Source organism: Aplidium turbinatum, chromosome 14 (assembly GCF_918807975.1).
Source record: "Aplidium turbinatum chromosome 14, kaAplTurb1.1, whole genome shotgun sequence".
In the NCBI taxonomy this organism is placed as follows: domain Eukaryota; kingdom Metazoa; phylum Chordata; class Ascidiacea; order Aplousobranchia; family Polyclinidae; genus Aplidium; species Aplidium turbinatum.
In genome coordinates this window covers 10709065-10781153 of record NC_137485.1, presented here as the reverse complement: position 1 = coordinate 10781153, position 72089 = coordinate 10709065, and the positions used below count along the sequence as shown (strand labels likewise).

Here is a 72089-nt window from a genome sequence, read left to right as displayed (position 1 = left end):
CAGCAAAATTGAATAAGGTCTAGGGGGTCCAGATTGCAATCAAACTTTTATAGGATTATCGATTTTCCCAAATTTCAATTTTGATATTAAATTAGGTGATTTATGCTTAAAAAATTTGAGTGATTTTTAAAACAATGAAAACTATTAATACTACAAAAAGTGCTCAATGCTAAGCAAAAAGGCAAAGCAGAGCAAATTAAATCAAATATATATATATAGTTATTACTATCTGAAGCCTTTACAAATTGTTTCACCTGACGGATCATCAGAAGGTCTTATTCAAATAGAATCTATTATTAGAATCTAGATTCTATTTGAATAAGACCTTCTGATGATCCGTTAGGTGAAACAATTTGTAAAGGCTTCAGATAGTAATAACTATATTTGAGTGATTTTTATATGTTCATGTGATATCAGCTAATTTTGGTAAATCATTACAAATTATAGCTTATATGCTGTGAACAGCAACTTAGGTTTCACTTAGAACCAGTGTGTCAATTTAGGGGTAATTTTGCATAGGCTACTTCGTGCAACGGAATTTCTGAAATTTTTGCAGAATTAGGGCAAATTTTCTAAGTTTAGGCAAAATCTATGGAGCATGCTTTGCAAAAAATTTCAAAAGTGGTGTCTTCGGATTGCAAATTCTTTGAATGATTACCCTGTTCAGAACATACCATAACTGACACTTCAAAATCAGTGTTTTATACTTTTAATGCCATTTACCACAGCGCTGTGTAGGTGTAGGCTTTAGCCATAAGAAATTTAATATAAGCACTCCTTTGTTGCTTTTAAGTTAAAATTTAGAAATTACGAAGTGACATTCTAACATTTTTGTTTTAGTACTCTATGATACATAATTACATATCATTTCACCACAGGTTTTCACTTTAAAAAGAATTATATACTTCACCCACATGTTGCCTACAGCCCTACACGTAGCCTAAAGTAAGGGGCGACCTATATCTTCTTGAATTTGCATACAAGCACCAGTTTTATGCCCTGTATTACAGCTTGTTGTGTCAAAAACAAGAGATGTAACAAAATCTTTGCAATGCCAATCTTTAAGCAACTGCATAGTAACTTTGGACACAAGTGCTCCAGCTGTTTCTGTTGAATGGGTTGGGATTATTGAAACACCTAACAATTTAATGCCACCGATGCCAGATATCAAAACTCGGAGCCTTTCATCTTGCTTCTACTTGCTGGTGAAAGTCTTCAGAAGTTTTCCATCCCAATGTAAAGCACCAACAGCAGGTGGTGACCATGCGGAGAGATTTTTTTCTGAAATAAGCTGCGCTGTTTCAACTCTGTATCTGTGAGACTGAGATGGATGGAGATTTAACTTCGAAGCATCTCCAGAACAGGCGTGAACCATAGAATGGAGAGTAACAGATAAGGCAGTTGGTGTAATGCTGTTTCTGATTGCTGCAGAGACTAATCCTGGAAATTTCGTTATGTCATGAGGAATGAAGATGGCTGTTCCTGTTTTTGATCTTCTTTCATGAAAGCGTTTTTCCTCTATCTCACAAATCATTGAAGATGTGCATGGCTCGTTGTCCACGTCATCCTCAGCTTCTAAATCAATAGCATTATTTATGATATGTCATTAACTCGGGCCTCCTCCTTTTCTACTCGTCTATCTTGCTGTGATTGCCTGGTACTGATATTTTTAACTTTTGCTTCTAACACTATCTTTTCCAGCCATACTTGCTTCCCGGTTGCTTGTATACTGATAAGGAATAGCATGTCTTCTTTATTGCTATTTTTTTTCATGACATTGTGTGGCCAGAAAGGATAGGTTTCGCTAAGCTTTTTCTGAAATTCCTGTATATTTTTAGTGGTTTGCCTTTGTCTCTCTTAATCTTCATTTGAAATTCTTGCTTGCAAAAAGAAATTATTTTTTCTGATATTTCTTGCTTTGCAACTGTAGAAATGTTAGCTCACAAGTAAAACGTAAAAACTTGCTCAACTGTACTGTATATAACTGCCTTCCTGATAACCTTGTTTGAATTAATTTGAAAATCACTTGCTTGTAGGTTGGTAACTTGCTACGTTTGATATCTTGATCTGCTTTTGTGGGAACCGTAGCAAGTTGAACATACCGAGGGTCATGTTGTACATGAGAAGATATAGCCTAGCAAACTTTTTTTCAATTAAATAGCCTACTAAGTGAATACAAATTACACGTATTGATTCTAATCTACAATTGATAAATACGATTCTATAAATCTTTCACCACATCGCATACTAAATGTCTAAGGTAATTCACCATTACTAAGTTGTCATAATTAAAATGGTTAGGACCCTGGTCTTGATATAGAAGTGCTCTGTAACAACCCTTACATTTAACCTTATTCTGAACCTGGGAACAATGCCTTAGAAATGATCTGCACTTACTAGACTGAAACTGGAGGTATTTGACTGAGCTAAATAGTGGTAACTCATTTTGAAGGTATTATGACATCACAGAGGCCTGTTTTTACTTTTAGCGGTTCACAAGGTAAAGCTGACATGTAGTGACCAGGAAGATTTCAGTCACTCACATTTAATAAAAGTTGTGTCTTGTACGGTACTGGTTAATACACAGACTATGTTGTTCTACTGCTTAATACTTGCATTCTCCAGCAATTACATCAAGCATATTTTGCAATAGGTTGTCACATTACCTCTCAAAATAGTGTTTGTGTTTGGCTGTCTACTTGCAAAACCCCACTTGTTAAAAAGTAGTATGGAACATAATAATACTGTGTCAAACATTGCAACTGAGGAGCCCAGATGACCTTAAATACAGAATTTACCATGATAAATGAAGGACTATGTAGCACTGTAAAACTACCCGATTAAGCACCAAATTTCTTAATTTTCAATTCAAATCTGGACCCCCTAAACATTAATAGATTGGTCTTAAACTTCATAAATATTGTTTTTGTACCAAGTGTCACCTATAAAAAAAAGTTAGGGTGTTTTGCTTCAGGTCGGGGCATCAGCCGCACCCTAATGTCCAATGCAATTAAAGTTTTTTTTTTAAGTTCAGGATTGTGGTTAAAGCTTTTGCGACCACCAGTTATGAAAGCTTAGATGGCTTGTATACATTGATGATGTTATAATTTTCAATGCTCACGCAAACCATTCAATTTCCTCGTCGGCGGAGGAGTTTGCAAGCGTCCAGTTTAAGCTTTCATGGACAAACGTGGCAAAGCCATGATTCCTGCTTTGGGTAGAACTTGTCTTTCATCTCATTGAAATGCAATCAATTCAAATTACTTGAGATGGCAATTGCAATAATCACTAATTTACCTTTTGTACATAAAAGCTGTAAAATAACCTACAAACTCCGGTTTACAAAACTATGAAAAGTTGAACACAGTGATTTGCCATGGTGAGCTACTTACTTGGTAGTCTGTGCAGAACGTGTTCATTTCACCGAAGAAATCTTCCATTGACTTCTTCTTGGGATCGAAGCAGTAAAAGTTAGATATTTTAATAAATATCGACTGCATCTGCTCGAACATCTCCTGCAGCATGGTGCACTCTTCTTTCGCTTTCTTCAGGAACTCGTATCGCACAGAAACAGTGTTGTTAAGAAAAGAAAGAGTGTTGTCGAATTTTTATTAATACCGTACAAGAAAAAGCCTATGTATTTCAAACTGTGAAGTGTAAATAATGAAGCTGAACAAAAAATCAAAGGGTAAAGAAGATGGGAGCCTGCTTGTAGAGGTTTACTTTAACAAAATAAATTTATCTGATCGAAACAGGCGTACTTTTATGGAAGGTTGCGAAATATAGAAAAGATTGAACCAAAACTAAGAAGTTTTTTTCGTTTTAAAACAATACGTATACTATTGTGATATTCACGGTCTAACAAACCAAGCAGAAGATTTGCGTGTTTTCGTTGATGATACCAAAACTTGGCTGCATACTTCAAAAAACTATCGAAATTTTCGGGTTGTAAAATGGCAGTCCTTGAGACCAAGTGGCAAACAACGACCATAAACATCTATCCAAGTAGCAAACTATTTTCCTTCTAAAAAACTAATTATGCCACCTGAGGAAGTTGCGAAAGGTACAAATGTAAAAACTTTTTAAACACACATTTTGAAATGTATTGATAAATCATTAGAGTAGATGATAATATTTTGTTAAAAAAGGATATTTCTAAAACCACAGAGAACTGATCAATGGGATCCTTCGTTTTGCTGAAGATCTCGATGTCTTTTTCGATTTTCTTCAAAGCAACCTCCATTGCTTTAATGTTTTTCTTCAATTGCTCTTCAGAAACTGTCAAATGCAAAGTAAAGTTTCGCATTAACTGCCAAGCCAGTTTAAGCACTATAGAGACAAGTCAGTTTTTAGACGTTACAAATCCCAGCATCATCTTACGCAACATAATACCAAATCAGAATAACTTTTTCATCAATTGCAAAAAGTAGGTTACTAATAAGTGGTCATTTAATTACAAGACGACAACTTTATAAAGGGAGGCAACAAAAAGCAGGAAAAAACAGCAAAAACAGGTTTTTGCCAGTTACAACTGCTTTGAATCTGACAAAATAAGAGTGAAATACTTCATCAGCTGGTAGGTGAAGTAAATGCATTTGGTTAATGTTTAACCACGTCAGTTACTTCCGCGTAGATTTGCATCGCACCTCGTGTCGCTTTGGCAATATGCTTGAAGTCATCGAGGAAGCCGTGGACCTGGCCATATCGCTTCTCCTTTTGTTCTTGGATCATATCGGCCAGAAACATCATCATCGTCTGAGTGTTTTCTGTGCTTTTTGTGTCTTTTAGCTGAAGGTTGAAGAATCAAGCAACTTATGTTTTTGTTTTTTTAAAAAGGGAAACTCTGTGATTTCACTTTTTTGCAACTTACACAAAGAAAACTACGCAACAGAGTCGGATTTAACATACTGTCTATTTGACCATACTAATAAAAATATCTTTTGTATGTCAAATAAAAGTGTTTGTTCCGTCTGTGTGGCTTGGTTGGATATGTTTACAATTCAATTATAAGTTAATAAAAAAACAAAAAAATTAGACTTACTCGCGATAAGTAGCTGATGTCGAAAGCGAGTGTTTGGGCGTTGCGTGAACCGGAATTCATGTAATTTCCAACCATCAAAACCAGTTCCAAGAACTTATTGAACCTGAAAATTGAGCAAAAGAAGAAAAAAAAAACTCAACGGAGTCTTCACTTCAGCATGTATCAAATCCTAAACTGACATTTGCCGACTTCATGTATTAACTTATTTAATTTTGAGCTCAGCTATAGGACTTGCTAAGTCAATACCAGCTGATCATGCTCATGAATATGCTCATTATGTTTGTGAAGCTCCTTGTGTAAGACATGGGCTTGTTAGGTAGAAGTTGCTGAGTTGTTGGTTCACATCAGTGGTTCTCAAACTTTTTTCGCTGTGACGCCTTGGAAAAAGTTTTCGGAACTTGCGACGTACCAAGCGACAAAAATTTCAGTAATTTTTAGTTATTTGTTGGTGTCTCCACACTTTCGTTTGTCTCGCGGCCAAGTGAATTAGAACCGCGCTATGTGATCGCTATGTCATAAATCGATTGCTACAGTATCGTAAGCATGAGTGCGAATGCACAATTGGACATGTCAGAAGATATATCTGTTTGCATTTTATTACCGCAATTGAGTGTAAATGCGAAATGCAATCATTGTGAAACGTCCTTGGGACATCGAAACAACGCATCAAGGCGTCGCCACGCACAGTTTGAGAACATCTGACTTAAACTGCTCTTGGCAAACGAAACTTCACGTTTTCTGTCAAAGAAACTGAACATAAAAACACACCGCATCAAAAGTTTAGAAATCTTACTTTTGACTTTTTAAAATATCTTGCATCGCAGCAGTGGCGGACACTATGCCGGGTTTAATGTCTCCAACGTATTCATCGAACTGTCGCATAAACTTGATGTGCTCCAGTCTGGCGTTCACTCTGCTCACGTCACTCATCTATGGAAAGAAAAAAAAATCCCCATAAAAAAGTTGCAAATGTTCGTGATACAGAACAGTACCGGGTGCAACAGAGAAATCTATCAGACTTAAAATTAGTATTGTAACAATGCTCTTGCAGTTACGGTAGTGGTAATAAAAATACAAGAAAGTTATGCTCGAAAATATGTTTACTCTTATGGTCACAGTGGTTTCGATTGCAGTTTTGAACAGATTTTGGAGTTTGGTGCAAAGCTTCACCTTTACAAAATGGTTCAGTAAATGCTTTACAATAGCTGAAGTGTAACTGGAACACCGGTGGCGGCTGACGGGAGGAGATGCCCCGAATAGCTTTGTTCAAATTTCTTGTTCGTGATCACAAAATTTTTAAAGAGGTTATTTTAGAACACATATCAAACTTGGTTTATATTTCCGCCACGTGCCTATGTCGCATATAAACAGAATGATGGGCACGTACCGTGCAAAGGAACTGTTCAGCGGGTGTCAAATCCTCAAATTGCTTCTTGAACTCTTTCAAAGAGGTGATGGTTTCTTGCTCTGGCAGTTGCTTCAGCAAATTGTTGACAAGCGACTCGTCCAACGCATCGTCGACTTTTAATATCATGTCTTTCAGGACAGGGTGCGACATTTTCAAAGTTCCAAGAAAGATGGCTGAAAACAGGAAATTGAATTTAAAATCTGTGGTCGTCTTCAGCTACTGCAAGTTACAGATAAGCCCCAAGGTAAGTAAAAGTACAATATTGGGGACCAATTTTGGTCTCTTGGGATCCGTTCTTTAACAAATTCGTAATTCAATATAATTCAGTTTAGACACAAGCCATTTTAACATATAGCTTGGTGTCGAACCAGGATAGTTTGATTTGAAACCAAGTCTTTCCTGAATTATATTGAATTACGAATTTGTTAAAGAACGGATCCCAAGAGACCAAAATTGGTCCCCAATATTGTACTTTTACTTACATTGGGGCTTATCTGTAACTTGCAGAAGGAGGAATCTGTGGCGTAAAAACGATAAATTTGAACAGGAGCAATACAAACTAGTCATTTTTAAAGACAATGGAAGAAAATGCAGTGTTTCTGTTACCCAAAGTTGGCTACTCTATCAGTAGCATATAAATGCAGATTGCAGTAACATAAAAAATCATACACTTACATAAATTCTGAGCTGACTTGGTGTCCAAAACTTTCAACTCTTTTACTTTCTTTTGTGGCTTCTCACTCTCAGTATTTACCTTTTTTGTGATCTTCTTTTGGCCAAAGGTGGCCATTAAACGAGTGAACAAGTCTTGACTTTCAAATTCCGCATCTTCAGCTTTAACCCAGAAACTGTCATCTTTAATGACGTTTGGTTTCAATTGATTCCAGTTCAATCGCTTCATCGTCGTCTCAGGCTTGAATGACTTTTTCGGCTTCATTCCTGCTGGTAACCTGGGTCCAGTGATCAAAGGTGGTGGAGGGGCAAAACCACCGGGCGGTGGCGGGGGAGGGGGTGCTCCACCAGGAGGCGGCGGAGGTGGAGGAACACCACCTACAGGTGGAGGAGGAGGAACACCACCAACAGGTGGAGGAGGAGGAACACCACCCACAGGTGGAGGTGGAGGAACACCACCAACAGGTGGAGGAGGAGGAGGAACACCACCAACAGGTGGAGGAGGAGGAACACCACCTACAGGTGGGGGAGGAGGAACACCACCCACAGGTGGAGGTGGAGGAACACCACCAACAGGTGGAGGAGGAGGAACACCTCCGGTAGGTGGTGGGGCAGAACCAACAGGAAGAGGAGGACCTCCAGCAGCAACCTGAAAATATATTATGAAAAGACACTTACACATTTCCAACACAAAGGCTTTTGAGCAAGAGCATCCTTTTAGATACATAAATTAAACATTTTTAAAACAAAAATTTACATCAGAAATCATCTTTAACAGAACTCAGTTTGAACAAACCTTAACTTTTAGATCAGCAATGAGAGCTTCATGCTCTTTTAGTTTCTTTTCTATTTCTGTGAGCTCGTTGCTTTTTTTGTTCAATTTCAACTCGGCTTCCTGCCTCGCAATCAACTCTTGTTCAAGCTGAAAAAGTAGATTTGTAAAATGTACGCAACTGCAATACTGCATTCAATACACCCAAAAGAACAAATGGATGTTAAGAGAACTAAACATTACTTCCGAAAGAAACCTACAAGTACATTTGGTTTCAAAGCGCCTTTTTCCGATGTGGTTTTGAGAAAACATCTATTTATGGACGCAAAAAGACTCTTTTGAAGTTCAATATTGGCAGGTGACAGTGACCGCTCCTCCATGTCGGGGTGCAATGGAATGAAAAGCTGGCAGTTGAAGTAGCCTATGCTGCTGCACTGTACAGTATATGCTGGCAGTTCAATCCCGTTGCTTGATATTTCCATTGCTTTGTAGCAAATACTGACGATATGTTGTGGCAAACCATACTTATGCATAAGCTATGCTTTCCACTTTCGAAAAATGTCTTCGAAAATCATACACAGACACATTGCGAAAGCTTTACAACACCTGCTTTTGGCTTTCCGTCGCTTTGGTTTCGCTCTCTTCCACCTTAGCTTTATCCACCAATTTGTCAATCAATGGGTCCACAAAAAGTTGAAATCTCTTGTTGTAACTGAACAATGACAGGTTTCATGAGTTAATTTTTACTTCGCGAAGCTTCGAATTTAAATGACAGCCATCAAAGAGCATCCTGCGTACCTGAAGTCTGGGTCCATACCGCTTTTGTGAAGTATAATTTGAGAAACACATTCTTCTATCAACTTGTAGTACTGGGGTCTGTAGATGGTTAAAAACATCAAGTTGTACTATGCAGTACTATGAGCATTGAGCAACCATTTTCATTTCTTAACTATACAATGATAAAAGGAATGGTAACACAGTGTGTTGGAGTTTCCTCAATGGGTAGTGAGAATTTTGGACTGGGATCGGGAACTGTACGAAGATGGTCGCTTTTGAATCACACAAATCAGAAATTATTTATAGACTATACCAAAGTGACATTTTATGCTTTAATTTTATGCCAATAAATCAAATGAAAATATTTCCAGCTATCGTCTAATAAATAAGCAAGGTACATTCGAACACATGCTGTACAACGTCATAATACTTTTCTAGTTTTTAATATGTAAAGAGATTGTGCACTTGGTGGTGACAAATAAGGATGAATTTACAAGTTCTATAAACAGTAAACACACACTATCAACAATCTACGCAAGCAACATAATTTTTTTTTACAACATGTGATATTTCGTCAGTGAGAAATGTAACACAAGCCATGGAAATATATCAAAAAGCCACTTGTAAGGGCCAAACTAACTTATAAATCTAAGATAATCTACTCAAGCATATTTCTAACAGGTGTGACGCTTAATTCATATGTTATATTTGCATTGCAGGCGTAGTTCCATATTCCGAATGTATTCACATGCTGGAGTCTACCAACAGTACAGGCTGGTGCAGTTAATATTTTACAAGTATTTGCCCATAAAAGAACTTCAGAACGGGAACGACCAAATGGGAATAAAGTGGTCATTTTAAAAATCTGTTCAAAACCTCCAACCCACAGTGCGTATTAGATAAAATGTGATTAATTGTTTACATTATTTATATTACCGGTATTGAACGCTGCAATCTCAAAAAACAAGTATTTTGTTTGGTATTGTACAGGATCAATTGTATACGATCATTGATCGCATCTTTTAACAGTTTAACAAATTCAATATTATCAGTCAATGACATGAGATAAGTGTAGAAGGTTCATGTCAAGTAATTGCCATACAGGGTCCACTCCAAAACAAGCAAACAAATTCATTGCGGTTCGAAGCTGGGTTTTTTTTCGGTCATTTATCGGTTATTAACCAATTGTTTAGCAAAATGTCCGAAAAAAATGTAGTCAATTCGGTCAAAATGTCCCAAAAAAGTGTTGCAAGGTGGTGGTTCGCTGATGAACGTTGAAGAAACATTTGTCTGCTCTAACTTTTCTCAGATAAAACACGACAACGTTTCTCAGCGAAACTTAATGTTGTAGCTAGTCAGGAAGTGCAAATTTTGGTTTGTATCAATGTATCAGCTACTTGAAAGGAAATATTTTTATCAGAAAAAATGACCGAATTAAATAAAAAATGACCGAATTTTTTCAAGTCATTTCGGACAAATGACCTGAAAGTCTCAGCGAAAAAAAAAACAGGTTCGAAGTGTAAGAGACAAGGGATTCACTCAAACAAGTTGTTACACTCACGGCTCTCTTGAGCTGTGCAAAATGACGATTCATCGGTTCAGCCGGCGTATGAGTCATAAAGATCACAAACCAAGCCTGCGACTAGTCTTTTTTTTAATTGTTTTAACGTCTGCAGACGTTGAATCAATGTAAAAAAAGACTGATTTGCGGGCTGTGGAAAAGTCACACACTTACCTTGCCCATTCGTCGTCTCTTACACTGAGCAAGTGCTGCAAGATCGATAGAAACAGCGGCTCCGATGGCGTCCCGGTCAGTGAGTTATTCAGAACCTCGAAAACGTCTGAAGACTCAGTGGTAACAGAATGGAAAAGGTTAAGAAAATAGCTTCAAGATTTTAAAACCGCTCCAGCTGAAGGTGAGGTCTATAAATTTACATTTATCTTTGACTAAACGTATTTTTTGTGTTTCAATAAGATTAACTGTCAATGTATACGTCTCAGCAACCTACGCTGAGACAATGGTTTATTGAAACAAAATTTTGATCTGGGTTTTTGCTTTACGAGTTAGATACAACTAAACAGAGACGATGTTGCAACAATGGACTAGTGGAGTAGCTTCACGCATTCCAAAAGCAGCCATCTATCAGATGGAAAAGCTTTGTCACAATAAAGGATATTCGAATTCATTCTTGACGTCATAAAAGCGAGTGACCAGCTCTTCAAAGTCAGCATCTCTGTGCTCTTCAAAGACCTGCACTTGGATTTTGAGTTCGTCATTTTGACTCTTCTTCAAATCCTGTGGAAAAATCAACATTTCAAGAAGTACAAAGATAAAAAGAAGAACCACAAGTTAAGTAGAAAAACTGTACAAAAATTTGTTTTTTCCTACTTAAATAGTCAACTTCAGTGCTTAGTAGTTATTACAAGACAATGGTTTTTTTTGTTAGAGTTTAGCTACGAACCTCTAACTCATGCATAAGCCCGGCTCTCATGATTTCGTTTCGAAGATGCATTCGAAAATCTAATTCTTCAGGAGTGCAAACCAAGACGTTGACAAGCTGGAGGCAGGCCACTCGCAGCTGTGGCAACTTTTCTCCACCTTTCAGTCCATAGATGATAGAGTCGAAACGGGTTGGCCCGACAGGTAAAATAGCATGGGTTCTCTGTTCTTCAGTGTTGAAATGTCTTTGCTTGAGCAGCGAGTTTTCATGACAAGTTGTCAGTGCTTCGAGGACTTTGTCGTGACTGAAAACACGATGTCATATTGAAAAAACTCGCCACGAGCGTACACAGAATGTACGTGTAGCCATACGGGCCAGGCTCTTGCCACAAACAGAAACCAATGTGAATGTTGACAAAAGACTAGATGCAACAACATAAAAAAATTGCACTTTTTGCATGACAGGAAGCTGAAGGGTGAAGTTTAAAATTCCAACCAAAATTTTAAAATGTTTAATTGATAATAAGGTGTCACCCATAGAAAACCCATTCTCGCAGGCTTTGCACAAATAGATAACAAACAAAAGTCAGTTGTTTAGTAGCGTACAGAAAAATTAGCAAATTTCAGAAAGATCTAAATTCACTTAAGTATTTGGTCTCTTTACGCAATTATTATCTTCATATTCAAGCGGTGTCAATAGCCTACTTTGTTCAAATTTTCAGTTGTTGCAGCTACAGTATTGGCTCACCCATCTTCTAACAAACACACGGCGGCCACTAGCTTCACAGTGTCCGTCATCATCATGTTATTCTCGGGGTCGATCGCTCGGCACAAAGTGACGATCCCATTTTCTTTATCGAACATGTTTCGGATCCCGTACTGGAAAAATATTACAATTCTATATCAGTAAAGTTTTAAACGAAACTGTTCAGCGTCCATAGTAAGAGATCAAAAAAAAAGGTTTACAAACTGAAGAATGACAATAACTAAGCAAAAGCAAGAGTTTTCGTAAATAATTTTTATTGACTTTCGCAAAATAAAAATTTTGCGGATGCCACAGCTAAATATTTTTAATCTTTGATGTAATATCATAGACAATTCCTTTTCGACTCCAACAAAACATAACGCGAATTCAAGTTTTCCAGAGTTGTACCAGCTCACCTTGTTATTCATGAATGCTTTCAAGCAGCGAATGATTTCATGTTTAATTTTGCTAACAATTTCAGAGTTCCTCTCGTGGTCATACATGTCATTGAGGATCTGAAGAAGAATGTCCAGACCATCACGACCGAAGTTTTGAAGCCAACTAGAAAAAAAAATTGTTTACAAACATTTCAGTGCAAAACCCGTCATTTTTACAGTTATTCAGCGTCTGCAGGGAGCTTTTGTACCAAAATGTTGCGCTTCCATGACGTATTGCCGTAAGATAGTGCTTAGTAGTTAAAAAAGCATTGGCGGGACGAAGCTGTATGTCCCACACTTCATGCAGCAATAAAAAGTTAGGAGGCCACAATACAGATGATACTTCTTGTAGCAAGCGAGTATGTTCAATTACGAGATTTAACTGGCATGAAATTGGGCTAAAAACCTTTCATCCTCGAAAAATCTTTAAACAAATAATTTATGGCTATAATAAGTAATTAGAGTTATTAACAATCTGAGTGAGAAAAATTCAGACCAAAAAAACTCTGCATTTGGCTTGCCATGATGACTTGATCAGAAGTGCGTACACTGTTCTTAAGTTCATGAGAAATGTATCATCTAACTGTGCTGATAAAAAGTCGACTGGCAGTAAAAACAATGCAAACAGAACATTAGCGAAATTGAACATCAATCATCTCATTAGTTTTATTCTTTTACGCTTTTAAGTTCATGCACTTCAAGGAGAATTTTCCTTTTAGCGGCACATAGTGAGAAGAAATAATTCACAGACCACAAGATTTCAACAAATAGAAGCTTCACTCTGTAAACCTTAGTTAGTGGACTCTTGTGAGTGGTTCAAAGCTAACTACAAGTGTGAAGCTGTCAGAATTGAGCTTCCTTCTCAGTTCGAGCATCAAGATTCTTACAATCAAACAAATATATCCTTCTCACAGCTTAAAAAAAACGGTGTTCACTCAAATTTAAACAGTAGTGAAAGACGTGAATGAAATGTGCCATATCTCCATTTAAAGTAGCGGTTCGCAAAAAGATATAACTACCTCAGTGGATTACTGTTTAGGGAAACTCGTAGTGTTTCAAGAAGATGTAAAAGCTCCCTGTTGCCTCCAGTGTGATTAGCTCCCTCTTTTTGCAAAACATGCCGAAGACTATAGATGAATTGTTGAGGAGTCATCCCTTGGTCGCCCTGAAGTTCAAACAAGATTTTAGAAAATAAAAAAAGATTACACAAAACAACTGAGTAATTCCAGATTCCACACACCAAGTGCAATAAAAACTTCAATCGTGGCAAATTTATAATATATACTTAGTATGGTCACAACAATGTAAAATAGCAAATAAATAGAAGTAGGCTAGCTTGTACTATGTTTATTGTTTATGGAATGGATCCTTGGATTATTTTTGTCACAGATCTCAATCAAAAATTACCTTGACTGTTGTAGCCTTGTTTAACCATTGCGCGACCATATCTCTCTTAATGCGAAGATCTTTAGTGCGAAGTGGTTCTTTTTTATCTTCTGTCAAGTTCATATCATCCTACAAATAAAAAACGGCAGGCTGCATTAGTATTTTATTTGTAATTAGTCTTGCATGCAAAACAATAAGGAAATGCTTTTGATATGGTATATACCACTTTTGTGCATGCAACATTTACATTGCAGTGATGGAGTTACAACATCAACACATTAGTTCATCGAAACCAAATCAAAAAATATGTTGATGCTTGAAAACATACATAATATCAATTGAGCACTTTGCTAGTAGATATCTTGCTGTTGCATTGTGGATAGCTCATCGCTCCAGCAGTTTGAGCACTTTGGCAAGGTGGGTGAAAGTACCCAAATGTGGTGTACTTGCGTACCACAAATGGAAAATCACAATGCTGCGTTACGGATATTGTAATAAAGCGTTCAGTCAAGCGTGCGATTTACTGCCCTGAGGAGACCTAAGGTCGAAACAGTGACGTCCTGTCTGCAGTTTTGTATATTGTATATATCACCTGGCAAAACTTCGTCTTTTCTGTTAAGCTAGGGTACCGTAGTTGCTGAGTTATTGCTTAGACCATTTACATAGACAGGTGAAAATTTCAAATCAAAACAACTAGTCCAACTTCAGTTCGAATTGATCAAAAATTATCTGTGCCAGTGTTGACAGTCGTTTGATTAACATCATAGCATCATTCAAAACAATCTTAAGGCATAGAACACAATACTTACAAGCATTTTTTCAAACAGTGTAACAACTTCATGTTCTGATAATTTCGATGCAACAGCTTCGGGATATCCATGCGCCGCATGTTCATCATCTCCTGATGATTGTGTCACAGGTTTTTTACCAGTCTTTTTCCCTTTTGTGTTTCCAGGTGTAAATCGATCCAACTAATATTAAAAAATATAGCGTAAAAACTACTTTTTTGTTACATTGCAACAATGACGAATTTAGAACATTACAAACTTTTGTTTTTCTTATTTAACATATAATTGAGATGAATGCAGGGTTGCCGCATGTTTAGTTATTTTATTTTCAATATATTTTTTTAATTTCACTGCTTTTAAGCAAAAGATTTGCTTTGCATTAAACATGTAGAAAATTTTTTTTGTAAGCACCTTGAATGGAAAAAGTCACAAATGCAACTGTTTAATTGGAGGAATATGAAATAGAAACATAACATATATCATCAAGATGGCATAAATTTTTGTATCTTTTATTAATTTACATAGTATGGTAAGCCAAAAAACATTATCCACTATCGTCAAGAACCATTTCCTTGTTTTCCAGAAAGATTAAAGAAATAATTTTTTATAATACTTACGAATTTCGATTTTCCACGATTACGATTTATATCAGACATTGTGAAAGGCTTCCTTTTTGTCACTTGTATACAATGGGCAGTTTTTATCAGTGATAACCCATTCCCAAAATAATTTGCAGTTTATTAATTAACATCAGCTTCTTTTATATCAAATACAAAAAAATCCTATTAGCTATAAAATGAATACAACATGTTAGCAATATTAAAATATATATATATTCATAAATTACAGACAGTCTTCTTTTGGCTTTTTTCTACTTTATAAAAGGTCATTGAAGTGGCAACGAAGCTAGTAGATGTAGGGTTCTCAACTGAAGAGGAAGTTAGACTTTACTCTTTATTGCCAAGCAGTGGAGTACGGTGGGTCTGCTACTATTCGGTGAGTCCGATTCGGTGAGTTCCTAACCTCTAACCCTAAAACGGCAATGATAATTAGGCTACGGTACCCAATAATTTAAAAAAAAATTGAAAAAATCCCCCGTTAAGGGATCGGACTCACCGAAACGGGCCATTCCGGAGTACGGTATGATCTGAACGGCTATTGAGCAAACTTCTAACCTAGTGTGTGTTGAAAACTTTTGAAAAAATTGAGTTCCCAAAAAAAACAGTTATGGCACCTATTGTTACACCAAATTGTTCATTATAGCCTAAGTAGGCTTTATAGCATTTAAGTAGGCTAGGCCTACCTCTTAAACTAAAAATTTCGATATCTTTGCCTTGCACGATTTCAGTCAGCATTTTGCTTTTAATGAGTTCAAATTATTCCAGTTTTCTGAGATTGTTAACTTTATGTTATTAATAAGATACCAGTAATCAAATTATTTGTTAGGTAATGAATTCATTTATTTTTCTTTTCTTCCAGCAAATACATTATAGGGAGAGGTTGTATTTACCAGAATGGCCCGTTTTGGTGAGTTCCCTATTCAGTGATTTTTTGAATTTTTTTTTTAAATTATGGGATACTGTAGCCTAATTATCACTGCCGTTTCAGGGTTAGGGTTAAGGGTTAAGGTCTCATTTCAACGTTTAGAGACGTTAAAACGATGTAAAAGTGGCAATGATGATTAGGCTACGGTACCCAATAATTTCCAAAAAAAATTCAAAAAATCACCGAATAGAAAACTCTCCGAAAAAGGCTCTCACCGAATCAGACTCACCGAATAGTAGCAGACCAGTATTTACAATACATTATGAGTATAGACTCTGGGGCTATATCCCTACAATCAGTTGAGCATGACATTTGACCTCAATATATGCTCAGTTGCTCAGGCATGCTGTATACGTCAGCTCCGTATCTTTTTGTAAAGCATTAAATTGCACATGCATAATAAACGCATGAAAAACGGCAGCAACAAATCAAATTGCAAAACTAAAACTGTCAAATTACACATATTTGTTTCTAGTGCTAATTGCAACATACATCTCGTGAAAGTAAAAGCAACAACAAAAAGGTTGATTTATTGTTTTACTGACGCACTATGACTCCACTGCTTCGAATTTAAGTTTAATGTTGGAAGTTCTTACAACGTGGAAAGTAACCGCTCACACATCTTCGGCCAACTTTTAAAATAATGTGTGTTTAATTTTTTCTTGCCTTCAACCGCACTGCAGTATATAACTTTGTAAATTTTTATTTGTATGTTATTCACTCTGAGGATAAGCATTGTCATGGTGCACGAAATGACAGTGAAGCAATAAATCAACCTGCTTGTCATTGCATTCACTTTAATCAGATGAACGTTGCAACTATTGCTAGAAACGAAAATTGTCCTGTGAACACCCAAACTTTTCAGTATTGAAATTACACATTGATGAAAGTATTTTTTATAAACAAGTACTGTTACTTTTTACAGCCACCAAAATAACTTGGTACAGTTTACGATATTTATGCCCCAGCTCGAATTACACAAACGCTAATGACACCATCCCTATACCGCAAGACCTAAATGCCACAATAGCCACAATGCATGAATGACGCAAAGCCGGATTGCATAAATCACGCGAGATTTGATTATTTTGTACTAAAATTAATTGAATTCGGCAATTTCAGTTGTCACGGTTGCAATTTTAATTCTTTATATATACAAACAAAAATATAAAAACTGTTTTTTGCACTTCACAAAATAAAGATGAGACTTGGCTATTTCTCACTAAATTAATTGTTTTTTTTTTGTTTTAATATGGTAGTAATTTCATTTGCTAATGGAGCAATTTTAATTTTTTCCACTTGACACAATAAAAATCAAGATGTGACTACTTTGTTCGTTGCTTTTCAATTTTAATGGACAAGTCTGCAGGTCTGCAAGTCTGCAAGTACTGGACAAGACTCTTACAAACCAGAAACGTTTGGAAAACTCGAAGTGTACTTTTTCTGCATGATAACATTATCTTACATTTTCATAGCATAACAAAACCAAATTGCTACGATTTGTATATGAAAGACAAAGATTTTTCTGTTAAAATGAAAAACTTTTTAACACAAAAGCAATGACAACTCGAACCAAAATTAGATGATTTAGATCTTATCGAAAAGACAAATTTTTATGTTAAAATTAAAGCGAGTAGTTCCAAAGTAACTAAATCAAAACTAAAGCTTACTAAAAATTAGATTAGCCACCACTGAAAAATATACTGGTTATTCAAACTGGTAATTCGCATGAGTTGATGTTAGCCTAGTTTTGCTTCATGCAGCACAAGCAACCTAAAAGTATGCACAAAATTTAAAAAATTTTATAGGCCTACCAGCAAGATATTTTTTTACTTCAATTCCATCATAGTAAATTTTTTGGCAAGGCTATAAGTACGATAATTGCTGTTTGTCTCGTAAAAATAGATCTTCATGTCTTTTTTAACACTAGAACGGCCGAGGTGTCGAAATCGACACTTTTAGAAATTTAGTTCACTATTTTGGGCCTTAATTGTTATCGCAACGTTTTCAAACTTTCAGTAGCTTCCCAATTATGCTTAAATTTTATAGTTCAGTATTATTTTTCTAACAAATTTTTTTATGCTATCTACCATGTGCGGATATACCTCCAACGGCCGAGGTGTCGAAATCGACAACTCATACAAATTTAATAAGATTTGTAAAGTATAAAAGATTTTCTGTGTGAAAAAATTAATTCAATAGTTTTCACAGTTACTTATAGCATTTCTCATGGTAATTTTTCAACACTCGGCTTGATGTGTGCTATAGCTCGGCTTGATTTTAGGTCATCCTACTGAGTTTAGAAATACCTTTCACAAATCTATCAGCGATTTGCAACAGATAAGTTTATTCATATTCGAGAGCCACTGGAAGGACTTGTTGCTAATTGCATCAACAATTACACTCTGGATTGGAGCCTACCAATCGATGAACAGCTATTTCCAATGGAAGACAGATGTCCTTTTATCGTGTTCATGCCAAACAAACCAGACAAGTTTGGCATGAAATTCTGGGTATTAGCCGAGGTTCATTCAAAATACGTATGCAATACAGTATCGTACTTATCGTACCTCGTAACTATTGAAAGAAAGCAACGAAATGGAAGGCTTTTCCCCGAGGATGTAGTGATCAAGATCACCACCAATTTACACAGACAAAGCGGGTACAACGTCACAACAGTTAACTTCTTTACTAGGGTGAATCTTGCTGGTTTACTACAGAAAAGAAATATTACCATTGTTTGAACTGTTCGAGCTAACAGTAAAGAACTGACAAAGGAGATGACCAAGGGTGGAGGAGAAAGATTTTCCAGTAAATTCTTCTACAATTCAACGAACAGCTGCATGTTTGTAAACTATCTGTGCAAAAAAATGCAAATGTCCTTTTCACTATGCATGACAGCTCCAGTATTGATGCAACAGAGAAAAAAAAAACCTCTGTAATCCATCTTTATAGCCAAAACAAAGTAGCAGTTGATGTGTTTGATCAAATGGCAAGAAAGTACACCACATGTGCAGCAAGTAAAAAATGGCCTCTTGCAGTTTGGACAAATATGCTAGATATTGCAGCTTAGAACTCTTGGATTATTATTAGAAAACGTTCCAGCAGCAACATCAGCCGACGTGATTTTATCCTCCAGCTCCTTGAGAGCTCTTGAGAACTGCCCATGTGCTGAAACGCAAGGCGACACTGCAGAGAGAAGAAGAGCAGGGACGACTATCTAAAAAACGCGGAAAAATGTGCTGGATATTATTGCAAAAACAATACAGTTACCATTTGCAGCCACTGTCGAAAAGTGGGAAGTGTGATAATGGTGACTGGAAAGTTACACAGTGCAAAGGCTGCACTGCGTAAAGTGTTTGTTGGCTTGTTTGATTTTTTTTCTTCTCCTGAATAAGAAAACTTTGTGCTATTTTTATGATAATTATGTCTTCGCTCCGTTGAATTTTTAGATCATCGTACAGAGTCAAGATACAGATACAGTCAAGCTTCAAACTGATCAAAACCTGGTAGCCTACGTCATATTTTTTGTCTAAAACCAACAAATGAACAGCGCAAATAGGTGACAAAAGTAATAAGTGCTTCAGATAATTTTATCACTGTAAAATAAAACAAAATCTTACTGCTAATTTTGCAGAAAAATAAAGTTTTTGTGAAAAGTGTCGATTTCGACACCAGCGGCCGTTGGAGGTATACTTTTTTTTCGGCCGTTCTAGTGTTAAACCTTGATGTAAACAAATTGATTAGGTATAGTTTGCGCTGATGAAATTTAAATAAAAATAGATAATACATCATGTAGGCTAAAAAAACTATCATCAAAAAGTTTAGATATCCCCCTCAATGGAAGTGAATGATATCACCAAATTGTGAATGAATGATATCACCAAATTATCAATCATCAAATATAAAGATTTTAGCAATGTTTTATAGACACGCATAGACGACAGAACTTTTTTTCCTAAAAATTGGTTAATTTTGCAGGTAGAAAAAGAGCAAACCCTTAGTTGACTGGTTTTGATGGCGATAATAGTGTCATAAACGCATTTGTAAATGCTTGGTTGGTAACAATGATTAAAAAACATCAACTTCATTAATGACCTCTTGGAATGTCACTGCTATTTTTTGTTTTGCATTCTACTTTCAAGACAGAAAAGTTTCAAGTGCATAAATTGTGCAATTTAAGTGTTAATAAGTGACTGGTGACCCCCATACCCCTTTCCCACACCCTTGATAGGCTACTTCATAATTTAAAAAGTTTTCAACAAATAATACAGTAGAACTCGGTTAATCCGGATTCGGTTAATCCGGATCTTCGCCTAATCCGGATGAAACTGGAAGTACAACTGAGTCAGGCTTGATACAACCGTCATCGGTCAATCCGGATGGAATCGCCGGTCAAATCTAATCCGGATTAACCGAGTTTTACTGTAAAAACATTTTTCTGAGCGTTTAAAGCAATTGGGGAGGCACTTGCCCTTTAGACGCTGTGGTACTGGCAGTAGGCCTATGCATGCCTACACCAATATGGTACTGTAGGAGTGTAGGTGGTTTGCCAGGGTCGACAGTAGCCTAGTTTTGCTTTTATCATATGAGGCTTCGCTTGGCTTATAAACAACAAAAGAGTAGCTTTAAAGCAGGCAAAAAATTTAGAACTCACACATTTTTTACTTTTTTATTCCGTCACAGAAAACTTAGAATCACTCACACATTTTTTTACTTTTTTACTCTGTCACAGAAAACTAGAACAGAATTTTCATTTTTCAAACTTGTTTTGCCGGTCACTTTACTGACTGATTACGCCTTTGCGCACTTCTTGTCTGCGCATCATTTCATTTCATATTTCAGGAAAACCTGCGGTGGGATAATATTTTATTGGTCCGCCTTGTCAGTCGTTCCTAAATTTTTATCATCACCGTTCTTTTAGGGTGGGAGAATCTTTTGTTGGTCCGCCAAGACAGTCGTTCCTAAACTTTTATTAAAAATGTGTGAGGCGTACACCGATGCATAGCGCTCAAGTCCACTTTCCCGCAATGCAGGATAAAGATAATCAAACAAAATACACGTATTTTGAATGGAGAAACTTTTCATTTTAAATTAGACCGTTCTTTATTCCTGTTCAAAAATATTTTAAGTCCAAAGTCTTGATTGTTTAACTTTTACAAAGTCGATTTCCTTGATTTTCCATTGATATGGATGGATATGGCTCGTTCAACTGTCAACTTCAACTCTCATCAATTTCAACAAATATGAAATTTTTCGCATAACTATAAAGTAATCCGAAAGATGGTTCAACTGTAGATAACTATACGAATTATAGATGACTTACCGGTACATTGGTTGGTTTTAAGTCATCTCTCATCGTTATAAGTTCAGTTCGGTGCAGTTGTTTTTATTTCTGATTATCACAGCAAAAACAATACAAGTGAACATAGCAACGGTCGGGAAAAGGTAAAAGCGACAAAACGTGAACGTTAAAATGTGCTCGTGACCGAAGTAGCCAAAGTTATTAAGTTGAAAGAAATTTGATACGGTCGCTACACCAATAGTCTTATCTGGTTTAACTAGGCTACTTTCTAACTGCAGTAAAAATTTTGATTTCAAATGTCTCTTTATCATAACATCTGCTGCAGTAGGCTATATTTACAATATATTTTTTGAACTATGATGCAAGTGCAATCGTTATTGATGTGGTCTGCGGTCTGTTCCTTTACACCATATTCACAAAGCGAAAAAGATGTCATTTCTGATCGATGCATGGTTGAGCAAAAAAGCACGACGAGCGCATAAAAACGGTTGAGTCACACCACCGCCGTCTCGGTAAGGACAGGCCGATGAGATGACTGATGAATGTCGGTGTCGTGGATGAACGAACCGAATCTAATAGTAGGCCTAGGCTATTAATCTCACATTCATATGTACGGTCTGTCTTTGTTTGCCAACATTATCAAGCAATAGTTGAGTGGCTGGCACGAATTTGTGTCTTGATTTCAATCGACTGAGTGCTCGTTGAGTTTGATGTTTGAGAGTTTGATGTTCGTTGAGTTTGATGGAGCAGAGACCTTGGAGTAAAAAAAAATGGTTGAACTCCAACGCTTGTCAACCAAGAGACGTAGGGTAATGGCTTCTTCTAGGGACAGTGGAATACCGGGAGGACTCACTTTACTGATTTTTCTTAAGAAATGGACAGCTGGAGGGTTAACTAAGAAGTTTAAAAATTTGCAGAACTGCAAAACGTTTTCTTTGCTTTTAGGTAAATTCATCATTCTCATCAACTTAATTGCTAAATTTGATTAAAATTGTAGGTGCTAGAAAATCTGCAAAACCTTACTGCAGCAGTGTGAGGCTACCTACCGTTACCGGTGTTGTGTGAAGTCTACCACTGCATTAGCCTATCATGACTTGAATACTATTAAATAAACATGATATCACACATTTCCTACATTGATTTTGGCGATACACACACTTTGTACACACATGGGCAGGTCATGTAGACTTTTTGTCCTAACATTGTGACCCTCCAGTTGTCCACCTTACTTTTGAGTGAGCAATCCCCTACTTCTACCATCCCTAGCTTCTTCACAGCGAAGGTCAGCGTTTTGGATTCCAACAAAAAAAGAAGATTGTCCATGATGATGTGGGACGCAGGCATCCGTTTACAGTGCGCTGTGGATGGCAGTCAGCACGCTGACAGTTTTTTTTACCCGCTAACACTAGGTGGTGCTGATAGGCTATGTGAGCAATCTGTCTGACGTTACCTCGATAGCCTACTTTTGGCGCGGGACAGAAATATGGTCTGGTGATTTTCTGTTGATCTAGATTCTAGATATTCAGCTTACGATAACCTTTCCAATTATGTAGGCCTAGGTAGGCTACATATAAAAAAAGTTGCCACAGTTTTAGCTTCGCCGAGTTTTAGTCGCCGTTTCTAAAGATAAGCTAAAAGAAATTTTATGCCCTGGCTCAAAGCGTCTTTTTGGTTTTCCCTCCATTCTGTGCAATAGAAAATTGTCAAGCCTTCCGTTTTATGCGCATTTTGCGGAAACTTGAAAGATCGTGATTGTAGATGCTAAAAATTGAATCCTTCATGTGGCACACCATTTTTCAAGCGTAGCCTATCAGTCTGCTTTGTCCTGTCCAGTGTCGCAGGCAAATATAAAGTTTATTCTAGAAAGTCCTCTGCATGTTTCAAAGCTGCGGTATGGACAAATAAAGAATAGGCTCATACAAGCTCATCTTTGTTGACCAATGTGCTAGATAGCTACGTAGCCTCCTACTTTATTGACGCCGAGTGGTTAGCGCGTTGGGCTCGCAGTCGAGAGCCTGCATGTTGGACTCCAGCCACCCGCACTTGCTGTTATTTCTCTGGGCAAGAAACTTTACGATAATGGCCTCTACCCAGTGATCGATTTCGAGTAATGGGTAGTACCAAATTTAAGTCATAAGTAGAATAGACAACCGGAAACAGACATTGCAGTCGGCTGCAGCGTGGGTCAGGTGTACGTCGGAAGGCGCACACCGATGCATAGCGCTCAAGTCCGCTTTCCCGCAATGCAGGATAAAGATAATAAAACAAAACAAACAAAAACATCTAGATTTAAAATGTTTTTTAATTACTTTGCTTCGAGCATATCCTACTTTTCTTGTTGCTGACCTGGACCTTGGTCAGTTAAAAAAGCATGGCTTTAACGGACCGGTTTCTTTTTACATAAATTCATTAAATGCTTGAGGTGAGAATTCAAATCTTCTTTCCAAAATTAGCTACCTCATAATTTCTTATTTCATGGCATTCTACTGTTTTTTGTTGTGACGGTCAGATATAAAAAGAAATTGAACTCGTCGAGTCGTCGTGGATTTGTATAAAGGGTGATGGAAAATGCCGATATTGAAATCAGCCTTAAAAATTCGTTGAGGGAAGCATGAAACCATCTCCGATTAACATTTGGTGTTGACAAGTACATTTATATATATAATAATGATTCATATTTAACAACTATAGGCTACTGTGACCACCTCAACAGCTTCAGGCTACTTCTCTACCATAAAATGATAGTGCTCGGATTCAACAACTAAAACATACTGGTAAAAATGAAAATCTAAGAACTTGATTGAATCTTTATCCTCGGACTGGGAAAGCTTCTTGCAGAGCTTAATCCTGGCAGTTTTGCATACTTGTAGAGGCTTTGAATCACTGACGCAGGCCCGGCCACCGAGATTGACAGAGTGAAGTTTCCGATTGTTGAAGTGTTGTTGCCGGGGAAATATTTCATCCATTAGATGCCGCTGAATGAGGAGCAGTTATCAACGTGCGTTGCTCAAGCGCACACCCCGAGAGTCGAACCAGCGCCGCTTGATCTTGAAGCTTCTTCGTTCCAGAAGTCACGCGCTAACCAACTGAGCTATCGGGGCGGACTGCAACTGCTATACAATTGTGATAGCCTTTATTGAACATGAAACAAAAGAAATTGCACAAAATTACACGAGCAAACTCGTTTCCTTTCTTGACAAACACGTGAAATATTCCTTAAACGCAAAATGTTGTACAACACAAGCAAAGTCACATATTCTGTACAAGAAGGTCCCCAATTCATAGCTGGACGCACTTTTCCTTGTTGAATCACCGCTTTCAGAACAGCGATAGAAGAGCTCATCAGCAATTACTATTTGTCGTTTGTCACCGATATAACTCGAAAATCCTAATGACACGAACCACCCCACACAGCAAAATCTAGAAAGCGACTGGTATGAGACCATACGATACAAACAATCAAGAATTGTTGTAACTTATATACAATTATGCATTATAGTATTAGTTTTTCTTCGAAATTTTGAAGTATTGGTCGATCGTGTTATTCGTGTAATGTGCGGTACGCTGTGGGCTAGTAGCGGCAATGCGGTGGATGGAGCCAAAACAAGGCAGCTCAGAAAATCTCAGATTATTTGTGTGCAGGCATGTGCTCTCCATGAAGCTTAACAATTGTTGAAAAATGCAAACAAACGTTGTATGTTCAGAACTTTGTTCAATCATATACAGCACAAAGATAGCACTCTTGAGTTTCACCAGATTTCAACGGTTTAAACAAAATTTAGTCTCTTAGAAATTGTTTTTCAAGGTCCAAACATTTTTTTTGTGTAACTTTTATATTGTGAACACTTTGGAAGCCTGTATTCTGTATTCGAAACTAATCCTTTCCGGTAAAAAACAAGACATTCAAATCACAAGGCTATAAAAAAAAAACTAGTACAATATAATGAGCTGGATTCTAAAGACTAACGCCCAAGTAACGAGATAAAACTATTTCATTCAGCTTCCCCTAAACACACATAAGCGCAATCAACGTATGATATACACATCAGCAGCAAGCAACAGCACCTTCCTTTGTTTCACGCATTTAACATTGGTACAAGTTCACTTAAAACAAAAAAATTGAGAACTGGCTACAGCAATGTTGTTGTTTGGTCTCCAACTTGTTAGAGAGAGCCATTACCGAATTCGTGACACCAATGATAAGTGGTTAACACTTTTGGGGTTATTGAGTTGTAAACAGCTGTTTTTGGTCAACTCCGCACGCAACTGGCCGACGCAGTTTTCAGAGACTTACTTGACGACAAAGGAAAAGTGTGAAACTTGTTGCTGGGTTAAACAAATGCAAAACAAAAAAAGCATTTCACTTGATTACAAAGCTAATCTACATGTTTTACACAACCGTCAAACCAAGTTTACAAAAAGTTTTTTTTTTTATGTTAACTAATGTAATTTGCTTCCAAAAGGCAAGTTTTTAATTTAAAATGTAGTTTTTCTTGAATGCCAAAGAAATGATGTTTTCTTCAGAGTTTCTGTAAAAACAACGAAAGTATAATAACAGCTTACCATACACACTAAACGTATACAATAAAGGGTTGTATATATTATGAAACGACTGTGGATATGGTGACGAGGGACACCGAACAGCAACAGACGCTATGAATCAATACATCCGGCCCGGTTTCTTCTAGAAATTTCAAGCAGGCGATATGGATGATTACAGATAAGGAAAGTCGCACTCTCTAAATATAATCAAGGTAACGTATACTTGAACGGAAGTCTACCAAGTGTCTATGTCAGTTTCGAGTGCTCCAAAGAAGTAAGAAATCTTTAGAAAAAGTCAGAAATTGTACTCTAACCAAAATTTGTGATTGAAAAAATGAAAACATGAATGATCATCATAATCCATCGTCGGTTTGTTCCCCACTAGTGGGGGTGGCCGATCTGAATGATGAAAATAAATATTTTCTTCTTGAATTTAACCGATTCATAATGGGTTCCATGCATTTCGACAACAATACCAACATTTTTCTTTCGTTTTCAACATTTTTATCACGTCGCTAAACTAGTGGAATATAAAAAAAAACTATAATAAATACTGGACTTGTTCAAGAAGTTGGCCGACGTCTGTAAACGTTGAATCAATGTAAAAATGGTTGATTTGGTGTATGGGTTATTCGCCATTGACTGCAGTTCACAAAACTACGAAAAACAATTAAAGTCACGTAATTTGAAGTGACCTTGAGAGGCTCACCTTTAAAATAAGGGTATTAATATAAAACTAACACCCGTTCGTTCTGACGTTGCTCCGGGGTTAGCCGCAAAAGTCTTCGTGCTTTGAACCAATTTATCAAGCCCTTCAAGGAGAGGAGAGCCGCTGTGGAATAATCACAACATTGTAGTGATGGCAATCTGACGCAAATGTGCATTCTATTTGATTAAGCTTAACTGAAGATGATCTGGCAGATCGAAATCGATTTTTCGCTCTTCAACATTGAAATGACTCGCGTGAAAATAAATTTCTTTGTAAAATTGGATTACAAGACAAGTAGTGAGTCGTTCATGTAAAGCATTGTTGTGGTTTGACATCATGAGAATTTATAAAATTGACATGAATAAGTAGATTAATAAAGTTAGGATCAATTTCGTCAAACTTATCCACTACATTTTTCAAGATTTATTTACTACGAGCATGAGCTGGGTACGGTACTTTAGAGATGATACAAGCATGACGAATGATCTTTCAAGAGACAAAATGAAACTGTAGCAAATATTTGCCTCGCTTCCAACAGTGTTATGCAAACTATTGGTCCTCGACAACGTGCAATATGTGTGTATACTGTAGTGTGTAAGAAAAGTGCGTCAGACTCGTAGGAAAAGAAAGCTGTTTATGTTGATTCTCTGTGGCTATGACTTAAAACTACAACTCAGCGCATGCTTTCGGCGCTCACAGCAAAAACAAAAACGGACCGAAAGTTTCATTTTTTTTTCTGTGACGTAATGGCAAACAGGATATGACAACGTCAAAGACTACCAATCAGATCCGTGCAATTCTTCAAAAAACGTAAACTAAACAGTAAACACCGCTATAATGTATACGAATAGCCGTTTCAACAGTCTCATTCAATTTTCAGCAATGGCCGTTTATGCTGACAGGAGATTTTGCATATAAGTATTCTTGCGAAAGTCTTCATCCATTGTATTAGCCATTGGCGTATCTTAGTTCGCATTAGGGACTGCTTTTGTTTAATTTTATCACGAAACCACTACATCATCATGCTGCCGACTCACCGCAGCTAATTTGGTGCAACGCACGTTTGTGGATCCATTTTTCTATCATGTCTTAAACAAAAACAATGCACAACCACACAGGCTACAATATAAAAAGAAGTATTTTACATACTGCACGCATCTATTTTAAATTAATCTAATTTATGTTAAACACTCAGAATATGCTTGATGTTGCAAACTTGCTCACCGAAAACAAGAAAGAACCACCACATAACATGCCGATCGGTTGTCATCAGATACTTCTGACCTTCCGGGTGATACTGATGAAAAAAGATCACGTGGTTAATACAATGAACTTCACATGTTGACGTCACTTGAATATAGAACCCTCACTGTCCTAGAGTCGCAATGACCATCTATCTATCTATCTATCCAGCCAAAAATAACGAAGCCCAGCCAGCAGAACGTACCATTTTTTGCATCGTTTCAACGCTGATGGAGGTGTAGTGATGACGAACAACGCTGAGTTCCAAGAACGTTAAAATGATTTTAAAATACGTAGAATTCGTCAGTTTGCCACATTCGTATCGGTCCCGGCTAAAGTCGTTATAGTTTTGACCTGTTTGCATAATTCATCAGTTCGCCTAATTCGTCACTTTTTAATCTCCCTGACGTGACGAACTAGGCGAATTCTACTAATAACTTCTATGGTTTGTTTATTTGTCGTATCCAGGCTTGCACCCGGTTGGTGAAGATTTAGATTAAGTGGACGGGTAGGCAAGGAAGCCAATCTTCATGTCCACCTTCAGTCCTGTCTTTGAGTGTCCTGCCAAAGACACGGCCACACGCTCTTGAGCGGTGTCGAACCGGCACCCTTTCGATTGCCGTTCCACGGCTCTCACCACTCGGCCATGCAGCAGACTTCTATGGTTAGAACATCTCCTTCAGAGACAAATGCGGCTAACTTAAAATTAAAACATTAAAATATATAGGCCTACATGAGTTTGCGAGCATACACTGCTTGGCCACTGCATAGAGTTGAAATACCTCACCTTCATATACAATAGCCAATTGATAATAGACAGGCCGAACCCTGTCACAGCACCATAACGTCCAGCAAGATTCATCATGATGCAATATCCGATGAAGAAGCCAAGCCAGTTGAAAAAAAAAGAAAGGATGAAAGCGCTGACAAACCCACAATCTGATCCAATAGCCACACCATCAACATAAAGTTCATCGTTGTGCTGTTAAAACAAAATGTTTGAAATCAAGGTCAAAAAATTATGCCCAAAAATGAAAATGAATTCGGAGTAGTGTGGATTGTTTTACTCTTTGAAAAGTGAAAGAATTTTCATTGATGGCAAACGGTAAGCAGGTTTAGTTGTGATTTCGAAGGGCCAGAAATAAATGACTTGATCTAACTTTAGCAATGAAAAACATAGCATTAGCAACACAACTTTATAAATAGACATACCGGCAAACTTTTTCCTGCAATATACAGTACTTTTAACGTAAACAAAGGACAAGTAAATTGACTTGGAACAAGAACTTTTTAATGCTTCGATACTGAAGCATTTTTTAAATAACATAAATTAATGCTACCAGCCAAGTGTCAATACAAACTTCACTTTCTTTAAAAACTAAACTAACAGTAAAAAAAACAATTGATTGAAATGCCATTGGACGTCAGAAATAGACATAACCTTGTCAACCTTCTCGTACTAAAAAATAGCCGCAAAGTAAAACATAGCAAGATAGGAAAGATAGCAATGATTTTTAGACTAGGGCTAGTCTGTGTTTTTTTACGGTTCTTGCATCTTGAAGCTATGTTCTGTAACCACAAGGCTTCTTTTAGTAAACCACGGTGAGCCTTTCTTAAAAGAAGCTATTATTGTGCGCGATCATCCTGCGACTAAACGCTATTTTTACATTGAACAAAAAGTCTATAAAAGAAACAGGGCTATGAATTCTCGTTTTTTGCAAAAAATAATTCTGCAAAGGATATATTGGGAGAAGTGGAAGATTTTTTTTTAGAAACAGAACCTCGAAAGGAAACATGTTATTGGCTTTTGCACTGACGGTCCACCGACAATGCGTGTCTGCCGTTACGTCTGTGGGACTTTGATTACAGAATAGCTTTAAATTGTTGTTGGTAAACACTACACTATTCATCTTCAAACACTGATGGTAAAACTATCGTTAAAGCAGTAAACTTTGTTAAAAGCAATAATATTCAATTACTGTCTGTTTACATTATATGTTTCTCGGCAGCCTATTCCAGAGTAAAAAGACTGACAGTGATGGACAAATGTTTCGCCCATGAAGCTGGGCTCAACAATACCACAGTACAGTGCACTGCAACAAAAATATTTCCCAACGTGCCCATTGTGATACACCATCCAATTTAAAATGTGGTGCAACAGACAGGTGGAAGCAATGAGAAAATACAATCATCAAGTAATCTACACCAGGGCTTCCCAAACTGGGGGTCGCATAACGTACTTCAGGAGTCGCAAAAAGTATACCAATTTGCACAAGGTACTGCGTATTAACGCTTCTGTGCGATATGTTGTGACAGTTATTAACTTTATTAAGAGTCGCGCACTCAATAAGCTTCTCGTATTTTTGAAAATTTATGAGGTGAAATGTAATCGGAGTTAAAAACTCTTTTATGCATCGTGAAGTGAGGTGGCTTTCAAAAGTCAAAGCTTTAAAGTGGCTAGCCAATTAACGTTGATTTTTCCAATAGAATAAAATTCAATAAAAAAATCAACCAGGTTTGGTAACTACAAAAATTTATTGGTAGAGCTTTCGCCGCCGTAAAGGCGGCTTCATCAGTACTCTTATTCAAATAGAAATACTACTACGAATAAAGTTCAGTCTTGTACTCTTGGTTCACCATTTTTGCAATAACATCTAGCTTTTGAAATTATGTCAAATGTCAGATTTGCTGGAAAAACTAAACGAATTTAATTGGTCCCTCCTAGGAGAAAACATCAATATTTTGCATTGAAATTTAAAATGGATGCGTTCATAGAAAAATTGAACATCTGGAAACCAAAATTTCAAAATGATTTATCTGAAATGTTCTCACTTCGCCTACGGTTCCAAGCTAAACTACATTGAAACCGCTTTGAGACCTGCATTAACAAACACTGAGCCACGACTGGACTTAGCTTGCTCACACTGAATAAATGTGTTTGTTATTTTGTTTTGTTTCCAGTAGGCTGTCCATAGGCTTCGTTGTTATAGCCAGAAATAAATAAAAACAAACCGAACTGAGAACGGTAAATTGTTTTTGGTTTTCGTTAGATTTAAGCTTTTTAATAGCCTAAATATCACAAATGTATATTTCGCACTGTTCGTCGTTTTAATCGTAAGGGGCCGCGTAACATTTTAGGAGATTAAAAGGGGTCGCGAGAAAAAAAGTTTGGGAAGCCCTGATCTACACCAATGTTAAATTTTCAACTGATTTGATATAAAAAAAAAAAAAAACGATTCAGGTTTATTTAAAAATGACTCCAGAAACATGGCCTCCGCAGTTATATTTTCTTTATAAATAAAACCTTTGTATTTTCTTGTGAGTTTCTATATTATGTGTTACATAAGCGTCGATTACGCGGGGGCAGAGGTGGCACCCCCATGGGTCTGAGATAGAGAAGGGCGAGATATATCTGGTCCCAGACCTCGAAATTCGTTTTTGTTGACGGCGGACAAACGTGTCCGGTCTGAGCAGCTATCTCGACGGACAAATTAAGTCTCACGGCGGACACACCAGTTTTAGCGTCGATCGTCATGCTTAATCACTTCACCTTGATAATTCTTCGCCATTTGAGATTGAGAACTATAGCTATGGCCTATGGTTTAGAAGGCTTTTTAACATTTCAACGAAGTCGCTTTGAAAGGGTTTCATCAGACCAACGACGTGCGCTTGAAGAGTCAAAGCGCCGTGTAGCTGCTTATACGCCGCATAACTGATTAACTTCCGCCGACCGAGGTCGTGTGTCTTCTTGCGTCACAATGATCTGGGCACGAGTCGGAAAACTTCTACACTGACGCTACTACAGTATTTTCTGCTGTGCAAAGTTGCAATAGGCTTTTTTCTTTAAGTTTATTTTTGCGTGTCATGTGAACGGAAGCGAATTTTTCCTGGGCCTTTTCTTTCTTACTGTAATACAAAAACTTAACAAATTTTATTGTAATAGCCTACTCGTATAGTCTAATTTTGTAACCAACCTTGCCTTATCAATACTTCTCGGAGATCAAAGCCAGACATTGTGACGTAAGACTTGAATTAAGTTGCACGTGATTAGTGAAGTACCGGTACTCCCATCGATTCTTAGCGAAGAATTCACCTTTGTTAAGCTGATTCAATGTCATCAATCGTTGAAGCAAAGTAAAAATCGAAAGTTTTCATGCTTGAATGGAAGCTAAGGGACGCAGTGTTCACATTTACTGGATGCGCGGGAGATTATATTCTCGCTACAATTGTTCGTGCTACGCAATGACGATTTGTATCGCTAGTTTCTGTGTTATTTCTCAGCAGACAAATATGACCGATCTAGATGGTACTTCCCGCGGACATCACATGCTGTGACGGCGGACATGTCCGCCGTGAATTTCAAGGCCTGTGGTCCCCTCGGTTTTTTGTTATGAATTAAAAAAGTATCAACCTTTTAAAAAACTGCAGATTTTGCGCTGTTTATGCGCATGCAAAGGCTATCTTTGTGCAAAAATCGGCTTCGCCAAGTGTCTTGTAGCAAATGTGGGTAGTCGGGTCGTTTTCTGGTGATTTTAACTCGTCTATTCAACGTCAAGCCACGAGATTGTCTGTTACAACTTTTGGCAATATGTAGTCTAGTGAACTTGAATTGCTACTGTGCTGTGTGGCTAAATACTTTTTCATGTTTCAAAACAACACACAATAAATACAATTACAAAAGCAGACTTTGACATCAAACTGTATTTATGCAGTGAAGACTTTCATCGTTTTTTTGCCAGCTTTGCATGCGATGCAAAGTGAATTTTTTTGTAGATTGCAAACGTATTTGCAGCCATACACTAAGACGTATTGAATGACCAGGCTGTCTTGAATACACTTCAAGATCACGTGGAAACTCTCGATCTCACCGAAGCGAAGCCATAGACGAATTTGCATTTATAAATCAAACCCGTCACAAGTTTGGATCGAGTTGTGACTACAATTCACAAATAGAACGTGAAACTGTTCAAGCTATTTACGAACAGTGTGTGAAACAAAATTTCGAACAACATTCAGACAAGTAACAAAACTTGTTGTGCATTTTTTCTTCATTTTCTATTGATTTGTTTTGTCGTGACAGCGTTGTTTGATTGACCGACAAATTTGATTCGGAACGAACGTCATTCACCACGTTGCTTGCATTGAACTAAGTCCTATTTAAGCATGCGAGCATTTGCGCCATGTGTCTTCGGTCAACGTTGCGCAATCACAGCCAAACTAAACGGTGCGCAAAATGTTTCACGACAATCGCAACCAACTGACATGTGGTCTACAAATAGTGTATTATAATCATTTTGACAGAAAATCAGCAAATTGAAGATATCGCCATCAGAATTAGTGGGCAATTCTTGCCCCCTTGGAATTTGTTTAAACTTCAGTAAAAAATCGACGCCAATGGTCACAGGTCACGTTATTTTTTTTATAACGTTAGCCTAATGTTAATTAGCTTATTGAGTATGGCAATTGACAATATCAATGAAACAATATGACAAAAGAAACTTACAGCAGTTCCAAAAAAAATATCAAGAACTTCCTGTCTGGCTTCATCTTCTTTGCTGTCTTGAACATCTTCATATGATGGAAGATTTGTTGCCAGTTCATATGAGGGCAGCTTATCCTCAACTTTTTTATCGTTCATGCCATTGAAACAGTTTTCTACACAGAAGACAAAATCAAAAGATTTTACACAAAGTTGCGCAGAAATTTGCATGTCTGATAACTCAATTTCAATACAGATCTCAATTTGTTTTCAAGGACAGTAGAAAATCGCATTTTTATCTTTAAAAATTATTTTGTACCACCACAAACCAAGACACGTTTCTGAACAAAGACAATAATCATATTGTGCTCTCACCATCTGACACAAGGTTTTGAGAACAAGAAGCGGCTTCATAAGTTGGTGGTGCATCAACGTCGTCATTTTGGTTAACCTACATCCAATAATTTAATATTAGCGAAACTGATCTAAAAGTCAAAACATGTGTTTATGAAACTAAAACTTGGGGAGGTTTTAGTAAAGTTTGTGGGTTATGTTGCCATTATTTAAAAATCATACTTGCCTAAACACTATCATGTGCTTCATCACAAAGACTATTTTGACAAAACACCGATGCACAAAATGACATCCATTATGCTAATAACTTGATAGAGCTATTTCAATAATGTTAGAAAGACTTAGATGCCAGACATTAGCTTGGAAGTTTTCTAATCTAAGTAGTTTCTCAATGATCACAAATAAAGGTTTGCTAGAAAGCTCAAAAAAGAAGGTTTCCAGCAATATCAAGCAGTCATTTTTACATTTTGACTGAAAATTTAGATTTTGGATATTTACTATGAACAAACAAGAAACACTTGAAAACAAAGTTTAAAAGAAAATTATCTAGTTCTTGACAATTTTTTATCCGACAGATGGGCACTATGCTCCCCAGTTAATGGACTGACTTAATCTCAAGGTAGGTTTAGTTCAGCAAACCAAAGACATTTTTCTCTAGAGCGCTAAGAGCAGCATACTGTTCATAGATGAAAATTCAAGGGCCATATAATAGAAGAGGCACCATTCTGCAAATCACAGTGTGCCTTTAAGTCTCTTGGTAAAAGACACAGCCACATGATATTAAGCAGTGTTGAACTCGCAGCCTTTCAATTTAAGTCAAATCATGGCTTTCACCACTTGCTTATGCAGCTGACTATCAAGGGTTTGCCAGATGTTTCGCTCTGGAGATCTTTCGTCCTGACCATTCGGCTCTACAAGACGGGTCTGCTACTATTCGGTGAGTCCGATTCGGTGAGTTCCTAACCTCTCACCCTAACCCTAAAACGGCAATGATAATTAGGCTACGGTACCCGATAATTTAAAAAAAAATAATTGAAAAAATCACCGAACAGGGATTGGACTCACCGAAACGGGCCATTCCGCTACAAGACATTGGTTACTGTCATGGAAAGCACGAGATTACGAGTGACAAAACACCGCGACCGAAGCGACATCTACTAGAAGCAGAGAAGGGTCGAAACATCTTGTGCAGTGATTGTCAATAATTTCGTTTTTCCGAAGTTGACTTAGACTACTAAATGCTCTTTGCGCTTGTGTCATCTAAAACTCACTTATTTTAAAGAACATGATCTTACAGTAGTTTCAAGCTGTTTTTGACTATTTACGATAACCTGTCGTAAAGGCCTTCACTATTGACACAGACTTGATCACAGAGATTGACAAAATGAAGTTACTATTTGCAATTAAAGTGTGGTTGTTTCTGAGTTACTCCATCCAATAGGAGCCACTGAATGGAGAGCAGTCTTGAAATTTCCTCGCTCAAGCAAACACCCCGAGAATCGAACCAGCGTCGTTTAATCTTCCAGATTCTTCATTCGTGAAGTCAAGCGCTTATTAACCAACTGAGCTATTGGGTGGGTATCGGGACAACAATAAGTCGTCATTGTATTAGGATTAACATTTGGCAGGACATAAACATTAGTTCTTATTTAGTTATATAAACAACACAGATGCTGCTATTCACTAAATTTTTGGACGCTACAAGACCTATCTGTGATTCAAATCCTTCTTGCAGAGTTAATCATATCTGCAGTGTAGCCTATTGAAATCAGATTTTAAAAAAAATTAGGCTACCAAAGTATCATACATAGTACCTAACCAGTATTGTTTTGGTTGATGATATAAATCATTGCAACTTTGTTGATAATGCTTGTCTAAATAATTGTTGTTCAAGTGTCAGATTAAAAATTTTTGCCAAGTTGTTGCTTTGGTAAATTATCTTGCAAGTAACCAAATTTTGATCAAGTTTTGATGTTCAAGAGACTTTTAGTCCCTTATCGACTTCGAATGCAATAAGATCTGAACAGTGGTGATCTGTTTATTTGCACAACCAGAAAATGTGGCAATAATTTCGGAAATGCCGAGGGCCAAAAGATTTCAAGGACGAAACATCTGGCGTTGTGGTTATGATAAGTATAATATATTCACAATAAGTATATTTTAAAGTTAATTCCTTACCACAGTATACGAGGCTGAGAGTTGAGAAGTATTTTCTTGTTGTTGGTGAGTCATATTAAAGATGTGCCCTATACGGCTGTTACTTAATTCTTCTAATTCAATTGTAACAATAAACACCACAAGTTAAATTACAACAAAAGTAAAAAAACCTGAAAATACAGTCACACTTTAATATTTCTGTTGTTAGATTATGCTAGCTTGCATGGGGTCTAAAAAGCAAACCAATAAAAACACCTTGAAACATGCATGAAAATCACAGTACATAGCATGTATTAGAAACATAAAGTAATTTGTTGCGGTAATTATTAGAGAAAAAATGCAATGTTTCCTAAAATTTCTCTAGATCTTGTGCATTGCATATAAAGTCTGCCCTGTTAACTTAGTGTTGAAGTATATACCTCACTCAAGATCATGCGGCACTGGTCCTGCTCTCGAGGTATGCACTTGAGCAATGCATTTCAGGACTGTTCTCCATTCAATGGCATCTAGTGGAAGGAATACTTCCCTGGCAACAATATTTCATTTCAACAATTGAAAACTTCACTATCAATTTCTTTTACCGGCTCTGCAGTCTGCATCAAAAGCATTTACAAGTATGCGAAACTACCAAAAACAACCTATCAAAGACTTTGTCAGTCCAGGGATAAAGATGTAAAAACCAAAACCAAACCAAAGCTTGTGCATTTGCGCAAACAGTGCAATACCCGCAGTTTTCTAACAAAGCTGCAATGTACTGTTTTTTTAAATAATATTAACAAAAAACTAAGGAAACCAGACATATCTTGATTCTCTCTGTTTCAGACTGAGGTGATGAAACCCCTACCCGCACGTGTGATGTCTAACACATCGCATAGAAACAAACAGGAAAATGCAGTGGTTTTAGTTATAAAAGAAATATAACCTCAAAAGCTAGCTTATGCTTCTGTAGTCGTTTTTAAACAAACGTGACACATTTTATCATGGCAAACCAATTGAAAATTGAACATGGGAGTAAGTCACTTGATTATAAATTGTATTTTCTCATTGCTTCCACCTGTCTGTTGCACCACATTTTAAATTGTATGGCATCACAACTAGGGATGGGCAAAATAGAATAATTAGCTATTCTAGAATATTCTAGAATACTGAAACCGAATATAGAATACAGATATGTATTCTAGAATAATTGACAGTTTTTACCATCGACACATTTTAATGATTTTTATGACTTTACAAAAACAATGAACATCACAAAAATTGCTTATCGCAGTGTAACTTTCACCAGTCAAACGAGATCTCAACTTGGTGGCAGTTAAACCTGCACTTGAAAAACATCTCTCTGAAGAAGCAGATGTAGCAGGTACACAAAAATATTTTGAAACTAACTGACAGAAACAAGAAAATTGGTTTTTGTTTTGCTTTCCATCAAACAAGGGCGTTTTAAAGAGATGTAGTGAATGCTTTCAACAACGTGAGATATGTATCTATTTCTGAAGCAGGGGAAGCCAAATTTGCTGATTCATCTTCACTACTGCAAGCAGCATCTTCAATCCCACAGCTCAACAAGTCGTCCATGTCACTGTACTGGCATGTACGGTATTACAGGCCGTAGCCAGCCGGGGGGCCTCGTATATTTCTGCAATTTTGGGAGCTGGCATACAAGTCCCCCCCCCCCCTGGTAACTCATGACAAAGAGGAATTGACTAAAACATGTGGATTGAAGTGTGTGAGTAAAGCAAAGGTAAAGTAGTTTCACCCTATATGTTTGGTGGAGTCCTGTCTTTGTCATGAGTTACCAAGGGGGGGGGGGGGTGGGGACTTGTATACCAGCTCCCAAAATTGCAGAAATATACTACTGCACAAGTGCACAACTGCTTGTTGTGGTAAGGCCTTTTAACGAATGGAACAATAAACAATGCCGTTATCCCAACATTTTTTCTAAATTATTAATAAAGCTGTGGCTATATTTACACTATATAGTGTAAAAAACGCCTCAAGAGCGTTGCCAGATAAAGAATTCTATCCTAATTTGAGAAAAGTTTAAAGCTGTTGAAAACAAAAACTTGCATTTTGGAAATTTTTTTAGTCCTAGGCAAAGATCAAAATCCTAAGGTAGTTATTACTATCTGAAGCCTTTACAAATTGTTTCACCTAACGGATCATCAGAAGGTCTGCAAAAAACATGTAAACAGTAAAGAATCGATAATTCTGAAAAGATATTAAATATTACAACTGTAAATTAATCTGCCAAAAAAAAAAAAAAAAAATCTCTAAACCTGTACTTCCTGAGAAGATAATTGATTTAATTCGCTCTGCTTTGCCTTTTTGCTTGGCATTGAGCACTTTTTGTAGTATTAATAGTTTTCATTGTTTTAAAATCCTAAGGTATATATATAACCTTATTCTTAACTCTAACCCTTACCTTAACCCTTCCTAACTTTAATTCTAACTCTGGCAACACCTGATTTTAACCTTGGCAACAAGTGTGTAAAAATAGCCACTTCCTATTAATAAATCCCACACTGGTTTCTTTTTTCTCAAAATATCATAATACACTGATATCATATATACTTTACCGTACATACTAAAATGAGAAGGGAAAAAAGCGAAAAACCTTGCTAGGTCACCAAGTCAGCTTCCATACGATAGTCCAGATATAGGCTAAACTGCTAAATATTTCTTAAAACTAATGTAGGTCCATAGAGTATCTCGAATTCTAAACACTTTAACCTAATAAGGTATCTCATAGATTATAGACTAGCTATAACCTATAAGCTAGCCTAATCAGTATGGATATGTATTTTAAGCAAGCAAAACTATTATATGGCCTACATGTAATATATTTGTAGGCTATATAACAGTTTTAATAGTATATAATATTTGTAGGTCATACCGGTATAATATATTTGTAGGCAAAACTATTATACAGTAGAATTTGCCTATAGTGACACCTGTTGCAAAGTCCCGTTTGCATACGCAACAGTTGAGTAGAATTCGGCTATAGGACCGGTCCGCTTCTAAGCTCTTACATTCAACAATGTCTATTGTCATGGTGTCCAGTGTCCACTGATTTTCATGATTACTATTTGTTGGAAAATCTCGCACACAATTTTATGAAGCTGACAATTAATTGTAAGCTACTAGTCGAAGTATTAGTCTTGTTTGTGTTTTCTTTTTTGATTGTAACCAATTTGGTTAAATTGTTGATTAGTTTCATAACTCAAATTATTCTTTCCAGGGTGGCAACTGACTAGTTGACCGTATGGTCGTTTCGTTGTCTCCCTATCAATAACAAAACCTAAACATTGTATGTATTATTGTTTTATGTCACTTTTGTGTTTTGTTTTTTGATAAATAAACGATTGATTGATTGATTGATATAGTGACACTTTTTCTGCGGTCCCTTCAGGTGTCACTATAGGCGAATTCTACTGTATAGCCTACAGTTGACCAAGCTTAACCGCATGTACCGTACTGGTATAGCCTAAGCACAAAGGATGTTAGCTCGCCAAGAACTTCAAATTCAGTCTGCAAATTTTGAACCTGTCACATTATTATTATAACTGCATCATACTATTTTCACAACAAACAAAATAAATGTAGGCTATTTTTCCAACTCTTCTCTTCAATAACTTTGATTTTAGTGAGTTTGGGACTCCAGTTGGGAGAGAACTGTTTTTCTGACGCAGTATTGCCAAACAACAACAAATAAAAAAATTTAAAGCTGCTTTTTAAGCTTGACACTTGATTGATTGAATCTTTATCCTCGGACTGGGAAAGCTTCTTGCAGAGCTTAATCCTGGCAGTTTCGCATACTTGTAGAGGCTTTGAACCACTGACGCAGGCCCGATCACCAAGATTGACAGAGTGAAGTTTCCGATTGTTGAAGTCTTACTGCCAGGGAATTATTCCATCCATTAGGTTCAAAATAAAAACACGATTATTATTATAGGTTCCGCTGAATGTAGAGCAGTCCTTAACGTGCGTTGCTCAAGCGTACACCCCGACAGTCGAACCAGCACCGTTTGATCTTGAAGCTTCTTTGTTCCAGAAGTCATGCGCTAACCAACTCAGCTATAGTGGCGGACAATCGTAACTATATTACCAGCATTTTTTACATGAAATAAAATTGAAGAGTTTTTCATTAAATTTATGATACGTTTCTTGATTTTTTTAGACTACTTTTGTCACTGTTTGTATGATCTCTTCAAAAGGTTTTAAAAATTATTTTTATATTTCTATCGATTGAAAAACAGTTTAAGCAAATTAAGTGATGGATTTTTTGTCAGCTGGTTGGCTTAGGGGTTAGGGTTAGGGATAGAAAGTAATAAATTCATTGACGCGTGTTCGATTCTCACCATTGCTATTGCTCTTTTTCTTCTGTAATTACCAAATAAAGTTCAAAACAAGCATTAACTCTCTGGGTGAGTGCTAGAAGGGTCACAATTGGACGGTAGCCTCTTATAACACTTTCTGATTGGTTGGCGCTTGCATTGTAGTCAATTTCAGTGGCAGAATTTCGACTTGTTAAAGTGGCTACCAATTTATTTGGTAGCCACTTTAACAAGTCGAAATTCTGCCACTGAAATTGATTAGAATGAAACCGCCAACCAATCACAAGCTACGGTTTAAGTGACGTAAAAAATGGCGAAAAGAAGATGATAGAAAGCAAATTAAGTGATGGATTTTTTGTCAACTGGTTGGCTTAGGGGTTAGGGTTAGGGCTAGAAAAGGTTAGAAAGTATTCATTTCATTGACGCGGGTTCGATTCCTACTACTGCTATTGCTCTTTTTCTTCTGTATTTACCAAATAAAGTTTAAAACAAGCATTAACTCTCTGGATGAGTGCGAGAAGAATCACAATTGGACGGTAGCCTCTTATAACATGTTCTGATTGGTTGGCGGTTGCATTCTAATCAATTTCAGTGGCAGAATTTCGACTTGTTAAAGTGGCTACCAATTTATTTATTCACGACAAAAGGAAAAAGGTCATCCATTGAAGACTTTTTTTCCTATTTTCATGTGCATCATTTTTGTTACGGTACTATATAATTTAACCACAACATTGCAATTTTAACTGCATTCAAATTACAACAAATTTAATAAAGCAAACGCAATAACAAGAAGAATATCATTTGATTGGTGAGCCTTCTGTAGAGTAAGTTCAATGTTTAAAGCAAAATTGCTCCTTTTTTTCAAAAAAGAATTATAAGACCAATGCATCTTTTCTAACTGTTTCATTTTTTGTCGGTTTCACGGACAAACGTAAAACTTACAAAAAGTTAACTCCAAAGATCTATGCAAAGATTCAAAGAACACACAAAGTGTTAATGTTACACTTATTTTACAACCGACAAAATAAAAAGTTTTTCTTTTTCACTATTTTTTCAAGGTTTGGTGGCTGTGCATTTTTAACTTCAAGATAGTGTTTTCTAAACACTGTTTTATCGATGAATATTTTAATTCTTTTGGCTTTGTCACTTTTTCCTTTTTGTTGGTGTCAAATTTGTGTGTTTACTTTATCGTTTTCTGTAACTATGTTCCCACCAGAAGTGAAAAATAAAATTGAATTGAAATAAAATATATTGGAAACGCTATATGAAGCAGTGAAAAGTGATAAAAAAAGTGAGAAATACAATGAGCTGGAGAAAACTTCATTTTTAGGTCCAGGTGGAGTCTTTGCAAATTGAGTTTAAGTAACTTTGTTATTTAGAAGTGTATTTTATAGACTTATTATTTGCTGCACATGTGAATATTATTTTTTATATTTTTACTTCGGTCAATCTAAAGGAACAACTAAACCTCATAATGGCAACCCCTTCTTCATCAGTAAGTTTTTGTAGCCTATTTTTGTTTTGTTTTTTTTTGCTGTATCATAAGCAGGACCGAGGTTTTTCCTCCCAATTGGACAACTTTAAAAATGCTGCAACTGATAAAAAACTGGATGGATTTTTTTTTTTTGCATGGCTTTACAAAGTACGGTACGGTATACCGTAGTTGCTGAACTAAAGTGTTCTTAATATATTATATAACTCATACATTTTCATTTTTTGGGACAACACTAAAAGGCGGAAATGCGGAAGGCGGAAATAAGCCGGGCGTGAAATGGCGTTTTAATGCCGATGTGGAAAACGCGGAAGTACAATCTTGGCGTCCGTATTGTTTAACATAGCGATAACTTCATCATGAAAGAATGAAATGCTGCAACATGGAAAAAGGCGGAAATGCGATTTTAAACAACAACTCACCACCGAACTTACTTTTATGTTGAAATATCATTGAAAGATATTGTTTAGAAGCAATTGTGGGGTCATTAAATACTTTGACTGTTTTAATTCCACGGTTATTGGAGTAAATTTCGAAATTTTAGTGGAATTTATTTAAACAGGAAAAAGGCGGAAATGCGATTTTTAACAACAACTCACCACCGAACCTACTTTTATGTTGAAATATCATTGAAAGATATTGTTTAGAAGCAATTGTGAGGTCATTAAATATTTTGACTGTTTTAATTCCACGGTTATTGGAGTAAATTTCGAAATTTTAGTGGAATTTATTGAAATAGGAAAAAGGCAGAAATGCGATTTTTAGCCACAACTCAATACCGAACATTTTCTTATGTTGAAATATCATTGAAAGATATTATTTAGAAGCAATTGTGAGATCATTAAATACTATGACTGTTTTAATTCTAAAGTTATTTCGACTTATTTCCGCGCTTCCGCATTTCCGCCTTTTAGTATTGCCCCATTTTTTGTGATTAAAAAAGCTGTTTTAAAGACAATAATACAATCCTAAAGGCATTGACACATAGCCTCAATCATAGACATATGATTAAGGGAGCAATATGTTTCCAAATGAAGTTTTTGCACAAACCTGGAAGTATATTCTTTGATAAAATTGAAAACACTGATGATCTTTTACTATGCTCCTATATGTAATTTCCACTATGGCATCACAGGCTGTGTTTTTTTTTTATCAAGACTTTTCTATGATTTGTCCGAAATGACTAGAAAAAATTTGGTCATTTTTTTATTTATTTTGGTCATTTTTTCTGATGAAAAAATTTCCTTTCATGTAGCTGATGCAAAATAAAATTTGCACTTCCTGACTAGCTACAACAGTAAGTTTCGCTGAGAAACGTTGTTGTGTTTTATCAAAGAAAAGAACATTTTGACCAAATTGACTATATACTTTTTTTTTGGACATTTTGACCAAATTGACTACCGTATATTTTTTTCGGACTGTTTTTTCTAAAAAATCGGTCAATGACCGATCTATGACCAAAAAAAAAACAGATCACAGGCTGGGGCATAGCTGTGATTCCTGTGAATACATTGCAAAAATTTCCCCCAAGTATAAACTGTTTGGCTGTTTTGATGAGTTTAGATTTTTACAATTTAGACTAATTTTCATAAAGGTCTTTCACTGTGGTATTTTTGCTTACATCTAGCTTCAACATGTAGGCCTACACTAGTGGGGCAAATAATCAACAGATCTTGTGATAACAAAAGTAGTGCTACTACCAGTTGATGCAACAAATTTGTATAATTTTATCAGGAAAGTTGTATCATTTTAGGCTAATTTAAGTTTTATAAACTGTTTATTGGCCAAATTTGATAGAAAATTTTCACAGAGTAGACAGCACTTATAAGTTAAACTTGATAACAATAATAGTGAAATATTGATTGATTGAATGAATCCTTATCCTCGGACTGGAAAAGCTTTTTGCAGAACTTAATCCTGGCAGTTTCACATACTTGTAGGTAGAGGCTTTGAATCACTGACGCAGGCCGGTCACCGAGATTGACAGAGTGAAGTTTGCAATTGTTGAAGTGTTGTTGCCATGGAATTATTCCATCCGTTAGATACCGCTGAATGTAGAGCAGTCCTTAACGTGCTTTGCTCAAGTACACACCCCGAGAGTCAAACCAGCGCCGCTTGATCTTGAAGCTTCTTCGTTCCAGAAGTCACACGCTAACCAACTGAGCTATCGGGGCAGACTTATTGTTAGCAAACATGCCTTCTCATGTCTGGTGTATTTTGGTAGGTTCATTATGGTTAGGGATGCACAATACAGAATATCGAATCTTAATGTATTCGAATTGCATTTACAGTTTTTTTTCGGATATCAGGATTCGAAAATAAATCTGTTAAATGACAAGCCTGAAAGCAGCCGGCGGCCATCGCGGCCATGGCCGCTAAGTAGTGCTTGAATGACCGCCGGTGCTACCTCCTCAGTCGGCCAATTCGGCCGCCTGTTTCTTCTAGCCAATTATTTAATTTCGCAATAGAATGATCGTGGATTAATTGTCGAAAATATCTAGTATCAAAGAGTGACGCAAAATTAGGTCAGCGCATCATAATCACCACTGTTGTATTGTGCGGAAACATTTGCTATTGTAGGGAATATACCCAGCTGCGATCACCAGCTATACGTCTTGTTTGTAATTCCCGACGTTTATTTTAACAAAGTGTTAATCCGAAGTGCTACATCGGCTGGCAATATTGTCGTTTTTATGTGGATTCGATGTTGTCGGACATTGAATCGTCGTTAAAACGGAGAACTACCCAGCAACAAAATTCGTCATTTTTACCCTGATTTAACGACTGCAAACGTAGAATCAATGTAAAAATGACAGATTTTGTTGTCTGGGTAGGTTAGTTGATATTCGAGGGGAAAACACGCGTCTTCAGAGTTGAGAAATGTTTCCGCTGTAGGTTAGTGACTCCACACCCTCAATGGTGACATCATAACGGTATAAATGGTCATTGATCAGGTTTTATGAAAGGCGGTATGCAATTGAAACAATTTACTGAGCAGCGAGCAGTTGAAACAATTTAATTTCGTTAGAAGGTCCCGCAATACCGGATTACAATCCCGATAAAGCAGTTATTGCGTGGTACAACGATTCTATAGCAGTACCTTGCCCAGACTTCAACAACACTAAGTGATCATTTTGGCATTGTTGCAAGTTTAATTCTATTTACTTGTGGTATCGTTAGTTGTATTTTGGCCTCCAAGCACTCAGATTTGGCCGCCGAGAAGGAGCTTTCGGTAGGCCCCGATGGCTGCTGGGAAAAAATACGAGTTTTAAGGCCTGAAGGAACAGTGTGCAACGTTAAACAAATGTAAAGTTGATATTTTCCGTCTTGTGCGCCAACTTTTTTCTCCATGGAGTGTTTGTTCCAAGCGCTTTTTTTCTTCCTTCATAGGGTTCACACAGTTATCAGAATTGCAGACATGCAGTGCGTTCCCGTACAAGTGAATAATTTGTGTGTGCGGCCACACGTGTGCTGTATAGTGCATTCGCGTGCGCATTGATTCACTCACCACGCGCTTGAGATTCGTGAAAAAGAAAATGTTCACTATAAACTATTTTGCTAATAGTGATAGTGAACATGTTCATTATTCTGCTATTCTTAACAATTCTGTCAATATATTTTAGCCAATAGCCATGGATTAACTACATATTTCATACACTTCTGCTGCTTAGAGACTAAAAGCACATGAGTCTGGTGTTTTGGGGAAAAACCCTTACTATGCTACCCCAGTGTAATTTCGCCAAAGCCAGGCTTGGGCCGCTTGGCCAGCACGATTTATGATTAATATTAGATTTATGATTTAAGAAATCTGATGAGCTATATTACAGTACTATGTCATTTGATTCAATAGAGCAGCAATACTTGTATCCAGTTGGGATTAGTTAGTATGAATGGATTGTTTATCAGAGTTGTATTTGCAAACTTTTCTTGCCATTTTAGCATCAGTAGGTTTATACTCTGTGTAGTAGTGTACTGCAATCTTTTTACTATGACTGTTGCATGTTTATTGTACTATAGGCCTAAGCAGTGTGATGACCAAGTTTTTAGTAGTAGTTAGAGGGTGCGGTCGCTCGCTTTCAAAATGTTTACTATTTTGAGAAAAAAAATCTGGCAGCCCTAATTGTATGATGTATGATTTATCATATGTTATACTCTGTTTGACATGTGATACTAATACAATTCAAAATAATGTACAAATATTTTTGCTCTTTGATATTATTTGGAAAAAATCGCCGCTTAAGTTCAGAATAGAGTCGAAATTAAGTATTCTAGATAGCCAGGTACTCTGTATTGTGCATCCCTAATTATGGTGTACCTTTTTGAGAATATCCTCATTCACAATTAATTTCATTTTTAAAAAAGCAAGATGCTTTTTCGAATGAATAAGTAGATTGCAAGTTGCTTCAGATGTTATAATTATCTGGCAGATTTCAAGACGTTGCCTGTTCACAAGAGTTGCCTATGGACGCATAGATAGGTCCTGTGATAAATGTTCAATTAATTCACTTTTGTATTATTCTCCTCTCATCCTGTATCTTTTGTGTTAATTGAAGAGTTAGTTTTATAAAATATTATAAATCATATTTTAATTTGTTTGAGATCCTTTGTAGGATAAATTAGTGAAGAACGTAATGACTACATAAAAGTTGTCACTACACAGTACACAGATTCTAGATTTCTGCATTTTAGAAGAATTATTATAATGTTATTTTTTTATAATTTTGTGTTGTTTTCAGTATGAAGATCACAGACGAAAGTGGGACTCGGAGGAATATCAGAAACTTGCAGACGACCGATTGCAAGAAGAGTATGACAAGAGTGAAGGTTGTTCTTGATGTGAATTTACTTAGCTATGATGTGTAAAATTGCTTGTCACTGCATACAACCAGTATTACTAAAGCATATATGTTTTTAATAAAGTAAATCACCTACTTTTGTTTCTTTAAATCTGTATCTAAACATCATGTTGTTGGCAGTCATTTTATGCTTTGAGCTCGCTTCTGCTTGCTTAAAAGGGAAACAAAGCGATTGTTAACAAAAGCAATTAAATTTTATCAGCTCGTCCTGAGAGGCCGGTGAAGAGAGAGTTGTTGAAAGCTCGTTCTTACAAGGTTGACTTGGACTCACATTTGGGAAAGTCTGTTGTTATCAGCAAAACCACTCCGGCGTCAGAGTGCGGTGGTTACTACTGCAATGTTTGTGACTGTGTCGTCAAAGATTCAATCAACTTTCTGGACCATATCAATGGAAAGAAACGTATGTTACTAGTTTGTGTATCAAATCATGCAATTGAATAGTGATACTATATATGTGTGGTGTTATAAAATTTGCCAGATAAAATCACAAATCTCATGATAAACTAAATGTATGATAAGTTGTTTTCATTGTTTGATTAAAACAAAGTATCTTGCCTTTAGGTGAATTGGATCTGGTGATCTATTGACATGGTTTCAACACATTTCTTGGCGACCAAGCCATGTTAAAACACTAAGTTCACTCATTTCTTTTAATGCTTGCTTAAATATGACCACTTCAGAAAAGTCCGATAATGGGGTTTCATGTAGGAATGTACGTACATTCTGAGAATTCGAAACTCAACTGAATTCGTTTTTATTACCTTGTTGAAATATCTCCTTTTTAAAAATTTTTGTTTTCTTTTTATTGACTTATAATTATGTTTTTCTAGATCAAAGGAATTTAGGAATGTCCATGAAAGTTGAAAGGTCAACTCTTGATCAAGTTCAAAAAAGATTTGAATTGAACAAAAAGAAATTAGAAGAAAAGAAAAAGCAATATGATTTTGAAGAACGCATGAAAGAATTGAAAGAAGATGTAAGGAAAAACAGATCATGTGTTACGTGTAGTTTGAAAAACAATATTGTGTGACCTTCTAGCAGGCAATAGAATAAGAATTAAAATGTACCGGTAGTACTTTTGCAAATACTTAATTTTTTTACAAACGCGCACATGATTGTTTATGTTAATCTGTATATTTATATAAAAAAGTTTGCTACAAACCCAATAAAAATTGCCATTTTTTTTAGAAAGGGAAAAAAACTCATTGATTGAACCAGTTAAGAGTAGTTGATAAATCGTTGTTGTTTTGTTTTTAAGGAGGAAAGATTAAAAGCTCATCGAAGAGAGAAGAGAAAAGAAAGAAAACGAAAAGCAAACGAAGACAGTGGAGACAATGACATCGCTGCCATGATGGGATTCGGAGGATTTGGAACTGCTAAGAAAAGATAGACTTGAAAGAGCACTTGCAACTTGCCTGAGATTTTTTGCTAGAGAACAATGTGACAGTCGTGCTGGTTGGGACCGCGATCTCGCCAGTTCAACTCACAGTTGCAAGAAGTCCTGTTTTAAGAAACTATTCTGCTCTTTTCTCTTGAGTTTGGTGTCGAGTCTTTTTCTGGTAATTGTGTGCACAGGAAGGCTACCGCATCGTACCCAATAGGACTCGGAACCAAGTAAAACACTTTCATAAACCCAGGTTTATGAAATTCAACAACCAACTAGCTATAACTGCAAATCAATCAGATGTGTTAAGTAACGGTGATCCTATATCGTTACACTCAGTCATAGTTTGCAAAATTTGTTTTATGAAAAGAATATTTTGATCGTTCTTGTTTAAGCTGAAGTATGCGAATGAAGCAAGTTAGAAACTAACTACTTCACGATTTGTAGCTGTGCTGCATATTGAACAGTGCTGGTTATTCCAGCCATCAGCATGAAACCTCATTGTTTCTTCCGGCTACTATGTTGATCTACTCTGCAACATTTATTGCCTTATTATTATTATTTTTTATTAGATGACGAACATTGCGCACGAGAACATACTTGTGCATGCTTTGTAGTGGCAATCAGTATTTAGTAAATTCCAACACTCTTGTCATTATATGATTGCGTAAAAGATGATCGACTACACCAGCAACGTACTGAGTTGGTAACATATTTCCTTTTAACTAGTGGAATTTGCGACTAGTGGTGTTGCTTGAGCATCAATTTTCCTTTATTCAAAATACAACGCTCTCACTTATGTTGACACCTTCAACTCTCAGAATCTTGTACAAGATTCCGGTGGCTGGTTGTTTGATCCATGAGCTGCGGGGATAGTTTTACGAACACAAACTGAGTTGTTGCAGGGCTGTGGATTCTGGCGAAAAATATACGACCCCGATTCCTCGGTTCATGACTGACCGACTCCGGCTTCAGTTTTGCCAGATTTATTTAATTTTTGTCCCTTTTCATTGTTTAAATTTCATTTCAATTGTGATCGAAGTTAAAATGGCGAGCACAAAACTAAAACTGACAAGAACAAAACACTTCTATTTTCTGCTAAAGTTTTAGAACGCAATGCAGAGAACAAGAAAAAGTATTTTTGAAAAAAAGTTGTGAACAAAAATTTTATTCTTCATTGTTTTGTATCAAGTCGGACTCAACCTTTTTTAACGACTCCGGACACGCCATAATTCCTCCGACTCCACAGCTCTGTTTTTTTTTTGTCGTCGTCAGAACACTGAGCCTTGGCGGTTTTGTCATTAGATTCAGAGCACTTTAAGCGTTTGCGCTTTCGTCATCAGAACACTTTGAGAATAAGCAGAGCCACTGACGTTTTGAGTTGGAAGGCCAGACGTTGTATGTTATAAATTATTTTCAGTGAAAGATAAAAGCTTTGTTTTAACTATTTTACCACTCGTAGCCAAAATGATAATCTATTTGAATACGGAATTTTATATACTGACGAAAACTCTATAATAAACATGTTTTCATCGATTTAGTGTGATACTCTCTGCTCCTTTTCTTTATTTTTGTCGCACTAAGTTACTTGTCCTGTTGGTGAATTCACAAGAAAATTTTTTAGTGAAATGATGATCAACAACAGAGTTGGTTTTGTAACTTTAGCCCAACAGTTCTTTCAGCTTTGGAAAAAATTAAAGGTTATAGTAATTTCCGATGTCCCAATGGCTATACTGCAAACAGTGCAGTTTCCCAATTAGCAGTTATTTTCCAATGACAAAATAGTCATGAAATGGTAATATCTAATCCGCATTCATGCATGTTGTGTTTTCATCATCTTTTACTCTTCGTTTTCTTGTTTGGAATAGCGCAAAAGCTTTCCTACATGTCGTTTTTCTTTATATCGAAGAAACAAGATGAAAAGCAGAGAAATACACACGAAAGTAGCCACAACAGCCCAAATGATAATCCCTGCAGGATTTAGACAATCTGAAAAAGAAAATAGGATTTCGTCAAAGACTTTTGTAAGGCTTCTGAAAAAAATAGGCTAGCCTATGTTGTGTCCAACGCAAAATTTTTGTCTTGGACCTTGTTTCAAAATGTTAGCAATTTCGTTTCGCTGCCCAAAGAGACGTGAATTAATTATTATTGATGGCCAATGCTTCAAAAACGTAGGCTATAACTAAACCATGGCAATCTACACAGGCCTTTGCGAATTGAGGGTCAATGTACTTTCGATTTTAAACGAAGCCAAATTTAGTTTGCATTCCTTTGAAACGATAGTTTCGAAAATCCGAACTGTTAAAGTGTAAAAAATGAGGTAGCCCAACCACTTTAGCATCACAAAATTAAGTCACTGCATGAAACCTCGAACCAATCATAAGATACTTGTTTGTGACGTAAAAAAGAAGACGACACAATGCAAGCTAATGTTGGTTTCGCCGCCAACAACTTGGCCTCAGAGTTGGGGCTAGAAAGTAGTCATTTCCATGACCTGGGTTCTTTTCTCTCACCTACCATTGCTATTTTTTCTTCTGTAATTACCAAACAAAGTTCAACGCAAGGATCAACTCTCTGGTTGGTTTTTGAATCTTTATCCTCGGACTGACAAAACCTTGATAGGTTATTCCTGGTAGTTTCGCATACTTGTAGAGGCTCTTGACACAGGGCCGGTTACCGAGATTTGCAGAGTGAAGTTTTCAGATTGTTGAAGTGTTCTTGCCGGGGAATTATTCCATTCATTAGGTGCCGCTGAATGGAGATTGGAGAGTAGTCCTGAAAGTGCATTGCTCAAGCACACACCCCAAGAGTCGAACTTGCGCAGCGTGATCTTGAGCCAGGCACCGTGGACGTAACCACTGAGCTGACAGGGTGGTGGCATAAGAGTCACAATTGGACGGTATTGTAACATGTTTTGATTGGCTGGCGCTGTCATTGCAGTTATTGGGATTTGGCAGAACTTTGTCACGTTGAAGTGGCTTCCAAAAATGACAAACCTTTCCCAATTGCCAGTATTATTTTATTTCCAACAAATATCGTCCGTTATTTGCATGGTAACATTAGCTCAAAAAAAGGCTCTCTTTGTTTTATAGTCTAATACTTACAATATCAACTTTTTTAGACTACTAGCTATTTCAACTACTAACAGATCGGCCTCCAGTCAGATATTAAGCTGCACTTTGGCATGGCCTGTGTAGGCTATGTGAACTTAAATAAGCGTGCCCACCTAATTTAAGGTAAGAAACATCATCATCGCGGCAAATGAAGTCATCAACTTTGAGTTCTGAAGACTTTTTTCCATGCATTCGTGATGGATCGACGCAGTAAAATCGAATCTCTACACTGGGATCTTCCATCTGTACAAACTCATGTCAACATTCCATAATGGCTAGCCCTATTACCAATTCAATATCAACTTAAGTTTCCAACTCATGATATCATTTATAGAAGGGCGGGACCTACAGTGGCCGATTTGGCATTAAAACCGCCAATATGGCAATCCTGTTTGCAGTGCAAGATAAGACCTAGCATTTGGCTTCCAGTCCAAATGTTATTATAGCGACTTTTAGGCTTAGCCTACGTGTCCAGCAATGTCTTCTTGCCTACTCCTAAGGTTAATATTGTTGGTCAATGGAAAATAGCTGTTCGTCAAAATTCGGAAGTAATATAGGCCTAGTCTTGTGCTTATATGGACCAATCGAAACCCTTGGCAGGTTTTTGACAATTTTGTTTACAAACGCTACAGGCTAAAAGCAGTCTCCCACCGCTGAAATAAAAGCGTAGGCAAATCATAGGCTATAGTTTTAGCACAACCTCAAAATTTCGTATATGTTAGGGTACTTAGTAGCATAATAAGTTGCTTAAACTTTGACCAGGCCTTCAAATGTAAAGCAAATGTTTCTCCAAGCCTGACAAGGATGGATTGGATACTGATGGGCCTACTTGCTTGTTAGGCTAATCAATATATCGTTTAAAACAAATTGCACTACAGCACCGTACTTCGAACTAAGATTAGACCACGTAGGGGTTAAAATATGCTTCTCTTTAACAAAACATCTAATCTAGGAGTTAAGCTTATTGGGTAGACTTACATCTTCCAACCACGTTTTGAACTTTTTCATTCTGCAATCGCATGCAAATAAATTTTGCCACAGATCAACTTTCAACCTGGACTTGCTTACATTTGAAAACACTGTTGGTGGAAAGACTCTTATTTGATTTTCCGATAAACGGATATTTGATAGCTTTGTTGCACCACTGCAATGTATATAGGACAATTAGCACGCTTAGGCCTACGTACAAAAATGTTAGTCGTTCAGCATTGTAAAGAATATGATGTAGTTTAGTCATTTTTGTAGTTCTTAAGCAATCGTTAGCCAGCCAACTAATATGTATTTCGCTTTTGGTGATTCTTTATTCCGTGCTACGAACTATAGAGGAAACTTTGGTAGCCTATTCTGGAAAACTTCCTCACTTGACTAGCCTACTAGTTTAACTTTATTGGTCATTAAACTGGCTTTCACAGCTTAGCAATAAATAACTATCAACTTAAGGAAGATGCAGTTTCGATTCTTTGACAAGGACGGAAATTCTGAATTTGCGGTTGTTGTACATAGGTAGGTATGATGTAGACCAAGGTTACTCAACTAATCTTAACAAAGGTCCAGTTTGACAAGTTGAATATTTTTAGCGGTCCGGTGAATAAGTTATTTCACACGCAACCACGAAAGTTCAACTATCTGTACCAAACCACTTTTTTAGGTAAAATGTAACTCAAATTGGATTTCTGAAAAAGTGTTGGGGGGTCTGGGATTCGAAGCCCCCCAGCAACTAAGATAATCACAGTAAAAATTGCTTCCTCCCATTAGAAATCTGTTTGAAAAAGCCCTGAAACGTGGCAATGAGGTTATTCTTCCAAAAGCTCAAGGTCCACCATCAACACCCAGAAGGTCCGGATTCGGACCGCGGTCTGCCGGTTGAGTAGCCCTGATGTAGAGTGTAGACTATAGCCTACTCTCAGCTCACAGATTTTACTATGCAAAACATAACTAGGCTGCTGGTAAGGCTAATAACCTACGATTTCATGCAAACATTGCACTTAACTTACTTGAATGTGTCTGGTTCAATTGTAGAAATGCGATTATTGTCAAAATCAACAAGCCATAATTTGGAGCACAAGGAAAACGTAAAATTTGTGAGTTTTGTGATATAGTTGTCGCTAAAATCCGCATAAGACAAATTTTCCTGAAATAAAAATGAACGTGCAGTCACAGTTGATAGTGAGTTAGCTGATACAGTATAGGCCTATGTCCAGTGGCGTAGTCTACACCTGATTTTCTTGAAGGCCCAATTACTTTTTTTTCTTGAAAGTGTCTGTTTGCAAATATTAGTCACACACCATTACCAATCCCACCCTCATTAATGATATTGATACGATAGCTACCAGTTTTAGAATTTATTCATCACCAGTCAAACGGGAACAACTTGGCATAATAATTCAGCAGTCAAAAGCAAGTGCCTTCACAGGTCAGAACATCTACATTATCTGATACGTAGAAACTTATTTCAACAACGTAGGCCTGTAAGCTACGTAAAAAAACGTTTCCGGTAAAGCTATATTTTTTCATCACCTCAAAATTCGATGTTGAGCGGAAAAGAAGGTATAGGTTATTTTTTAAATTCGAGCACTTACATAAGTTGGCTAATGCTGATATCAAATAAAAAAAATTCATGAAAAAATAATCAATAAAATAATTCATAAAATCCTGAAAAATATTTTCATAGACGGCGATGTTACAATTAAAACTTAGGCTTTGCTAGCCTACTGACTGAAGGCAACAGAATAGGCCATCTCCACTCACGGCATGCAGGCCATGTAATAGTTTACAGAAAACAATATTTCAACAAAAAGCGGAAACTTCATTCTGTTCATTTTGGTTAACGGCCAAAGTCAGTGGTCCTGACTCATCGTCTATACAAGCATGCGAAACTGCCAAGATTAAGTTTCTATAGAGGCTTTTGCAGTCCAAAAACAAAGATTAAATCAATCAATCAATACAAACCATGTTTTTGACGGAGGTTGGCAATGCGGTCAATGATAAATTTCGCAACGATACACTTGACAAGTCTAAATTCTCAAAAATTTCTCCAGAAAATTTCTCGATGGGATTTGATCCCAAATAAATGCGATTGATCTTCCTAAAAATAAGTGTAAGAGATTGTGATGTATCAAAAACGCATCAATTGCTCTCTCACTGACATGTTGTAAATACATTCGGTTAAAAACACTAACACGTTTTAGCTTACAGGTAGGCTAACCTAGCTTATAGCCCATTCAAAGGAATATGAAATGAGATTATTTATGGATGACTATAGCCTACCTAAATAGTTAAGTTATATTTTTATGCAAAAGTTTTACATCTTTATTAACAACAGAAGAACACCGATTGGTGAGGACAAGTTGCGGTAACTAGCCTACACTAATACCTTGCGCATAACACTTCCAAACCTAAAGTGTACAAATCCTCATTCGAATTAGCCACTCAACAAACGATTTTTTTAATTCTTGAATGAAAGTTTCTCAGCCTTTAATCTTTTCCAAAAAGAGGCCTCACTCCAAAACGATTTACTGATCTAAAGAAGGCTATATTCATTTCGGCCCTACTTCTTGCAAAACTTCCATGCTCCTCAAGAATTTTCTCACCAGGGCTGTGGAATCAAGAGAAAAATATGCGTCTCCGACTCCTCGGTTTATAACGCCCGACTCCAACTGCTGCTTCAGTGTTGCCAGATTCTCGACAGTTGACAGACATTTTTTTGGATTTTTGACATTTTCACTTGTTTAAAATTAAATTTCACACATGCTGTGATCGAATTTTAAACAGCAAATTTCACAAAAACTGACAAGAACAAACAATTGCATTTTCTGAAAAAGCGTCAGAGCGCAAAACGGAGAAAAAGAAATGTTGTGTATCGCTACGGATCATTGCTTCTAAGATTCCGCTGTTGGTCTGCGGAAACTTGTATGGAAACTTATATTCCGCGATAACACGTGGTTGTATTTTAATGCATTCATTCTTATTAGTTCATGAAGTATAGTGCGTTATTATCATTTGTCTTACTGCGGGTTTCTCTCAATCTCGATGACGTTACTTCTCTAGAAACTTCTACGTAGCTACGTCACTGAGCTTCTCTATCAAACAAAAAAAGTTTTGCATCATTCATGAAGGCCTAATATTAAAACGTTTGCTTCCTATGCAGAAGATATTTAAGGTTTGTTGTTCAGAACAAACCTATTAGAACGGACAACTCATGGGTCCAAAATCACGGTCTGAAGCAGGTTAAGGTGTCCTATGCCACCAAACACATCATTAAATTGAAATTTGTACGTAGCTTTTGCTTTTCTTACCTATTGTACATGAAGATGTCTGATGCGGTCACTTTGATGGCATTGTTATTTAAAGACAAAAATGTAATGTTGGGAAAGCTCTGTAAGTGTTCTTTAGTAATCGTCACAATCTGATTATAAGACAAATCTAACTGTTTTAATATTATAAGGCTTGTTCCACTGTACGACTGCAAACTTTTTATAGAGTTATCTAAAAACAAAAATACAAATGTTAAAAAAGGTTGTGAGTCTGAAATAAATTTACCAAATTGAGATAATTAAATATTAGCCTATAATTATTAGCCGTGCTTTAGGCCTTTCATAAAATGAGTGAGCTTACCAACGTCCAACATAGTAACGGTAAAATCACGTCTTAATTTTATTTGAAACTGCAGGGTAGACTGGCAATGTTTTATCTTGTAAGCGGAACTTTTTTTGAATCTTTAAGTTAAACAAATGTGCAATTGCTCTCAAAGGTAGACGATTATTTAGATTACATTTGAAATAAGCGAATAACATTTGTTTGATTGAACTTTTTCTTCGGACTGAAAAACTTTCTTTGTAAGCTTCATCTTGGCAGTTTTTGCATAAGCTTACTTGCAGAGGCTTTGAACCAATAACGCAGGCCCTATCTCCGCGATTGACAGAGTGAAGTTTCACTTATTGTTGAAGTGTTGTCTGTGAATTTTTCTACCCACTAGGTGCCGCTGAATAGAGAGCTGTCCTTGCATTCCACTGCTTAAGCGCACATCCCGAGGGTCGAACCAGTGCAGCTTCATTTTGATTTTTTTTTTTTTCATGAAAGGCGAACAACCAACTAACCTAACAGAGTGGATTAATTTAAACTAAATCCATGTTTCCAAAATATTGAGGAGTCGAACGGAAACTAGTGCTCCGCAAGGTAGGCCTAAAGATAAGTTGAAATTCTAATAGCCTCCCTAAACCTTTAGCATGTTTTAACCACAACTTACTTTTCAGAATTAAGGCAGTCAGTTTGTCAAAACCTTCAAAATCTTTGATGTACAGAGTTTCTATCTGATTCCCGGTGATGTACAACGACACCAAGTCATTTGGCATATCAATTGGAAAGGAAGTGTAGTTGGTATTCATACACTTCACTCGAGGAAAAATATATTTTCTCCAGCTCATGCTAACCCATGAAATAAAAATAAACTCCGCGTTCGATAATAGTTTTGTTTTAAGTGGTCCAGAATTCAGCTTTTTTTCAAGGTAGGTTAGCCTAAACTTGCTATAGGCTACAGTAACATAGGCTAGTTTGCAAAAAAGGGTTAGTAGAAACACAGATTTTGGATTTTTCAGCTGCTGTTTTCTAAAAACTAACAAAATAACTTCGTTAGTTTAAAATTTGTCCTCAATGAAAAAGTCTGAAGAGTGAAGCCTGATACCACGACCCTATACCTGTATAGTGTACACCAGGGCTTCCCAAACTTTTTTGCTCGCGGCCCCCTTTAATCTCCTAAAATGTTTCGCGGCCCCTTGCGATTAAAACGACGAACAGCGCGAAATATAGCCTACATTTGTAATATTTATTGAAAAGCTTAAAATTAAATCTAACGAAAACTAAAAACAATTTACCATTCTCAGTTCAGTTTGTTTTTATTAATTTCTGACCATAACAACGAAGCCTATGGGAAGTCTATTGAAAACAAAACAAAAAAGAAAACACATTTATTCATTGTGAACAAAGCAAGTCCAGTCGTGGCTCAGGGCGGAATTCAGATTTGCGTCTCAAAGTAAGTCAGTGTTATGCGTAAGTCAGACTTATATAGGCCAGGCTTATACGAGAAGCTTATTTGCGATGCAGAAACTTGACTTACGCGTGACTTATAAAAGACAGTATTAAGCCTCTTTGTTTTCGCGCGAAAGAGAAATTGCTATAGCAACTCTTTGGTTGAGGTAATGAAGCGTGAAACTGAAGGCTGTAAAGCTGAGCTACATTCCTTCTGAACCACCAAATAAGGCAATGTTGTGCTTTAAACTCACAACTAGAAAAAAACACTTTTTTATGATGTTGAAATACGTTATAGTTGCATCAGTAAGTCGTTCGTTAACTAACGTAGATACCAAGTAATCCATGACGCAACAGATCTAGCACAAACAGTTCATTCACAAGCAAGGAATACTTATTTAACAATGAAACAACGTAAAACAATGTTATGCCAATATGCACATGGCTTTCATTTACAATAATTCATAAATTTGAAAGAATCAGGTTACTCAAGTTATTTTTGATGCCTAAATAGGAAAGTTTTGACTTTGCTTGCACATCATGGCCAGGATTGACACATGATGCGCGGATTTTTGACAACAGCATCATTCGAGATAAATTTGCGAATGGAGAAATTGATGGAATCCTATTGGGTGACAATGGGTATGCACCGAGAAATACGCGCTACAATTCTGCAAACAGAACTTTGACTAATCCCGGCCAAGTCGCCATCGCTTCTCTGGAAATGGCCAGTTGCAAAAAATTGAAGGCTTATCAATAGCTGCAGTATGGGCGGTATTGCATGCGGTCGGGCTGTCAACGTTTCGTCCTTTTTAAACAATTCAAAGAGTTCCATAGTTGCAGTTTTGCTAAGATGGAAACGTTGACAAAACTGCTTGTCGTAAAGTTGATTAAAAAGATCTGCATGATCGCGAACAGGCCTTTTAATGTGAATATTTGCATACTCTTCTTTGAAGAGTTGCCTAAAAGCAATGGTTTGCAAATTTGTGAGAAAACGAAAATACAATTATATGCAATAATACTGTATACTGTGACCTAAGTATCAAACCAAAACCTGTGTCAATAACGCCATGTTTCAGATGGACTAACTAACCCTAACTTTTTCAGCTGATCTGTGCCCAGACAGCAAGATTCGTCATTAACCTTCATTCAACGCCTGCAGACGTTGAATCAATGTAAACATAACGGGTTTTGCTCTCTGGGTGGTCCTTTCAGTAGAGCTGTTCGCGTTAAAAACTTTAGTTAAATCATTCCTCGCTTGATTATTTTGGAAAGGCTTTTTTTATCATTTTTTTATTTATTTTCCACCACTGGAAAGTCTTTGATGAGGTCAATAAGCAGTTGGCGTTCAGAATCGTTGTAATTAAATCCTCTTGGTATTTTTATTGAAATAAGAAATGATAATGCAATTTACATTTAAAAAGGGTTACGGGAATTTGTATAAACTATGTTTATCTAAAAGCGCAGTAAACTCGCTCATCAAGTTGCTCACTGAATTTAAAGCAGTAGTTCATATCTTAGCGATAGTTAACTGACGCGAAGAAGTGTTTGCGTATAGCTGAGCTATATTCATGCTAAATCAACAAATAATGCAATGTTGTGCTATTTAAACCTACAACTAGAAAAAAGTCGTTTTTTGTGACGTTGAAATAGAAACGTTGTAGTTGCATTAGTAAGTCGTTCGTTAACGTAGATGCCAAGTAATCCATGACGCACCAGATCTGGCACAAACATTTCCTTCACAAGCAAGTAATACTCATTAAGCACTGAAACAACGTTAAGACAACGTTATGCCAATACGCACATGGTTTTCGTTTGCAATAATTCATCAATTTGAAAGAATCAGATAACTCAGGTTATTTTTGATGCCTTGAAAGTTAAAAGTAGTACAATTGTAGGAATACTGTTGCCAGTGTATGACTAAAAGGGCGGGCGCATAGATTCCCTTTGGTCTGAAAACTGTCAAATGTAAGATAGTTAATAGACTTGTTTTTTCCTGGCATTGCAGACAAAGGAAAAAGTATGACCAATCACAATTGTATGTTTGCAAAAGTGATGTTACAAGCAGTATCACTAAACTGCGTGTCAGCGTCTGGTTATTCAACAAGACAAAATAGGCATTTCAAAATTTACACCACCAGCAATAACACTAGTAACCTACTATTGTCAGCGTCTGAAAGAAGTCTTTATTCAACAATCAAGCCAACTGTCAGACCGAAACTCAGCCTGCAACCAAGCTAAGATAACAGGCACACCTGCTTCACATTAAAAACTATCAAAAAAGTATCGTGGCCTTTGCACCAGATGGTCTATTTTAAAAAAAAATGCTGTAACAAACCTCCTACTTTCAATACCTCCAGTATTAGCCGAACTCTTTTTCCTTCAACAGAGGCTTAAACCACCTCCGCAGGTGGCTTATATCTTTCGGCTTTTAAGCCGAGTATAAGCCTTGCTAAAGCGTAAGTCTGCTTTCTGAATCGCAAAATCGACGCTCAACGCAGACTTTTGTCCAGACAGACTTAAGCCGCCTTAAGTCTGGTTTCTGAATTCCGCCCTCAGTGTTTGTTAATGCAGGTCTCAAGGCGGTTTCAATGTTGTTTAGGCTGGAACGGTAGGCGAAGTAAGACCATTTCAGATAAATCATTGTGAAATTTTTGTTTCCAGATGTTCAATTTTTCTATGAACGAATCAATTTTAGATTTCAATGCAAAATATTGATGTTTTCTCCTAGGAGGGACCAATTAAATTCGTTCAGTTTTTCAAGCAAACCTGACATTTGGCATAATTCCAAGCTAGATGTCATTGCGAAAATGGTGGACCTAGACTGAATTTTATTCTGTTAGAAAAATCACGATTTCGGTTTTCAACGTCAATTGGCTAGCCATTTTAAACCTTTGACTTTTGAAAGCCACCTCCCTTCACGATGCAGTAAAAGAGTTTTTAACTCCGATTCCATTTCACCTCTTAAATTTTCAAAAATACGGGCAGCCTATTGAGCGCGCGACTCTTAATAAAGTTAATAACTGTCACAGCATCTCGCACAGAGGTGTTAATATGCAGTAGCCTACCTAGTGCAAATTGGTATACTTTCTGCGACCCCTGAAGTTCGTTACGCGACCCCTTGGGGGTCGCGACCCCCAGTTTGGGAAGCCCTGGTGTACACTACTGTATAGGCTATGTATGTCGTTTGGTAACGACTACTTTGCAGTAATTTTGCATTAAAACAACCTTTCAACCCAAAGAAAGACTATACTGTAGTTCCTATGTTATGAAGTTTCCTTGTGATGAATTAGTTAGGTAGCTTAAAAACTTCATTACAATAATAAGATGTCTACAATAAAGATCAAGCTCTAAAAACTCCAAGAAGCAACTAAGTCGGCTATTTGAACTACTGTATTTCTGTTGCGGTAGTTGTTAAGAATGATAGATTATACGAATAAATCAGTAACGATTTTTCTGGCTTTGTAAACAGAACAAACGATAGGCCTACTGTTGGAAAAACTTATGTTTGCAAGTGCATCATAAAAAAAAAACGATAAAGCTTTATGCCGATATGTGCAGTCATTCAGGGCAAGAGTAGGCTTTAAGATATAACAGCCGCTCACTAGAAATAAGATTTCTTCGATACGTTTATTGCAGATTTAGAAGGGTACTTCGTCCCGTATTCATCATAGCAAGAACACAAGCTTGGACAAGAGCGGTTTATTGACGTATTTGTTGGTATTGCAACTGGAAGAATTTTATTGACTTTTGGCGACGCTTGACATTCTGTTTAAAATGAAAAAAAGTGTTGTGAAGCTATTTTTTAAAATATTGTCGCTGATGAAGGATGAAGTATTGAGTACCGTATTGTCTATCAGATAATGAAACAAAAACAATTTCATTTTCACATTTTTTCAGTTACACACAAATAAGATAGGCTATTTAAAGAGGTGCAACTAGTGGGATGGATAAAACTTTATGTCAAAGAGACAAACATAGTTAGCCTATGCTACTGTAAAATAAAGTCACCTATCAGTCATAGCCTAATAGCTACATGTTGCAAATTTGACACAAAATACAAGCAACGAGCGCAAATCTATACTTGTCTTGTAGCTTTAGTGAAGTTAGTCCTTCTGGTGTAATTATAGCCTTATAGAAACTACAAAAAACACTTTTTGACTTGATGTAGGCTACTCTAAATTATAAAGAATAAGCTATGTAGCCTACCGTACTCATGCACACTGGAAAAAAAAACGTTTTTAACTTTACCGGTCCACATAGTGTCATTTGATGGACAAGAAAAATCTTCCATCGAAAGATAAGCAGTTTTTTTCCAACGATTTCGCAACGGTTGCATGCATTTATAAGGAACTACAAGCAACGTATCTTCAAATTGCCTCTAAATCATTTCACTTAATTAATTTCGTTAAACCACAAAACTTTAGGATTATAACTTAACCTCATAATTGTAAATAATTTACGGTTTGACATCATTAGAGTACTTTCAATGAAATTAGATTAGGCCACATTAGATTTTAGCCTAGCATTAGGTTTCAGCTTAGTTACTTGCAAGCCTACTGAGTTTAGTTAACTTATATAGTTAGGACATGTTATTCATAAATTAATTGTAATTTATTTCACACCAGTTGGGTGCAAACCAGCGTTAATTAAAAGTTCATATTGTACAATTGGCGATTTTCAGCCAAATAAGTTTTACATTGTCCATTAATTTCATAAACTTTAAAACTTTGATCCTTCCCTAACTTTTTTCTACATAGATCAGCGGCTGCAATGTCGGCTTAACTTATAAAGTGTTCTTTTTTTTTGTAGAAAATCTGAGAGTAGTTTACTCTTTGCTAAAATGATAAATATGAATGTTTTCCCTACATTGCAATATAGTTGGCGGCCCTAACCTAATGCTTTCTTGTCCTGTTTTTAAGCCCCACCACTAAATGTAGGGGCTCACAAGTGGATTTGGGGGGGGGGGGCAAGATAGTGTAAACACAGCCCTGTTTGTAAGAGACATGCTATTACCATGAAAGACTTTTATTTTATCTAAATAAATTTCATACTGTAGCATGCATCCCTCTTTTCATGTTTTATTTTTCTAGTTTTGATCTATAGGCTACACGGCCCTTTAAACAATTGCAGATTGTTTATAACCTCTATAGATTTACACTGTAGGCTATGCACGTTTTCAACTTTTATGATTTTGCCACCTTTTCCTTTTGTTGGTTTTGTTTCCGTAGTCTATTTTTTAACTTCACCATTTATTGTTGTATTTCGACAAAAAAATGAATAAATTGAATTAATGGTTAGGCTACAACACAAATATATAATGCGATTTACCTTATCTAACCACTTTTTAAAACCAGCCATTGAACAATTACAGTTCAAGAGGTTGTCATACAAAAGTATATGCAAACCGGCCATGAGAAAACCTTCAAACGTGTTTGGTGCTATTGTTTGGAGAAGATTGTCCGACAAATCAATCATAGTCAAATTTTCAGCGCCTGTAAAATAATTCAATTTGGGTAGAAGGGTTGCTTTTTTAATCACAAACAAACAATGCTTAGCAACACCACAGCATTTAACATTACAACAAAACAAAAATAAATTGAAATAACGAACTCTTTCGGCTCTTCTTACAGTTCTTTCCAAGCGTTTAAAAGAAAATAAAAGTTTTACATGTAGGCTATAAGAATATTAGAGAAACATACAATAACAACAAGAACAAAAACATGCTCGTATTTATACATTGACAAACTGCCATCCTGCTCACAATTGACCTTGCTGCGAAGACCTTGCTGCGAATGATTGCTCAGCAAGGTCAAGCATTTGATAGAAGAAAAGTGTCCAAACAGATTGCACAAAACAGAAGGAAGCACAATACGAGATAATTTAATCAAAGACGGTGAAGACATAGGCACCGCATCAAATAATTGGCTGCTAAGCCCAGGGGCGTTGACAGGGGGGTCTAGGTGGTACTTTTGGACCCGGGCCCGGAATATTTAAGGGGCCCGGATTTAAAAGATTTGCCGCGACTTCAAACATTATTAAGATCTTAATATAATCAGATCTAAAGGAATTGCAATCAGAGGTTAAAACAGCCCCTTCAGCCGTCATATAGTAAAGTACCGGGCCCCCTTCTGGGTACCGGGTCCACTTCAGCTCTGTGGTGCTAATAATAATAATAATAAATATTTGATGTTGTAAGCACCGAGGTGCTTTTTCATCATTCTGATATACATAACGCATTTGCTGTTAATTAGGTTAACAGCTAGTTTCATAACTAATAATTCTAACCATCAATAACATCTGATAACATATATAAACTTTTAGAAGACATATTAGTGGGAGCAGAAAATGAAAAAATACGATCATATGTACATGAAAAATACATACACAATAGTACTATCACTTAATACACATCAATAGCCACTTCAGCCACTACATATAGCCACTTCAGCCACCAAACAGTAAAATAAGAATTTAGTTTAGTCTAGTACTGTATAGTGATTTCCCTTACCACGAATATTTCCCTAACCACGAATAATATTAACCCAAAACACGAATTTCAAAATATACAAGCTAATGTTTGTTTAAACTCAAAAACTGAAATGGCACAGGTAAGAAGATTGCTATCCCTATTTCTGGACTAAAAATTAGACCAAAACCGCTTTTCAGATTGCAGCAATCACCGAGGCCCAAAAACCTTTCCCAAATCAAATTGAAAACTTTCTGACCTTCTGCAATAACTTTGCTGTAAATTCTCTTTTTGTGAGCCTAAAATGACCAGTGAAACATCAGTGAAATCGGGAAGTAATAATCTAGCGCCATGTGACAAATAAAAGTTCAAAAAAACAATCGCTAAATAGAGATAGTAAGTTTCGCGGTTAGGGAAATTTTAAGTTTGCTCAAGATCTATTAAACAACCATAATTTTGGCATATCAGGTTTGATCTATTCCTCTTAATTTTTTTACTTTGAACGGCATGTGTCATACCCATTTTAAGAGCAACATTTATATTCATAACATTGTTGATGAAAGGGGCCCGAAAATAAATTGGTACCGGGCCCGAGAAATCCTGTTAACGGCCCTGGCTAAGCCCTAGGTTGGAATATTTCATATAGTGCCTCGTAAATCTTGGTTTCGAACTAGGACAAACATCTGATCAACACAGGTAACAGTTTGTCAACGCATAGATAAGAGCATGTTGTTTTTTTTGTATCGTATGTTTCTCTAATATTTTTATACATCTAAAATTGTATTTTCTTTTAAAAGGTCTAAAAAGGGTTTAATTTGTTTTTGTTTTGTTATTAATGATGCTTTAGTGTTGCTTTGTTTATGTAAAATATTTCAATTAAGTAACTTCACTGCTGTGAGCAGAGCTAAATTTTTGCCGGACCTCGACTTGAAATTCTCGATTTTTTCGATCAAATTTTTGTTTTAGAAACCTCGTCAAGTTAAATCTATCACAAAGTTTGAGACCTTCTTGATTAATTAAATCTTTATTCTCGGAGTGAGAACGCCTCTATGAAAATTCAATCCTGACAATTTTAGATGCTTGTGAAAGACTCGAACCACTAGCGCATGTCCGGTTTTTCAATTAGCGATGAGGTTTCCGCTTGTCATGTTGTTGCCTGCGAATTATTCCATCCACTAGATCAGCGGTCGGCAACCTGCGGCTCCGGAGCCGCATACGACTCTTTTATCTCTGCGCTCTGGCTCAAGCGGATGCGCTATGCAATGAAGTTCAGGAGCAAAAATCACATTAACTGCGTGAAATGAATCATTAAAAAATATGTGTAGTATGTTTATATCTGACCATGAACCGATTAGTTGTGTTTCCCGGGCATGTTAAAAGTTGACAGCTGTTGGAATGGTAACTACAAATCAGTTCTACAGGGTGCGGCCGAATAACTCGAACAAAAAGCTTTCCTGTAAGCGTTAGGTTTTTTCTGTAAGCAGTCAGTTCGATGGTGCGGCTCCGAGCAGGTTTTAGTTTAATGGAGACGAGACCAAATGGCTCTTTCAATGCTAAAGGTTGCCGACCCGTGCTAGATGCTACTGAATTCTGTCCTTAAAATGCGCTTCTCAAGCGCATACCCCCAGAGTGGAACCAACGTTGCTTCATCTGTCGTTTCACATCGTCAGGCGCTTATCCAACTGATCTACAGGAACAGACTTTCAGAAATTGTTCAGCAAAACTCAAAAACTGCAAGTTTAATTTTATTTTTTTTAAAACTGATTATCAGAAGGCGTCGCATCGGAAATTTTCTAATGCTTCAAAAGCTACAAGTCATATAAAGTTATATAAAGAAAATGAGCACTCCTACAGAGACCTGGTCTTGCGTAGGCTTCAGACTACGTAGACAACATTGTTTCCGAGACTTCTCATAATAGGCCTATCTGTCATTTCAAACTACATTTAGCCTATAGGCCTAATTCAAAATCAAAATTACATTGTTGGAAAATCACAATTCGCATGTTCGAAAGGCCTGTGTGGCCTATAGATTGCTATTTGGTGCAGCCTATAAGCTAGTGATAGAGTTTAATAACGATAAGCTTGAAAACTATAATTCCTGACCTTTAAATGCGTTTTCATGAACAAATGAAAGGCGATTGGATTCCAATTCTAAGGAGGCAAGGCTTGAACATGAAGAAAATGAATTTTTGTTCAATTTTGTGATGAGGTTAGAGGAAAAATCCGCTCCTTCCAAATCTAGAAAAAAATTTTTTAGAGATTCAATCTAGCCTAGCCTACTTTTAGTATCGGAGTAGCTTATCCACTTGCAGGTTTTTTTTTTAAGGTTTGGTTTGGGTGACCGCTAAGTAGTTTAAGAGACCGCAAGTGTTTCATTTAAATATCAAAAAAAAATAGCCAAAAAATAGCCATAACTACATACAATCAACGCAACATAAAATGAATTATTCGACAAAGCACAGCTTAAATGATTGTGACATCGACCCAGCGACCAAACAGCCTGCCCAACACGGCCGCCAAACAAGTTTGCTGCACAGTCAAACAAAGTGTGCTTGTTGGCTTCTGCTTGTTATGTTTCCACACGTAAAAACTGATCATTCATCATCATCATCATAATCCATCGTCGATTTGTTCCCCACTAGTGGGGGTTGCCGATCATTATGCGCCATAAATCAGAAATAAACATTGACGAGTATCGCAGGTGCACTTCTTTTGTGAATAACTCTTTCATTCAGCTGTTAGCTGTACCTCCACTTATTCTTTTTTCCGGACGTGATCGTGGGCTATATTCGTATTATCGACAAGACATAGCAAGAAACAACCATTACTTTTCTACTGTAGTTGCAAGTCCAAATTTTGGGAAACCGCTGGAGAAATTTGGGGGACCGTTTCGGTCCCCCAAAACACCTTAAAAAACACTGTCCACTTGTATAAAAACTTCCGTTCTTTCGTTGATATATTGTCATTTACTGCACCCATCTTCAACATTTAAAATCACTAGCAGCTTTTCATACAGCTAGAGCACAATGACAAAGTCCAAATTCACAGTGAAGATCGCTAAGTTGTTTTCAATTATCATCCTTAACAATAGCAACCTTGTGTCTTCTAGAATGCATTCGAATGATTGAGAATGAAATGTTAAACAAGAAGTTGACTGTCAAAAACGCTTTCAGTGGATGATGTCAACCAAAAGTCTCACGCTCACAACTTTTACAAGCTATATAGACTAATGTTGATTGTTGAAGGCATTATTTAAAATATGCATCTTCTGCAAAACTTTGAACTTACACCAAAGCGGGGTTAGCCTGCACTCTATAACGAACAAACCGTGTTTGTATCAACACAAACCTACTTGACAAATTCGATACAGCCGATGGTAGTGATGTCAAGTTACAATTACGAACATACAACTCGATCAAAGGAAGCTTTGGCATCCATTCATCGTAAAATGCGATAATGGGATTGGAATTAAGCGCAAGATACTGAAAATATAAAAGATGAAACAGACGAGTTGCATAACTTATGTGTTTTGCTCCTATTTTAAAGTCTTTGCAATAATTATCTTTTATAGAGTTTGAAATTAAAATTTTATAGTTTTGGTGCAACGATCAAACTATGTTAGTTCGATGTGGTAATATTTTGTAAAAACCCTTCTCAATTACTGATGGAGTCCGACAAGGAAGTGTGCTATAGTTCCAACTTTTTGTTACTCTCATGGATAAATTGTCTCAAAACGTTTTATGTTAGCAGATGCTCAAAGAGCAAACCAACCGTTTTTACATTGATTAACCGTCTGCAGACGTTGAATCAACCTAAACTACGGTTAATTTTTTGTCTGGGGGGACAATTGTTGTTTTGCTCCCACCTTACGTGGTCTTCAAGGTCTTGTCAACTGCTGTAGCCTAACAATTATGCCTCCAATCATGACATTGTTTCTAATTGTAATAAATCTTTTCGTTTGTTGCTTTATTTTCTACATTTCAAACTCTCTTTTATGATGCCCGAGTCTTGGTTGGATGAGAAACAAAAAATTTGTTCAGGCGATTATATGCTTATAACTGGATAGTTTGCCTCAATTGTTTTGACTTGACTGCATATTATATGTCATGTAATTAGTGTTACGTCTAGAAATTATTGCACTGGTATCGTCTTAATCGTTTTCGAGTGGCTTAAACTGACAAGTTTTGAGACCTGTATAATCTGCCACGTTACGTGAGTGCACATAAGGACCAAATTAATTTAATAATGTCTTCGATAACCTCTGACTGTTTTTACAGATCCCACTACTTCAAATATTATCTGAAGGCTCTTTATCTTGATTACTAATTAATTTCGCTATTGCCTGGTCTACTTGTTTTGTCATTTATTGTGTGCTTATTATGGTCAATGTTTGCCTGCAATAAAATTGTAGACTAATAGGCCTAATAATAAAAAGCTAATCAATAAGCATGAAGAATCTGTAGCTTACATTTCGACACTATTTATTCATAATTGAGGTAGCCTAATGCATAAACAAGTTTTTATGGACTCTTTTTTTTCGTCACGTGACCGGCTAGCCAAGCCAAACCCAAACGTTTCAAGTTACTTAAACAGTTGGACTTACTTTCAGATTTTGGTTGTATCTGAAATCATTTTTAAAAATCACAGAAACTTTGTTTTCACTCAAATCGAAAACCTCAAGATTTGGAAAAGATTTCATTGCTGCATTTGGCACTGAGGTGAAATTGTTGTTGCTGTTTGAATAATAAATATATTATTTACAGTAGGCCTACAGTAGCTTATATTGAAGTAAAGGTCACAAAATGAAATAAAAAGTACAAAAGAACAGCGTTGCTTCATAGCGTACAAAGTAATTCAACTTTAAATTTTTGTGCTTTAAATTTTATGGTAATTTGTCAGTAGGCTAAGTTTTTTTTCAACCATTTAAAAGAACTTTACTTTACATTGCAAATTATTTTACAAAAAAGGCTAATATACCGGTACTGCCTTTTACCATCTTTAGTGTTGTAGACTAGTGCTACTCAAACTTTTTTATGCCGTGTACCGGCTGAGCACCTTCCATCACTTGGCGTCCCGGTCAATTTGCGAAAAAAAGACAAGAGCAAGTCATTATTACTTTTGTAACAAATACACAAAAAAAAACAAGTAAAAAAACACTTTTATTAATGGTCTTTCGAATTTTGATGCGAAGGGTGCGCTTGGTTGTTTTTCCTATTTGTTTGTTATATCTCTATCCTGCATTGCGGGAAAGCGGACTTGAGCGCTATGCATCAGTGTACGCCTTCGGACGTACACCTGACCCACGCTGCAGTCGACTGCAATGTCTGTTTCCGGTTGTCTACTCTACTTATGACTTAAATTTTGTACTACCCATTACTCGAAATCGATCACTGGATAGAGGCAATTGTCGTAAAGTTTCTTGCCCAGAGAAACAACAGCAAGTGCGGGTGGCTGGAGTCGAACATGCAGGCTCTCGACTGCGAGCCCAATGCGCTAACCACTCGGCCACTGCTTTGCAACCAGCAAATCCAATTGCGGTTCAATGGAAGACAATGCTACTCAAAGAGGAGTATGGATATCCAACTCGTTTCTGTGTTTTCCCTTTAAACAGCTCATGGTAGAAAAGCCGGCTTCACATAGATATGTAGAAGAGAATGGAAACAGTGTTTTAATAGCCATGGTACATGGCCATCGAACATTGCGATACTTTGTTGAAATAATGGATAACAATTACGAAATAACATTTCTTTGTGACGTAACTGGAAGTCGTCGTAGTAGCGGGCCACCAAACAGTCTATAGCTGGGAAAGCAGATTGAACATTATTGTTGCCTAAAAATTATTATATAGACGTTCTGATCAACATAAAACAAATTACTCAATTTACAATTTCTCCTAACTGACCGCGTACCAGCAGCCAAGTGCTCGCGTACCGGCACCGGTACGCGTACCGGCGTTTGAGTAGCACTGTTGTAGACTACCTCAAAATCGTAAACTATGTCATTGTTAATCACTTAAACTATTTGAATCATTATTGGATAAAATATCTCCGTAAAGCTACGCTTTTGCAAACTAGGATACAGTATTTTAAGTAGGAATAAACTGTTTGGAATTACACTGTCTTCATCTTCAGTGCAATAAATGTAGGCCGACATTTATAGCATCGTCCTACATTATACATCATCTACATTTATTACATAGTCTTCATCTTCAGTGCTAGGCCTATATAGCCTACATGATTGCACTGAAGGTGAAGGCTGTATAGCTTTCGAAACGTTTGTTGAACATACGTTTGTTAACGGTATCTACATTTGGGACTCTCTATTTTTAGATTATTTTAAGTAGGCTAGCCTTCCCTAGTAAAGACAAAAAATATAGGCTAGGTAAGCAACAAGCGATGCCCATTTTTTCCACCTGAAAATACTAACCACAATAACAAAGAATCCACCAAAGGTAATATGAGATTTTTGGAAGAGGGCACTAGAGTTTTTAACTGGTTGCCTTGGAAATCAACTCTAGAGAGGTTTGTAATGTTTTTCAAGTTGTCAACGTTGAATTGAAAGTTTTCGAACAGAAGAAATCTGGTATTTCCTTTTGTGTAGTCCCCTGACGAAACTTTAGAAATATTGCTACTGGAAAGCTTTACTAGGAGCGGTTGTGGATTCCTGGAAACAATTAAATACGTAGAGTAGAGTTGCATCAAAACTGGTTACAAAAATGTTTATATTTTCTGAATAATATTTTCACTAAAATATTCTTTGTCATTTTAAGTTATAGTTTTACAACATAAAAGTTGCAAACTGATAGCCTACCTATAAATCTACTACAAAATATTAGTCAATTACTAGGCTATGGGAAATCGGTGACTAGTTGGACGCTTCACCAAAGGGACACTATCGTTTTCTTGAACCGTGGTGAATGTAAATGATTGAAATTTTGCATGTGGAAGCAAGATACTAATCAATGTCATTTGACGTACGGTAGTTTGATGGCAAATTTTTTTGTAGTTTAATCATGACATCAAAATGAGTTTTTCTCACTTGTTCAAGTAAACATGAGTGGTCAAATCTCTTTCGTGTTTTTGATTTAACGATGACTTAGTAGGAAGTTGTTTTTATCCTTATAACTTACACTTCCATTAAGCAAAAACTGCAAAGTTATTTTTTTCAAGTTTGGGACTGAGAGACAAAAATATTTCAAAATGGGGTTCAGGTACCAGTGGGACATTGTGTTCAAGGACCTGTGGGACAGTATAAACGTGTGTACGTACAACATTATATATAACACAATTATGATGGTGTTGACAAATCCTTTGTTTCAAAAAGTCATGAAACGTTTAAACAACTCCATTGTGTATTATATTTTGCTTTTAATAGTGTTTGTTTTGTAAATGTGAGAGTTTGTTGAGTCAATCCATTAAAAGTATTTATTTCAATTTTGATGTAAAGTGTCGCAACAATGCCTTGTAATACACAAATACATGCATAAAAGCAATGTAAAATCTCTGTTTATTTGTTTGCAACTGGTTTCTTGTTGCACTAAATGCATTTTTAAAGTGTCCCACTGCTTCTTTAGGTTTGGCACCAGTGAGACACTTTAGTGCGGCATTTCAAACTTGAAAATAAAAATCAAACTATCAATTTTTTCCGTGAAAATGTTTTGAAGATTTGAGCAAAAAGTTGAACTTTATGAAAAATGTGTTTGGTACACATTGTTAGTAAAATAATTATTTGAGTTAATAAAATAAAAGATATTTTTGTCTCACTGGTCCCTGATCTCCCCTATAATATTTTTTGAGAAAGTAACATTTTGTTCCATTGTTTTCTCATTTAGGGGAGAGTGGGGCACAATTGGACATGGGGTACAATTGGACATCGCATTTTATAGAAAAAATTGGAAACTCTGGAAGTCCCTGCCTTGGCAAAAAATTAGTTTCACATTAGTCGTTGTACTATGAAAATTCTAAGAGTTTGTGTTGGTCGTGTATTGAGTTTGGCGGTGGGAAGTCTTTTAGCACCTGTATAGTATTTTTAGCGGATTTTGTTTTAATCGTAATTTTTTTTATGTAGAGTAAAGATTTTTAGATTTTTTTTTTTTCTGTTCAAGCCATATACAGTAAAGTATCTTTTCATTACCTTTGCTTTGACCTGACTTTTAGAACAGGTTGTCCCTGCCCAACTTTAAATCGATGTTGGTGTGTGGGGCACAATTGGACACAAATTTTGGGGTACAATTGGACAGCAACACACATGGTAGATCATACTGTGAAAGTAGTTCTTTTAATATTGCATGGTCTCATGTAACGCAATGTCATTTAAACGTTGTAATACATTAAAAATAAAAATTTTGGGAGACAAGATAAAATTTTAGGGGGGGTAAAATTGCTTTTCCAAGACCCCCCTCCCCCGTGGCAACGTCCCTGATTTTACTGCAATAAACAAGTAAAATCTATTTATTAGAGTCCTTGTCAGTTTCTTGATTACTTTTGTGTTGGTTTAAACTGTTGTTTCTAAACCATTGATAATATTTGCAAATGTCCAATAGTGCCCCATTACCGGGGCACAATTGGACAAAAACAATATTTTTTTCAATTGACTGTAGTATTTAATATGCATTACCT

The 72089-nt window shown here is 36.6% G+C and overlaps 4 protein-coding genes across 5 annotated transcripts in view; 1 reads left to right on the top strand and 3 right to left on the bottom strand.

Annotated features, from left to right (window-relative positions):
- The window catches only part of LOC145782706 (protein diaphanous homolog 2-like), a 24426-nt gene extending 9237 nt beyond the window's left edge, over positions 1–15189 (bottom strand). For both annotated transcript variants that reach the window (XM_082594458.1, XM_082594459.1), the window contains exons 1-19: positions 15084–15189; positions 14488–14649; positions 13700–13807; positions 13312–13457; positions 12272–12416; positions 11859–11989; positions 11133–11415; positions 10848–10966; positions 10406–10522; positions 8692–8769; positions 8500–8605; positions 7918–8043; positions 7125–7770; positions 6429–6622; positions 5835–5971; positions 5042–5144; positions 4647–4788; positions 4154–4278; positions 3393–3557 (exon numbers count right to left, since the gene is read on the bottom strand). In XM_082594458.1, coding sequence (XP_082450584.1) covers positions 3393–3557; positions 4154–4278; positions 4647–4788; positions 5042–5144; positions 5835–5971; positions 6429–6622; positions 7125–7770; positions 7918–8043; positions 8500–8605; positions 8692–8769; positions 10406–10522; positions 10848–10966; positions 11133–11415; positions 11859–11989; positions 12272–12416; positions 13312–13457; positions 13700–13807; positions 14488–14649; positions 15084–15122 — 3072 coding nt within the window. In that variant the 5' untranslated portion in view covers positions 15123–15189. The remainder of the gene's footprint in view (positions 1–3392; positions 3558–4153; positions 4279–4646; positions 4789–5041; positions 5145–5834; positions 5972–6428; positions 6623–7124; positions 7771–7917; positions 8044–8499; positions 8606–8691; positions 8770–10405; positions 10523–10847; positions 10967–11132; positions 11416–11858; positions 11990–12271; positions 12417–13311; positions 13458–13699; positions 13808–14487; positions 14650–15083) is intronic.
- Positions 15190–24432: 9243 nt separating this feature from the next.
- On the bottom strand, positions 24433–35964 carry LOC145783161 (NEDD4 family-interacting protein 1-like). The gene is made up of 7 exons (XM_082594952.1): positions 35821–35964; positions 33664–33739; positions 33313–33464; positions 28597–28791; positions 27792–27864; positions 26568–26690; positions 24433–25845 (listed from the first exon to the last, which is right to left on the bottom strand). The coding sequence occupies exons 1-6, from the start codon at positions 35872–35874 to the stop codon at positions 26584–26586; spliced, it is 657 nt and encodes a 218-aa protein (XP_082451078.1). The 5' UTR covers positions 35875–35964; the 3' UTR covers positions 24433–25845; positions 26568–26583.
- A 5488-nt stretch (positions 35965–41452) lies between these two features.
- Positions 41453–49608, top strand: LOC145783339 (zinc finger matrin-type protein 2-like). Its single transcript, XM_082595189.1, has 5 exons — positions 41453–41628; positions 46362–46449; positions 46684–46881; positions 47312–47457; positions 47740–49608. Exons 1-5 carry the CDS (start codon positions 41608–41610, stop codon positions 47869–47871), a joined length of 585 nt encoding a protein of 194 aa, XP_082451315.1. The 5' UTR covers positions 41453–41607; the 3' UTR covers positions 47872–49608.
- An 83-nt stretch (positions 49609–49691) lies between these two features.
- Positions 49692–70027, bottom strand: LOC145782893 (uncharacterized). Its single transcript, XM_082594656.1, has 14 exons — positions 69898–70027; positions 68075–68204; positions 66824–66953; positions 65575–65709; positions 62334–62497; positions 61254–61383; positions 60608–60770; positions 56224–56402; positions 55274–55463; positions 53928–54063; positions 52973–53109; positions 51957–52122; positions 51092–51221; positions 49692–49854 (listed from the first exon to the last, which is right to left on the bottom strand). The coding sequence occupies exons 2-14, from the start codon at positions 68168–68170 to the stop codon at positions 49706–49708; spliced, it is 1905 nt and encodes a 634-aa protein (XP_082450782.1). The 5' UTR covers positions 68171–68204; positions 69898–70027; the 3' UTR covers positions 49692–49705.
- Positions 70028–72089: the final 2062 nt, after the last annotated feature.

Bases quoted from the DNA above. Each gene is read 5' to 3' on its own strand.
- LOC145783339 (XM_082595189.1), top strand. From the start codon at position 41,608: ATGGCAACCCCTTCTTCATCA. The intron at 41,629-46,361 runs GTAAGTTTTTGT...TGTTGTTTTCAG, and splicing joins TGGCAACCCCTTCTTCATCA to TATGAAGATCACAGACGAAA. The intron at 46,882-47,311 runs GTATGTTACTAG...ATGTTTTTCTAG, and splicing joins CCATATCAATGGAAAGAAAC to ATCAAAGGAATTTAGGAATG.
- LOC145783161 (XM_082594952.1), bottom strand. From the start codon at position 35,874: ATGACTCACCAACAACAAGAAAATACTTCTCAACTCTCAGCCTCGTAT. The intron at 33,740-35,820 runs GTAAGGAATTAA...TATTGGATGTAG, and splicing joins TCTCAGCCTCGTATACTGTG to GTTAACCAAAATGACGACGT. The intron at 26,691-27,791 runs GTGAGCAAGTTT...ATTATTCCACAG, and splicing joins GTGGTTCTTTCTTGTTTTCG to CGGCTCTCCTCTCCTTGAAG.
- LOC145782893 (XM_082594656.1), bottom strand. From the start codon at position 68,170: ATGAAATCTTTTCCAAATCTTGAGGTTTTCGATTTGAGTGAAAACAAA. The intron at 56,403-60,607 runs GTGAGCGGCTGT...TTCATGGGTTAG, and splicing joins TCGAAGAAATCTTATTTCTA to CATGAGCTGGAGAAAATATA. The intron at 52,123-52,972 runs GTAAGTTAAGTG...TATACATTGCAG, and splicing joins ATTGAACCAGACACATTCAA to TGGTGCAACAAAGCTATCAA.